Raw genomic sequence first — 57,723 nt, 5'->3', positions numbered from 1 at the left:
TTTCTATATTTATAGCCACATGATTGATCCATTGATTAATTTGTAACAGGCATGGCTGAAAGCTTTATTTATATGAAATATTTTGTTACTTCATCTTCTTTATTTCTTTTCTTTATCATTCGACTATTATTTATGCGTATAGTTAGCTGAAATTTCTGACAATTTTGCATGGTTGCTCCAATGACAAATATAGGTATATATATATATATATATATATATATATATATAACTTGTTTATTTCTTTATGGTTTGCAATTGTACGCACTATTATATAATTAATTTAACAAATACTACTAACCAAAGTTATTGTGGTTGCATGCCATCCATCATTAATTAGTGATGCCGGTGATTATATATGATGATGATGATGATGACTATAGACCAAGATAAAATTCATGCAAGAACATTGGAGAGAATATTGAGACAAATTACATGGAGATATAGAAAAAAAAAAAGTATATGTAGTTGACTTGAGTCAATGATAAGGCTAACTAGAGACATTTTAATATGGTTCTTTAACAGAATTTGACCCCATAATTGTGTTAGACGACTATGAGTTTACGAATTCAAAGACTAGGGGCACTAATTTGCTTGACTTGTTAGTGTTTAAATATTTGAAGTGTTGATTGAGTCAACTAATGTAAGCAATGCTTTTCTTTTGCTTGGTAATTGTGAATTATGTATGGACACAAAGCACAAAATTGTTAGAAGTTTGAGCACACAGAAACAAGCTTATTAATTTTTAGTGTAGCAATTGGAGAATTTATGTCAAATATTTACGTAAAAATAAATTATGCCTCAGTGTCTCAATCATTAACAATGACAAATAATTTATGAAATGGGAACATGGGTGCTGGCAATATTTTACCACCCCCCCAACCCCTACCCCCACACACATATACTGTTCAGTCTGCTCTATGGTGAATTGATTTAAATATTAATTCTGAGTAGTTGTGGAACTACATTGTTTTTGTGTTGGTTTCACGTTTTCGATGAGTTTTTATTCCCATATAAAAATAGATGGAGAATAAATTGAAAATTTTTTTAAAAAAATGATGTTGTTGTTTTGTCATTTTCTGGTTTTATTCTGCAATGATTTAGTTTTTGAAAATGGGACCTTGCTCGAACCTAGCCTCATGAATGTGCTCCCAGCTCATTTCTATTGTTCATATAATTATAAACAAAAAGGGATAGGATAGTTTTCCATGTTTGTTATGTATGGGAAGTATCCCTCTCTCTCAAGGCATTTGGCACCATATATGGCTTCTTGACGCATACCATATATATATAATGATTAATCAATTTTTAATAATCTTTTTTATTAGGGTAATTTATAATTAAGTTTTTGAGATATATCAAAACTCATAGGTTAGTCTCTAATACGATTTTAAATAATAATTTAATCCTTAAAATTTAATTATGTTAATAAATTAAAGATTATTTTGTTAATAAAATAAAAGTTTATGAACTAAATTGTTTTAAATTGAAAAGCATTTAGTAGTATGGATTAATTTGTTAACAAAATTAAATTTTAAGGATTAAATTGTTACTAAAAAAACATATCAATGACTAATATGTGGATTTTATTATACTTTAACAATTTAATTATAATTTTTTTTATTAATTATATTAAAAAAAATATGATGGTTATCTAAAATAATCGATGTTATAGGGAGAATTTAATCAATTGTAAGGTTATCACATTTATGATAAGAAGAGTTATTTAAGGGACAAGATTATCTTATATTATATATGTAATTAATTAATATGACTCAAATCAATCTTATATATATATAAAATCCATGTCAAAATCTCAAATTTGCAATCATTAATACCCAAAATTATCAATCAGAATATGAAAACACTGGAATATAAGAAATATTTCTTGCATCTAAAACTTTCATATTATATATAGAGACACACCCTAGAACACTTAGAGAAAGAAATATTATTAGGATTGAAAATAGTGAAAATTTTCAAGTATGATGCCATATAGGTGAAAAACAATTAATATTTTCTGTAGGTATATATATACATATAAGTGTTCATATGTTGTATAATTATTGAACGAGTGAAACTTAGGAACTAGAAGAAGATCATTGATCCTGAGGATCAACATGGCATGGTTGGTATACGCAATCTTAATTTGCCAATTCTTGAAAATTTTTGGATTGAATATATATAATTAAGCAAAGAATTGATAAGTATGTATGCATGTCACACTCTATGAGGCGGCTATGCATGATAAAATATTAAAGGGTAGGCTGCTCTTGGACTATAAGTTTACTCGGTGCGTCGGTGGCAGGTAGGGGAAAAAATACAAGAAAACAAAACTTATATGATAACGAGTGAAGGCTAATAATGAATTCTTCTCTTTTTGTCACCGTAAGGTGTAGCCTTAGAATTTAAGCTTTGCTATAACATGGCATTCTCTCCTATTTCTATTTGTTTCTCTCTCTCTCTTCCTTTTCTCTTCGGCTCTATATTATGAGAAATGACTGAGTTTTACACTGCTATTAACCTATAGCGATATCAAATATTTTTACCATGCTTATAGTACAAAAATGTGATAAATTAATAAGAAAATAGTAAGAAATAAAAATGGAAACCTAAAATGATGTAAAAATAGTATTAAATGATTTATGAGCGTTGAATATTATTACAAACTTGACATAAAATAGAATTTAATGATAAAAAAAATAATATAATGTATTCAAATCGATTAGAAAAAATAGTATTTTAAATTCCTCAATTATGAAATAGTTGTTTACAATCTCTTATTTATATGATATTTGAACCATCATTTGTACCTTAAAATATTTTTGAAAAATACTGATATAAATTTAATTCATTATGTAACAATTATGAACTAATTATGCAAGAATTTTTCATAATTTATAATTTGACAATAATTATGATAATTTATTCATAATTATCCTAAAATTTTATTTGCTAATTTATTACATATAGACGATGTAGCATCTAAGAATTTCTCAACTATTTTCAGAATGAATGTAGTTTATTATTTGGAAATTGCAACTCATTAGAGGAAAAGGCACTGGGTGAGGGCCTGGGTGATTTGTTATCATCTGTAAGGCCCAACAAATTGCATCAACGACCCTGGCTGGCCAGTGGCAGATTAACGAGAGGGATGGTGCCAGCAGAACTGGCTACATTCATAATGCAGCACTCACTCTTTTGCATGGCCTTGATATAGATATGCCTCAAAATGATCACCTAAATATATGGTTTCCTTTCCTTTTCTCATCAACCTCAAAACCCATATAGAAAATTGTTTAATATAATTATTATATATAAAAAAATTATGTTAATTCTTATCAAATAATATTATGAATTAAGATTTAAGTCAATAACTTCAATTGATTTGTAATTTTTTTAATATGGAAAGGGAAAATATGTTGTAAAGTCCTTCCTTTTCCTTCCCACTATATAAATATAATTTATGTACAGTAGAATACGTTAGGTTCAATTCCATGGCCGTTAGGTCAAAACAATACAAAATTGACCTTTTTTAGTTGCTATTGATGTCTTTGCCAAAGCTAATTAAATTGTTTGCCAAAGAGTACATCACCCAAACCTAACTATACTTCCCCAAGTTGAACACCTTTTTTCTTAATTTGATTGAGACATTTGACTTTCAATTTAATCTTTATTTTTTTCAAATAAAACAATAATTAATCACATCAATTTTTCATATTATACGTATAAATATTGAGGGCTATTTAATATTATTAATTAAACTATTTTTAAAAAATTTTAATTTAAATTTGATATATTTCAATTATAAGAATTTTAGAACAACAAATTATTTTTTTTAAACTATTTTTTTATCAAAATATAAAATGGTATTTAAAGAAAATAATGAATAACTAAGTCATGCTAATGAATTGTCATAAAATGCCGTAATTGTAATATTTTTTTAACATTATAATATTTTTTTAGTCAATTAAATTTATAATATTATGATTATAAAACATTAAATATTTAATTAATACTATTTAGTCTCTATATTTTAAAAAAATTAATTGTTTGATCTTATATTTTAAAAATTATACTATTTAGTTTCTATAAAAATCTCCATTAACCATTTAGTCTATCTATTAAATTTTTCGTTACTTATATTATTCACACTACTATTTAGTTCTTCTATTTTAAAGAAATTAATTAATTATTTTTTATATTTTAAAAAATATTATTATTTAATTATTTTATTTTTAGTGAAATGAAAATTAAATCTTAATTTATATACATATATTTTTTAAAATTTTTAATTTTTTAAACATCATTTTTATGTTTTCTCTATTTATAAATATTTTTTTAATTATTTAAAAAAGAAATTAATCAACACTATTTTTATTGACAAACGAAAAAATAAGAGGAAGAATGTGAGGGAAAAAAAATATGAAAAAATAAAAAGTAAGAAAGAAATAAAAGAAAAAGAATTAAAATAGTTTAGTTATAAAAAATAAAACTAAACAGTTAAAAGAGTTAAATTACAGTATTAATTATTATATTTTTTTAACATATAAAGAATAATTAATTAATTTTTATTGAGATAAAGAGATTAAATAGTAGGTGATTAATATTGACTAATAAAAAAAATTTTAGGAAATGATTAAGTAATTTAATGAAAGTTTTAACATAGGTTAAATAATATATTTTTAAAATATAAATTAAATAATTAATTTTATTAAAATAAAAAATTTAAATAATAATTTTTCAAAAATAATTTTAATTAAATTTATTCATAAAATTAAGTTTTTTTTTTAAATAATAATAATAATAATACATCTCAACATCAAATTGCTCCTCTTATCATTTAACGTACTGTAAGCCGCACTGGGGCATCACGAGCAGGATTCAGGAATATAAGGAGTGCAGTAGGTCCCACTCTATTTCATTTTACAATTCAGCTGGTCCCACATATAATGTCTCAAACACTAGATCTCCTCCACGCTAGGCCCCACTTTCTCACCTGCACTTGATTAACCACAGGATTGCCACGTCTGCAGTCGGAGAATCAGAGTTCACGGAAATGAACCTGCGAAGCAGTGTAATATTAACGGAGGACATTTCATAGACTCATACTGTGAGCGAAGTACACGTAGCTAATCATGGTTGGATGACAATATATGAATCCATGCAAGGTGCGTGACTGACTCTTTCTCTCTCCCTTGTCAGTAGGGGCAAATGCTGTTGGACACCTGTCATCGCACTGCTCTATTTTTAGGTCACAATATCTTATGGTGGGACCCTGCACTATAAACAATCTTATTCATACTCCAATTCTTCATATATTCATGGGAATATTTTTTTTAAAATTTTTTTTTACTTTAAAAATTATCTAAAAAAATAGAATTATCAGAATTTTAAATTGAAATATTATATACTATAATACAGACATCCAATAACTAAATTATTAATTTAACAATAATTATCCCAAATATATTTAATTACAATCAAATGATTAAAAATTTTTATAAAAAATAATTTTCGTAAAAAATATTTTTTATATATAAATAATTTTTCCTAAAATAATTTATTAGAGTATCAAAATACCTCCATGTAGCTATCCAATGCCTTACTTCTGGTAGGAAAATAAGATGGATTCCTACCAAATGAGTTCTTGTTATAATATTAGAAGGAGCATGCTAGAAACCTTGTCTCTATCTAATGCCAACCTTCAATTTTTAGGATTCTCACCTAATGTTTGTCCAAAACCAATACAAACATCTATTACCCAAATCTTGTGAACTTTTCCTAAAGTTTCTGACATGTTTTGGTCCATAACTTTGTTTTACCAAACCCATCTTTTACCTGCTTCTCCTTTTGACAAAAATTCACTTTCAGACGCTTAGTTGCTGCTTTTATTTGATTTCACAAGAACCCAAAATTTTTTCAACTCTGGTTCTTTATCCTAAAATATGCAGCATCCACTGTTCTTTCTTCCAACACTTTTGGAAATTTTGGTCCTGACATGATTGGCCTAGATTTTGCTTTTAGAAAAGGAGCAGTCATGAGATTTTGATTTAACCTTAAATCATTTCTACAAAGAATTTATGGCAACCGACAATTATATCATTCCTTAAACAGTATATGTAGACACCCAAAAAAATGAATCAAGGCCGTTCTTTTTTTTAAAGATACAATCTCATAATGCTAAAGACGACTCTAGGACGCTGATACATGTATCATTTGTGCACAAATAAAAGAACATAGTGTTGAGCACCGTCCAGACATTTCTGAAAGTTCTAAGTAGGTCCCGAAGAGTCACAAGCAAGTGGGCTATTTCTAGATTTAACATTGATAAGATGAGAAATGAACCATTTGGTCTCCACAATAATTTCAAATAATCAACTAAAAACTCGTCTATGGTTCTAGCCTGCTGCAAGATGTACGGCAGCATTGATGCTGAAGGCAAATTACACTAGAAGATTTAAAGCATTAAGGGGAAATTATCGATTCCGAAAATGAGACTGATTTGCAGGAGCTCATGAGGAACCAACATACACCATGCTGTATGTAATTATTAAGAAAAAGAATGGGATGGAAGTAGAATTAAGACAGAAGTTAAAGTGTTACTGGTATACGCAATCCGTCATAGCTTAGTTGTACATCAAGCCCTTCTGTCTCCAACAATTTCGACAGATACACATTAACCTTTTCATGATCCATCAGGTGCATCATGCCTTCACAAGAACAAAATTAAAAGCTAATTATTTTCTTTAGAATAATTCTCAACTGAAAAGGATGATTAGTCTCACTAATAAACTACATTTAATATGAAGCCCTTCAAAATTTAAAAAAAAAAAAGACTAGTTAGGATTCTTGATAGAAAAGCCAAAGTGATTAAAAATACCTGTGAAAAGTGTTCTTTTTGGTTGAATTTTCCGCACTTCATCTAAGGCCTGACAAGAATGTCAAAATAAGCATAAAATCCTAATAACACAAATTTTATTATCAGAAAAGGCAATTTTTTTAGTAAGAAATTTTATCGAGAGAAAATAGCAGAGGCTATAATTTGTTATATTTTTTTTTAATCAACAAAAAAAAAAAAAGACATAATGACAACGCCAAACAAAATAACAACCCACTGGATTATATGGATTATCGTACCCTTGGAAGTCCAAAATGTGTTGAAGAAGATCGATCAGGCCTCAATGCATCCTAAGAAAAAAAGAACCAATGCATAAGCTGAACAGGGGAATATGAAACAGGCAAATGCATGAAGCAATAGAAACGGGCAAATGCTATGCAATTGCATATTTTCATATGCCCCCTTTGTGCATGCATGCATAAGAAAGAGAGAGAGAGAGAGAGAGAGAGAGACCAAAATTAGAATTTCACAGTCCTTGAGTAGTAGATAAGTTTGTTCAGGTATGTCACTAACATCACTGCAAAAAAAAAAAAAAAGGATTAGCCCCAGAAAGCAGGCAGAAGTAAACAAATGATTTCCCAAAACGTTGTGAGGCTTAGAAGCAATACCTGATGTAACATATGTTACCAAAGCGAAAGCCAAGGGAACGATAACCGAGACCATGCCACACTGGTAAAGGCGTAAACTGAAACAAAGCAAAATATATGAAAATGGTTCACCTTAAACAAGAAAGTATTTTGTTTTTACTTATAACACCATAAAACATGGTATTTTACTCGATAACTCAAATAAAAAGATACTTCATTCCAAATTAATTTGCTTTTACATTGGAAAGTTCAAAGAAATATGACACCAGGTCACATGCCCTCACAAGCAAGACCACATCAATGACTAAATATGCAAGCCAGAAGACATTAAATTTCACTGAAAGGCTACAAACATTACCAAAATTTCATCAATTAAAGATTGAAACAATTATTTTGTGGCAGCAAGACAGCTTTCTAAGTAATTCCTCTGGACCTGAATATCCATCTGTACACAACTACTGACATAGCATGAAGATCTCAAAATGACTGTATCAATACCTTCAGATCACATGCTACAAATGGCTCCTCATGTATGATGTTAAATTGTAACTCTGAGACAGCAGCACCAGGTGTAAGGACACTTGTATCTACCAAATAATAATGAGTCTTCTTCATCACCTGAATTGCTTTGACTGTCATACAGTCAGTTCTGAGATATATAAAATCATTCAAAAATATTTCATATAATCAACAATTGCTGTAAAGTAATTTTAATATGCAATGACTTATCAATTCAGATAAGCAGGCATGTTTTTATTGACATTCTACAACAAACACCAAGAAAAACAATGAATTTTTTTTTCACATAGTTAATAACATATTCACAAAAATTACTAGGAATCAAAATTGAGCTAAAACTCTCACTTCTCTAGCTCCACAGAGTAGCACAGGAGAAGAATTTCTTTTAAATGATTTGGCCTTGCAATAAACATTCAATTACACTTCAAGCAATTGCAATGCACTTATCATAATATTACCAGCTCCAAAAGCAATCTTAGAAGAAAAGAATAGGGAATCTGTAAAAGGAAGGCAGAAATGGATTCTTTTTACCTCAAAATCACGCTCCGCAACATAGATTGGAATGTAGGGCTGCACATTGTTTGTCCAATCTCGAAGATCATCCAGACCTGGGGATTCAATTTAAGCAGAAAAAAAGACAGCTCATCAATGCCAGGTAACCTGCAAGTTTACATTTGAAAACAAGAAGAAACTTCAAGCATTGTCCTAGCTCTTAAAATAATTTTTCTTTTTTACTAAATAACATTAGAAAGTGTTAATGTCGGAGACCTCCAATTGCATCAGCATGAGAATGAGTAATAATAACCGCATCAATTGTTCTTAGCCTGAAAGAAACAAAAAGGAAAATACATGACAATAAATGTATACAATATAATAGAAACAGCAAAGAACTACCAATTCAATATGCCACTCCAAATCCTTCACCACTTCCTTGTACCATTAGAGACCTTAAAATAAATTAACAACAGAACAAATAACAAACTGTACAGTGCAAAATATATACTCTTTAGCCAGTGTCAAAGTTGGTGTGCTGGAGTCCAGACAAAATAACTTAGGAAAATAATTAAGGGAGAATCCTAGTGCATTTTTTATTTTAACTCATGACTTAAGGCTGAAGTTGTTCATTTGATTTCATTCTCCATTGACCTATTATTATGTACATATAATCAACTAGGAACTTCTCAATAACATGCAATTACTTTATACACAATTGAATAGTTGTTCATGTAATCCATACAAACAATAACAAGAAATAACTCAGGACCAAGTGGAATACAAAAATTAGAACAGAGATAAAAGCACCTCATGGAAATAGGAACAGGTGTGCTCCATTCCATTTCACTGATACAGACATGATAATCATCACCAAATAAGATAAAGGGCACCACTTTGAAATCCTATTGCCAATCAAGAACTAAGAAGAATGAATAGACTACATTATCTCTGCACATCTGCACGAATTCATGAATCTTGGCTGACAACAAAATGTTCATCATTTATGCAAGACCAAATTACAATTCCACTGTAATTACAAAAAAGAGTCATGACACCACTGCATTTATCTCACCTAATGTCCTAAATATACATAAATTGATACCATCCCTTGCGTGCATGAGAAATATTAACTTTTTTTTTCCTTCATCCTGCCTTCACTAGTAGTTAAGATTCCCAATGTACAACTTACAGCATAATATTTGAATCTTACCCTCGCTAGAGTTATCTAATCTTGAGTGAAAGAATCATTTCATGATCAACCATCCAATTTCTATGGAGCCCAAAATTAACAGCTTGAAATACTGGAGAAAATGTATAAAATGAAGACTAACCCAAATGCAGGAAACCATTGAAGAGCACTGTGGTAGAAGAACCTACAAAACAGAAGTTGCAAAGAAAACGTTTGATCAAATTATATTGGGCAATTGATTAAAACATTAAATAATGCTCAGCCACCAGGAACTTCTTGGTTGGCCACATTATTCAGCAGGAACAAAATTATTTTCCTTCCTATTTCTTAAATGTGAGTTTTTTTCCTACAATGGGTAACATATTGCCACAAGCATCAAACCTGAAGGATTATAACTACAACAAATCATCAGTCTGAACCCCAAAAGGGCCAAAAACCTCATTCATGTCTATGCATAGAAATTTTACTTTCAAAAACAATCTAAGCATGCAAATGCCAAAATATATGCTAATCCCATATAACAAGCTTCCAAAATTTAAATCATTCCCTCCTCCCCATCCTGTGCTACTGCTAACTCACTATTGCCCACAAAAAGTCAAAGAATCACAAAATCCCAATGCTATCATTTTTTAAGTAGAACCCCAATTCAATATATGATGCAAGAAGTAAAGAGCACCAAGCTGAAGATATAAATTCACCCCCACATCCCATTTCAATCCATATTTGAAATTATAAAAGAGAGCCTCAAAATGATAAGATGTCAGAAAGATGAAATTTTAGTATTGATAAAAAAAAAATGAAATTCCATATATAGGACTGCATCCTTACCTAAACAAATTTCAGCATTGTTGCAAAATTTAAATAGCCATTTAAATTTTTATATGAAAATAAAATTCAAAGCTAGAAGTATCTTTCACTTACTTGCCAGCATCTATTAGAATGTTGCGTCTTTCACCAGGCCCAGAATAACGAATAAGGAGGCTCGTGTTCAATCTTCTGTTCTTATTACCTGGTTCCACAGCCTTTGAGCACACCTGAGAAACCAAGGACCATTTGCAGTCTTGAATCAATGCATCAGGTAAATTTTATGCAGTTGCTTCATATTCAACAGGGCATATGATATTTAATCTTAAAATAGTTCTAATGAGAGGATGGTTTGCAGCAATACCGGACATTTCTTTAGAGGATTAGTTAGGCAGCTGAGACGTGGAATCCCTTCACTAGTTCCTGTCCCCATGAATATGATTTCAGATTGGTACTGTGCATCAGCATTTCCACTTGCATCTGCACTGAAACACCTGGTCAGAACATGACTTATTGAATACCATCATAAACTGCAAACTATATGTAAGTGGAGTCCACAGACACCTGCACAACAGGCAGAGACAATCGAATCTTAAAGCTAATGGAATCATTTTCTTACCCTAATTTATAGATGTTAAAACCACTGAATCTAGCAAAGAATTTTTCATTGCATAAATCTAAGATTGCAGATATCCCTTAAAATTTGGAACTTGTTATCGTATTAAAAACTTTTAAGCAAGTAATCCCATCAGTGCTGCTAGGCTTATGAGCCAAGGAAAGCTTGGAATACTTAAACATACATATGTAGTTGCTGCCTTGCATTCATTCACACATAAAACAATAAGGCTTCAAATTAACATTTATACGATTATTGTAAGACAAAGGATAAGATATAACCTGAATTAATACAGAGCTTGCAAATGCATAAGAAGTTAGAAGGGGGAAACCCACCACATATTGACACACAACAGTCATTCGGCTTAAAGGTTTGCGATTTTTAACTAAAATAACGTCTTCTTGAAACGATAAATGCCCAATTGAATTCATGAGATAGCCAACCATAAAGAACAGAAATGATACTAATAGTAGTGTACGGAAGGAAGAACATACTAGAAATAAAGCAAGCTCGCAAAATCCTCTTAAACGGAGAGAACCCATTTTTGGAAAGTGAAAATAGAGAGAGCCCATTTCTTGAAAGTGAAAGTAAAGAGCTCTGAAAAGAGAATTGGCGTCCGCGGAGAGCAAAAATGGCCAGAGAAGGAGATACACGAACGGTGCCTATAAATTGGACCATCCTTTCAGTAAGCTCAAATTTTTTGGTTTCTGTTAATTGAAATTTTATAATTCTCTTGAATGTAAATCAAAATTTTGAAAAGAATAAGAGGAATAGCCAAAAGAAAATATACTTTTCAGATGCGAAAGGTGGCTTTTGGGTTTTTCGCCCTGTGGTTGGTGAAGTCGCTCACCGCGTTTCCAAGATAGGAGGAATAACAAACGGCGAGTTTTGAAACTATTTGAGTCGGATTGATTCCAGTTTTGAAACTATTTATGGACTTCTTTGGACTTGGATGGCTAGGATCCTAATGGACTTGAAGTTTTGTACTTTGATTCTTTACCAAACATTTTAGGCCATGGGCTTTTTCTCCTAATGGACTTTAAATTTGTATTTCTTCCACAATCCATAAGGGTTATTTAAATAATTTTGATAAGGGAATTTATTGTTATAAAAAATAATTTTTAATGATTCATTTAATTTTAATTAAGATTTAAATTTAAATTTTAATATTATTGAATTAAAATTTAAAAATTATATTGGAAAGTAATATCAACTCCATGATTTATGTGCAAAAAGTGAATGTTCTTTTAGAGGAGGGAGATAGTGATGGAGTCATGGAGATGGCAGACTCAAAGCTATGCGATTCCGCATGTACTTTCATTGACCAACTCTATAAATCATTACCTTGGCTTTCATTCACGTTTGTTTTGTGGGCATCGTATTCGTGGACTAATATAAAATGAGATCACATTTCCATACCTAATATTTTGAAAAATTCAATTTTTAAACAGGATTTGCACTATTTTCTGTATGCATGTTCTGATTGTCTAAGAAGAAGATTTTGTCAACAACTTTCTTTTTTTCAATTATGAAAATGAGTTTCATGTTTTTTACTTATCTTCCTTTCGGTACAATTGAGTTTTTCTATTAGACAATTGCTATCTTATTTTCTGACTAATAAGGGGTTAGTCCTCTTTCTTCCTAGTTTCAATGTACGAAATGTTTGTATGTTTGGCCTTTAGTTCAGGTGTGGAGAATGGTGAGAGTGATTGAGTAACTTGTGAGGTTCGTGTGCTGGTTATTTCTTTTTTTCAATTATGAAAATGAGTTTCATGTTTTTTACTTCTCTTCCTTTCGGTACAATTGAGTTTTTCCATTAGACAATTGCTATCTTATTTTCTGACTAATAAGGGGTTAGTTCTCTTTCTTCCTAGTTTCAATGTACGAAATGTTTGTATGTTTGGCCTTTAGTTCAGGTGTGGAGAATGGTGAGAGTGATTGAGTAACTTGTGACGTTCGTGTGCTGGTTATCGAGGATGTTCAGTTGCAGGAGAGGTTGTGTAAAAGAACTAAGAAATTTTAAAATAAGAATTCTGATCTTTATTACCCCAGAAATCAAAGATATATATAAAAAATTACAGCTAACAAATAGGTTCCTAATCAAGCTAAACTACCAAAATTATATCAGAATTATATAACAAAAGGTAATAACAGATATGCACACAAAAATTCCTAAACAAATACCCTAAATAAATGCAAAATAAGTGGCAGCTAACAGTTGCCTTTCCAAAACACCCCTCAAATTGGAGCATGGAGATCTCGAATGCCCAACTTGCGAAGAAGAAAATCAAACTGATCCTTTCCCAACGCCTTTGTGAAGATATCCGCAGGTTGCATTGAACTACGACATAACTGCTCAATGTTACCATTCAATATCTCATCACGGATAAAATGACAGTCCACTTCAATATGCTTGGTACGTTCATGATAGATAGAATTAGCAGCTATATGCAGAGCTGCCTGACTATCACAATACAAATTCATAGGTTCAGTATGCGCCACACCAAGAGAATTCAATAATCCTATCAACCATTAAAGTTCACAAGTTGTAGTACTCATAGACCGATATTTAGCTTCAGCGGATGAGCGAGACACTGTCTGTTGCTTTTTAGTCTTCCACGAGATAGGGGATTCACCCAAAAGAACAAAATAATCGGTCAAAGACCGTCTCATCAAAGGACAGCTAACCCAATCAGAATCACAGTAAGCAAACAATTTGATATCACAATTAGTATGCAGTAGTACACCCTGACTTGGATTTCCTTTCAAATAATGCACAACTCTAACAGCTGCCTCCCAATGAGCTTTCTTCAGTTGTTGCATAAACTGAGCAAGAATATGCACACAATAAGATAACTCGGGCCGAGTTATTGTTAGATAAATAAGCCGTCCCACTAGACGCCTATACTGAGCAGGGTCATTCACATCATCACTCTCGGTAAGGGCCAGCTTGTGATTTTGTTCAAGAGGAGTTTTAGCAGGCTTGCAACCCAGTAATCCAACTTCTGAAATTACATACAACGCATACTTTCGTTGACACAAGAAAATATCATTCGAGTTTCTGGCTACTTCAATCCCTAAAAAAAATTTCAGCTTCCCCAAGTCTTTCATATGAAAGCAATGACTCAAATAGTTCTTGAATTTTTGTACAGCGAAAAACATCATTGCTGGAGATAATAAGGTCATCCACATAAATAAGCACATTCAATTAAACAATCCCAGCTCGAAAAGTGAATAAAGAGTAGTCTGAATATGATTGCTGAAATCCATAAGCTTTCAGAGATGCAGCCAATTTCGCAAACCAACATCTAGGTGCTTACCGCAAACCGTATAGAGATTTCTAGAGTTTACAAACCTTCCCTGGTGATTGAGAAGCAAATCCAGGTGGCATCTTCATGTAAACCTCTTCCTCCAAATCACCGTGTAAGAAAGTATTTTGGACATCCATCTGATGGAGTTCCCAATTCTTTGCAACCGCAACGGCAAGAAAGGTGCGCACAGTAACCATTTTTGCTGTAGGAGCAAAAGTCTCCTGATAATCTATGCCTTCAACTTAATTATTTCCCAATATCACTAACCGCATCACTAACCGCGCCTTTGTATCGCTCAACACTTCTATCAGAATTGTATTTAATTTTGTATACCCACTTGTTTCCTATTGCTTTCTTCCCAAATGGCAGATTTTTAACTATCCATGTACCATTATCCTCCAAAGCCTGTATTTCTTTTCTCATAGCTGCTCTCCACTGTTCATCCTTAACTGCTTCTGCATAAGAGCTTGGTTCATGTCCTCGTAGTAATGGTCGCCAAAAATATCTGTTGTGCGTAAAATTTATCATAACCCACATAATGTGCTATAGAGTAAGGCGTACCTGAGGAATCAGATTGGGAAGGTGAGCATACCGAGGGGCTTGTTTTGATGGCGTTTGTCACATAATCCTTTAAACGAACACTAAGTTGCTTGGCCCTTTGTCCCCTACCTAGTTGCTCTTCAACAACTTCACCTCTATCCACTCCCTCACCGCTTTTATAGATCAATTCTTCCGCTTTAGGATTCACCTCACTTTCTCTACCCACGCTTTCATCGTGCTCCTTTCCCAAGTTATTCTCTAAACCATCAACTTCATCACCCAACTCCTCAACTCCATTTTTAATGAGTTCATCACCCATTGTTTTCTCATTTGCATATGGAAATTTTGTTTCAGCGAATACCACATCTCTTAATACAAAGTATTATTTAGTTTCCAAATCATACAATCTCCATCCCTTTTTTTCAAATGGATACCCAACAAAAACACACCTACGACTTCTACTACTAAATTTATCTTTATCCCGATTCAGATTATGCGCATAGCACAAACAACCGAAAACCCGAACGTGTTTGTAAGAAGGTACTTTCCCAAAGAGCATCTTATATGGGATTTTACCATTTAATAACATAGATGGAGTCCTATTAATCAAATACCCGGTTGCAAGTACACATTCTCCCCAAAATTCTATGAGTAAATTTGCTTGGAAACTCAAGGCTCTTGCCACATTAAGAATATGGCGATGTTTTATTTCCACTCGGCCATTTTGTTGAGGTGTTCCTACACAGGAAGTTTGATGCAACATCCCTTGTTCATGAAAATATTCTTTCAAGAACATAAATTCACTCATATCACTTCTGACAATTTTCACATTTTTTTCAAATTGGCCTTTAACCATCACAACAAATTTCTTAAGAACACAAGCTACTTCTTGTTTTCCATTCAGCAAATATATCCAAATAGCACGAGAGCAAACATCAACAATTGTTAAAAAGTAAATTGCTCCACAAGAAGTTGGGACTCTATAAGCTCCCCACAAATCACAATGTATCAATTCAAAACAACCATCAGCTTTATTGTCACTAGAAAAGAAAATCTCTCTTGTTTGCTTTGCTCTAAAACAAACTTCACAAATTTTATTAGTTTTCTTAACCATGCTACCAGCTTCTGGAATTAACTCTACCACCTTATAAGAAGGATGACCCATTCTCTTATGCCAAAGCTCAAAGACCCCACATCGCTTACCTTGCAAGCATGTACCGTTGTCACTCCCTTGAGAAAGTACAGCCCCTCGCGTTGCTCACCCGCTCCAATCAAGTTCCTTGAATTTAGGTCCTGTATAGCACAAATTTTGTTAGTGAGTTGAATAACCAAATTTGAATCATTAAGTAGTTGTGATACAGAGATCATATTGCAATTCAAATTCGGCACATCAAGGACTCGTTGCAATTTCAAGTCTCCTCCAAGTAACATAGTTCTTTCTTTCACCACCAAGGTCTTTTCTCCATTAGGTAACCTAACTGAGCATGGCACAATGTCACGCAATTCACTCAAAAATGCCAACGTTCCTGTCATATGATGGGAAGCTCCTGTGTCAATAATCCAAGGAAATATCCTCTACGTACCTGTCAGCTTCTCATTGCCACCATTCTGACAAGAAATCAACATGCCCAAAGAAGTAGCCCAACGCTTCTTCATTTAATCCACTAAGACCCTTTCGATCTGAATCTGTCACAATTCCACGCCCACCATCAACTCCAGTTGCTTGTGTGGCATTGGCACGAGCAACTCCTCCCTTGCTACTGCTCCATTGCCATGCTTTTGACCACCTCCTTGTCCAGCAGAAGTCCCACGTGGTCTATTACCCCACCATTCTGGATAACCTATCAGCTGGAAATAACTTTCAGCATCATGTCCCTCTCGGTTGCAATTAGAACAAATTGATGATTTGTCTTTATCCCCCCCTGAATTTCGACTTCCTGCTCGAATTGCAAAACTCATAGAATTGCCTCTTTCTTCCTTAGTTCGTGTCATAGTTCGCACCCGCTCTTGCTGAACAACCATAGCATAGGCACGATTCAAATTGGGCAAGGGTTCAGTGCTCAAAATATTAGAGCGCACTGTTCCGTATCCTTCTTCATCCAAGCCCATCAAAAACTGGTGAACTCTCTCTTCTTCATGCTTTCTTTCCAATTCAATGGTAAGATTGCATCAGAGTCGCATGCATACACACTAGTATCTGATCATAGTTGTTTATTTCATCCCATAACGTTTTGAGTCTTCCGAAATAAGACACGATCGGTTGACCTTCCTGCCTACAATTCGCCAGATCCGATCTCAGTTGCTGCATTCGTGGACCATTCCCAATCGAGAACCTTTGTTTAATATCCTCCCACAGATCCTTTACGTTCTCCATGTGAGAGATGGTCGAGCGAAGCGTCGGTTCAACGGTGTTAAACACCCAAGAAACCAAAGATAGAGTTAACCGCCCACCAATCTTCGAGTTCCAGTGAGTCATATGTCGGATGCTTAATGCATCCATCAATAAAACCATATTTCTTTTTGGCCCGCAATGCAGTCCGCATAGCTCGGGCCCATTCTTCATAATTCTTGCCCTTCAACTGAACTTGGGTAATCAAGTTACCTAGGTTGTCATTCGAATTCAGTGTGTAAGAACTATAAGTTTTCTTCCCTGATCCAGAACTCTCATTTTTCTTTTCATCAGCCATGGCTCTGATACCATGTAAAAGAACTAAGAAATTTTGGAATAAGAATTCTGATCTTTATTGTCCCATAAATCAAAGATATATATAAAAAATTACAGCTAACAAATAGCTTCCTAATCAAGCTAAACTATCAAAATTGTATCAGAATCATACAACAAAAGGTAATAACAGATATGTACACAAAAATTCCTAAATAAATTCTCTAAATAAATGCAAAATAAGTGGCAGCTAATAGCTGCTTTTCCAATAGGTTGTGAAGTATAGAGAAGTCGGCTGCTTTGATTGTGCTTAAGGTCGATCTAAGATTATGAAAGACAGAAACACCTTGGATCTCTATGGATCATGGTCACCGCCTTCTCTTGAAAAGCTGCAATGTAGTTAGTTTTCAATTTGCTTGTAGTTTAGTGGTTGATGGGGTTCTGAATTAATATCCGATCAATAAACCTCCCTAAGAGAATCCGACAAACTCCCATTCAATTCATAAGGGAATTTATTGTTATAAAAAATAATTTTTAATGATTCATTTAATTTTAATTAAGATTTAAATTTTAATTTTAATATTATTGAATTAAAATTTAAAAATTATATTGGAAAGTAATATCAACTCCATGATTCATGTACAAAAAGTGAATGTTCTTTTAGAGGAGGGAAACAGTGATGGAGTCATGGAGATGGCAGACTGACTCAATGCTATGCGATTCCAGATGTACTTTCATTGACCAATTCTATAAATCATTACGTTGGCTTTCATTCACGTTTGTTTTGTGGGCACCGTAATCGTGGACTAATGTAAACTAGGATCACATTTCCATACCTAATATTTTGAGAAATTCAATTTTTAAATAGGATTTGCACAATTTTCTGTATGCATATTCTGATTGTCTAAGAAGAAGATTTTGTCAACAACTTTCTTTTTTTTAATTATGAAAATGATTTTCATGTTTTTTACTTCTCTTCCTTTCGGTACAATTGAGTTTTTCCATTAGACAATTGCTATATTATTTTCTGACTAATAAGGGGTTAGTTCTGTTTCTTCCTGGTTTCAATATACCAAATGTTTGTATGTTTGGCATTTAGTTCAGGTGTGGAGAATGGTGAGAGTGATTGAGTAACTTGTGAGGTTCGTGTGCTGGTTCTTGAGGATGTTCAGTTGCAGGAGAGGTTGTGAAGTATAGAGAAGTCGGCTGCTTTGATTGTGCTTAAGGCTGATCTAAGATTATGAAAGACAGAAACGCCTTGGATCGATCTCTATGGATCATGGTCACCGCCTTCTCTTGAAAAGCTGAAATGTAGTTAGTTTTCAATTTGCTTGTAGTTTAGTGGTTGATGGGGTTCTGAATTAATATTCGATCAATAAACCTCCCTAAGAGAATCCGACAAACTCCCATTCAATACATAAGAAAAGAAAGATTTAGAAGAACACTCGTCTCATCTAAATATACAGAACTATGCGACCCGCATTCGCCAACTCTCTTTGTCTTTGCCCCCACGTTGTATTCACGCTTCTCTTCATGATTCCGCTCAATTCGTGTGTGGACTAACATTAAGGGCTGCTTGGATTAATCGTTGAATACAATCGATACCGCAATGATAATATCATTCGCAATGATAGCGATAATCGATAAATGATAAATGCTTTATATTAAGTGTTTGGTAAAATTATATTTAGTATTGTCATAACATGTGAAATGACTAATAAGGGTATATATCATATAATTTATTTTATTATTTAAATAAATATAAAATTATAAATTTATTACATTATATTATTTATTTTATTATTAAATTAAATATATAATTATTAAATTAATATATTATATTATTTAAATAAATATATAATTATTAATCTTTTATATTATATCATTTATTTTATTATTGAAATAAGAAAATAATTATTTTTTAAGATAATTAAATAATTTTAAAAATATAGATAAAATAATAAAATAATTATTATTGTTAATAGAAAAATTTATAATTATTTTTAAGTTTTTAGATATAAATAAATATTTTATATTTTATGTTATTAATAAAAAATATTTTAACAAAGTTGAAATATATTAATTAAAATATTAAAATTATAAATAAAAAAATAAAAATATTAATAATATTAATTTTTAAGTTAAATAAAAAATGATAATATGGTCAAAATAAAAAATAAAACTAGATCAGTTATCAGCTGATGAGAAACAGCTCTAAAAATAGAGCTGATACAAACTTCAGCTGATGAGTATCATATCAGTTGCCCATCAGCTATCAGCTCTATTTTTTTCAACTTGTCAAACACCATAATTTATCTATTTGGGTGTCTATTAGCTATCAATTACACCCAACAGATAAACTAAACACCCCCTAAATAAAAAAAAAGCACATTTGGGTACCTAACTTTTGAGAAATGCAAACTTCTAACAGGATATTGTCGCATATTCTGGCTGTCTGAAAAGAGGATTTCATGTCTTGTCTGAAAATCATGATCCATGTGCATTGTGTAAAAATCATAGGCTGCGGTAAGCCGCCCTTTCCTGTGCGTACTCGATCAAATTATTATTTATTTTTTTGCACCATAATCTACTTATATTACCACAGTATTTTCCAAACATAATTAATTTCTTTTGTTGCTACCCCAAGATTGAAAGATACTTTCAATCTAAAACCAGTGAGTCTTTTTTTCTATTTGGGATACTAGGATTAAATGTATATAAATATTGACATTAATGCCATGCCGAGATATCTAATAATAATAATAATAATAATAATAATAATAATAATAATAATGTGCATGGGCGTTATGTTTTTTTTTTTTTTTACATAAATGTGAATTAGTTTATTTAATAGTCATTTTAATTTAGAAGTTTTAATTGAAAATAAAAGAATTTAAGTGAATTAGCCTTAAATTCAAATTGTAACATCATTGTTTCAAACCCTTGAAGGGAAATTGATAATATTTGTTAATTAATTAAGGTTTCATTTATTTCATGAAAAATATTTTTTTAAAATTATTTATCTTATTTTTTGGTCTTTAAAGCACTCAAATATTTTTATTAAAAAATGTGTATTTTTTAAATATTTTTCATACATAAATTATTTTTTCGCAAAATAAATAGAGTTTAAATATGCATTTATTCTAATTTTTTAGTCATAAGATTATTGAGACTTTTATAAGCTCGAACAAATATTAGGCGGATGATTAATTCAAGTTTAAGGCATGAAACAATTGAAAATTTGATTTTTATTAATTCCATTCTATATATGAGACTGTGATAGCCACTTGTAATTAAATTTCAACTATTAATTTTGACTTTTTTTTTTAATTCACTTGAAAGAAATTTCATATTCACTTAAAAAAACACAAAGAAAAATAAATGTGTTGAAAATATAAAATTCTACAAAAATAAATATATAAAACTAATTTCTGTTAATAAATAGAAAAAAAAACATTATTTTCTACTTCCCCACATGCTACAAGATATTTGGTGATTGGACTTTAAACCTAATTAGTACATGAAATTTCTCAGTTTGTTTTATGAAAAAATAAATTTCACATTTTTTAATATTTGAAGTACTCAAAAAAAATAAGTTAATGATAATTTTCAGATTAAAGAAAAAATTAAGTCATTTTTAAAGAAAATTGCTTTTTTTTTTTCACAAGAGAAAGTTATTTTTTATTTTATAAATTTTGATAATTTTATTAAAAATTAAAAATAACTATACATATATGACATAAACATATATCATTAATTTAACATGATAAACAAACAATAGAAAATATTTTTATGAAAAATATTTTTTAAAAAAATAATTTTCACAAAAAATTTTTTATATATAAAAATTATTTTTCATAAAATAAATGGAGTTTAAAACTTGATTTTGTTTCACAAAAAATAACTTATATATTGAAAATATTTTTCATAAAAAAATATTTTTTTGTGAAAATATTTTTCGTTATTTGGTTGTAATGTTAAATTAATTATATGTGTTTATTTCATGCATATATAAATATTTTTATATTTTAATAAAATTATCAAAATCTATAAAATGAAAAATAACTTCTTCTTTTTGAAAAAAAAATTTATTTTTATATTTGATTAGAAAAATATTTTTTACTGACTAATTTTTTTGAGTGCCCTAAATATTAAAAAATACGAAAAATATTTTTAAAAAAAATATTTTCCAAATCTAGATAAATAAATAAAAGTATAACTAAACACTCTTCCTTTCTTTATGGTGATGGCATCATTGCAGATAAAAAGAAATAAAATATACATAAAAAAGTATACAAAATATATTAAAGATAAAATTAAAAAAAGTATACATAGTATATTAAAGATAAAATTAATTCAAGAATTTGCAAGTACATTATATTAGTTAATCTAAGTATACTAAATGGATAGCCAATTCAAATTCATCCTTGTAGGAACTGTATATTTTTCATACCAAAATTTAGTCTTGGTTTTGACAAAAACAAGAAAATAAAAATAAAAAGTGTATTTTAAAATATTTTTTAAATTAAAATTTTATTTAATTATTTTTTGAATAATATTACAAAATAAATGTTTAAAAGACTAATTATGCTTTTACAAAGAAATTGATTTTAAATGGTAAAAAATAAATAATATAATAAACTTAATAAACTATAAATTTTCATAGCCTCAACTATAAGAGTTGGCTATTTAAATTGGAGAAGAAGAAGATCAACTATTGTCCACATGAAGTTGATTAATTAATTTGTTCAAAATCAACCAAAGAGAGAAGAAAACCATCAATTCTTTGCACTTTGGTGGATTAAAATATTCTAAAAAAAAAAAAGAAGAAGAAAACACATCAATATTATTAATGATTGAAATGGTATCTTTTATTACTTGGAGGATGTTGATATATATTCATTAAAATGCATTCTTTAGTTAATTAAAATTTAATTAAATGTTGCCCTTGTATAATAATTCTTTGTACCAAATTATGGGCTATATATGAGAGTCTAAAGTTAGCTTAGGATGAATTAAGCCGCTAAAATCTAATTGTAGAATGTGATAGTTCGGGTGTATTGAATTTTGTTGGAGCTAGGGATTTGCCTTTATGTATCCTTCAATTAGACCCTTGTCACATAGGCAGTGAAATGCTCATATTTATAGAGAGATTAATTTTTAAGAAAAAATATAAAAAAATATTATATAATTTCGTGTTTTGACATATAAGAGACTGAGATTTAATTTTTTTTCTTTTTATCAATTTGATACTTTATATTTTTCTTTATTAATAAATGTGGTTAGAACTATTAATTAATGCTAAATGATGTTGACATAGTGAACATGACAAAACGTAGTATTAGACGAGCAAAATGTTGTAATCGAGACTTTATCTACCTTAACATTTTTATTATTTACTCTTTTTCTTAAAAACAAAGATCATTTAAAGGGATACTAACATTCTTTCATTTTTATTATAAAAATCACATTACAATTATTTAAAATTTTTAAATATATTAGATTGATATGGAATGAGTCCTTAAAAAAAATATGGAAATAAGAAATACAACTACACAATTAATATTTATAATTTCAAAAAAATTAAGTTTTTAATATGGGATATTTTCTATTTTATGAAAAAAAAAATATTTATTATGCACAAACTTATTCCGATTCTGATAATGAATGCGAAATTGCCCATTGTCATGGCAATCAGATTTGGCTTTGAGAATGCTAATCTAATAACACTGATTAATATTTTTATAATTAGCTAACACTCACTGACCTTTGACTTCAAAAGGTTACAGCAGCAACCGGTTTTCCTGCATGCTTCCGTAATCTATTAAATCTATCCACTTTCTTTCAACTTTATGGTCAATTGCATATTTAATGTAATTATCACATATTATAATTAAAATTTTAAAATAATTATAAAAATATATTCTTTAAAAAATTTATTTAAGCCATGCCGCATGATAATTACAGTATTCCTATTTCTGTTTAATGAAATTTCAAGAGTAATATCAAACAGATTTTAATGCACATATCAATATATAAACTCACTTTCATGAATAAATATTCCATTTATAGTTGAGTATTGAGACTAAAATCCTGATATTTGACAAATGTACACTAATCTTTAGCGCATTGATTACTTTTCTAATTAATTAAAATTTTATTATTTGCCACCGTTTCCTCTCTATAAATTAAATTCCTTGCAGTTGTAGGCTTTGCTTCAGTGCAATCACCGTATTCTTCAAACAAAGAAACCATGGCCATCTTTTCTGCGAGGCTTTTCTTCTTCTTTCCTATTCTCTTTGGCCATGGAATTTTTGAGCTTGAAGCTTCCCATCATATTTACCAGACGCTTCAAAATCTTGATGAATTTGCTTCTGCAACTAGTCAACCTCACAGAACTGGTTATCATTTTCAACCTCCCAAGAACTGGATGAATGGTATAAATATATAAACATTTACTCAACACTGATATGACTCTTTCCATTGATCTATTCCTTTCTTGGAAGCCCTTTTTTTTTTCCCGTTCTAGCTTTGATTTTTTGCTTGTACTTACTATTTCTCTAACACTGTTTCTTTCTTTCTTTTTTTTTTTTTTTTGTCATTGGATGTGTTCTGGTTGTGAAATTTACTAATGGGGGTACTCAGATCCAAATGGTGAGTTGTTTTTTTCTGCTGAATTTTTTTCTTTTTATCATGTTTTTGCATCTGGAGTTCATCCATATATGCATTGTTTGATGCTGAAGATTCTGATTTCTGATGCATCTAGGCTTGGTATTTAAAAAGAAAGAAAAGTCTGGCTTCCTTCATGTCAATCTCGTAACATGGGAAAAATAATTTCTTTTTTATATTTTTCTCTAATCTTCTAGTTAGAAAGTAAGACTTAATTTACAAATAGATATAGTTCTAAATATGAACAAAAATCCAAATTCCACTCTCTTCCTTTCTCTTATAAATCAAAAGTTTAGTACAAAATCCCCACTGAAGCCGTAATAATGGATAAAAATCTGGTTGCAGGGCCAATGATTTACAAAGGAATTTACCATCTTTTCTACCAATACAATCCCAAAGGAGCTGTGTGGGGCAACATTGTATGGGCCCACTCCACTTCAAGAGATCTTGTTAATTGGACCCCACAAAAACTTGCCATCTATCCATCTCAGCGATCAGCTATTGATGGTGCCTGGTCTGGATCCGCCACAATCTTCCCAGATGGTACACCTGCAATGCTTTTCACTGAATTAACCCAACAGGCCAACAAGTTCAAAACTTGGCTATGCCCAAAACCCATCTGATCCATACCTCTTAGAATGGGTCAAGTCCCCCAAAAACCCTGTAATGGCACCCACTCCTGAGAACCAAATTAATGCTAGCTCTTTCAGAGACCCAACCACTGCCTGGCTTGGTGCTGATGGAAGATGGAAGGTGGTCATTGGAAGCAGAATAAACTGTAAGGGATTAGCATATCTTTACAGAAGTAAAGATTTTGTTTATTGGATTAAGGCCAAAACCCTATTGCATTCTGCTGAGGACACTGGAATGTGGGAATGTGTAGATTTTTTTCCAGTGTCAGTTAACAGCTCAGTTGGGGTTGATATGCTATCAATATTGGGACCAAATGTTAAGTATGTGTTTAAGGCAAGTTTAGATGATACTAAGCATGATTACTACACCGTTGGAGAATATGACCCTGTGAAGGATGTTTATACTCCAGATGAAGGATCAGTGGATGGTGATTCAGGGTTAAGATATGATTATGGGAAATTTTATGCTTCAAAATCTTTCTTTGACAGCGCTAAGAATAGAATGATCTTGTGGGGTTGGATAAATGAATCTTCAAGTGTGAGTGATGATATCAAGAAGGGCTGGTCTGGAATTCAGGTAATGTACATAAAATACTCTGTTCTTTGATTTTTTTTTTTTAATTTATTGGATACTTTCGAAATATTTGAAGGAGCCAAAGTTTTGACCTTGGCCTCTTGCACTACGATGACTCCTTTCTTGGATTCATTCTTGCAGGCAATTCCAAGAGTTATCTGGCTTGACAAATCAGGAAAGCAACTGTTGCAATGGCCAATAAAGGAAATCGAAATGCTTCGCACAAATGCAGTCCACTTGCCTAGAAAAGTCCTTCAGGGAGGTTCTGTGCTTGAAGTTCCTCGTGTCACAGCTGCACAGGCAAGTCATTGCAATTCAGAAATTGGATTTCTGCTAATTTTATTTAACAACCATATACGACCCACTTAATAGGTTATTAATGCTTATCTGTTGCCCTAATTACAGTGCTCACCTCTTCTTATTTAACCTTAACAGGCAGATGTGGAGATAACATTCAAGGTATCACATTTTAGGAAAGCAGAAGGGCTAGACCCAAGCTGGACCAACCCACAATTGCTATGTAGCCAAAAGGGTGCATCAGTTAGAGGCAGTTTAGGTCCATTTGGGTTGCTAGTTTTTGCTTCTAAAGGCATGCAAGAGTATACATCAGTTTTCTTCAGAATATTCAAAGGCCAGAACAAATATGTGGTGCTCATGTGCAGTGACCAAAGCAGGTCCTCCTTTATCTCTCTTCACATCTCTTTTTCTCTACTTTTCAAGCCATCAATTCTCACGTGTAAATCAAAAGTTCCTTAACGCTCTTGTACCTTTAATAACCTGTAGGTCTTCACTGAATCCAGATAATGATAAGACCACCTATGGGGCTTTTGTGGATGTGGACCCTGTTCATGAGCATTTGTCATTAAGAAGCTTGGTGGGTTTACTGTAATAATGAGATCATAAGATTTTATTTATACAATCCTAATAAAAATCAGCAAAAAAACATACATTGCTAATTTCATCCTATTAGCCTTTTGTCTTATGCACTAGAATTTTGTGCTTTTGACAGATTGATCATTCAGTAGTGGAGAGTTTTGGCGGACAAGGAAAGAGCTGCATGACAGCAAGAGTCTATCCCATATTGGCTATAAATGAAGATGCCCACCTGCATGCTTTCAATAACGGAAGTAAAAGTGTCACCATCACAAGATTGAGTGCTTGGAGCATGAAGAAGGCTAATATCAACTGAAAAACTATAACAAAGTTGGGAAGTAGCCAAGGTTGAGAACTACAGGAGCATGGACTGAAATATATATCTGCAGTCATTGATTTATAAAGTGATCAGAAAGAAACTATAAATTTCTATACTTATCTTTTAACTATACTTTTTAGTAGTTTGTTTTTCTCTTTATTGTAATTTCTACATGATGAAATAAAAGAAGCCAATGGATTTCCATTGGCAATGTAGTACAAAAACTATAAGCCCTTACCTTTTACATCAAGGTTAGCTATAAGTTCTTATCTTTTTATATTAGTTTTAAATGAATTGACGAAACATATATAAGAGAGTATCCCTTGGTGCATGATGTTTGCAGATGATATAGTCTTGATAAATGAGACACGAGAATGAGTTAATAGAAAGTTAGAGCTTTGGAGAAATGCTCTAGAGTTAAAAGGTTTTAAGTTAAATAGAACGAAGACATAATACATGCATTGAAAGTTAAGTGAAGGCCGAACTAGTGATAGGGAAGGAGTTAGTTTGGATGAAGTGGTACTGCCCCAAAGTAATCACTTTAAATATCTAGGCTCAATCCTTCAAGTAGATGGGGGATATGAGAAGGATGTTAGTCATAGGATTAAAGCCGGATGATTGAAGTGGAGAAGTGCCACGGAAGTTTTATGTGATTGCAAGATTCCCAATAAGTTGAAAGGAAAATATTACCGTACAGCTATACGACCGGCAATATTATATGGTAGTGAGTGTTGGGCACTGAAAGAGTGTATGTGTATAATATAAGAGTTGCGGAGATGAGAATGTTAAGGTTGATGAGCAGTCGTACCAGATTAGATAAAATTCGTAATGAGAGTATTAGAGAAAAGGTAGGAGTGGTGCCAATTGAGGATAAGAAGAGAGATTGAGGTGGTTTGGTCATGTTAAGCGTAGACATCTAGAGACTCCAGTTAGACAAGTAGAGCACGTTAGGTTAGGGGATAGAAAGAAAAGAAGGGGTAGACGTAAACTGACTTGGAGGAGAATAGTACAACATGACTTAGAAGCATTACACATTTCCGAGGATTTAACCCAAAATCCTTTAGAATATAGGAAGAGAATTCATATAGCCGACCCCAAATTCTTAGGATAAAGGCTTAGATGAGTTGAGTTGAGTTGAGTACAAAAACTAAGAATTACAAGGGATATAATATATCACTCACAGAGTTCTAATTAAACCATCTGGGCAAAATCTGGAAATTTAAGGGACAGTGAGTACCATTGCAGCTACTTCATAGTCGAGCTTTTCTGTTTAATTGGCAACCAAAATATGCTAGCTTTAGCCTTTTCTCACGAAATTTCAACTAGTTAATTAATAACCTTGTGAGTTGATGTTCCATGCAATCAATAGATAGAAAGCTTCATGCTTTCTTCATTAACACATTTCTTTTGTTACCATTTTGGGTCATCGCTGACTGGCAATTGGTAAGAGAACTCAAATATGATGAGGAGCTGGCTTCAGTTAATGCGTTGTAGTTCGGCACTGTTGCCAAGCATGGACGGTTTGGTAATTCTAATTTAAACATATGGTCCAATTGCTTTGAAGAAATGTTTCCTCTGTGAATGGTAAAGGGAGACACACTGACCTTCAACAATTTTGTAAATCCTTAGTATCGATGTCCAAGGCAACTTGAAAAATTTACATCATGGGGTCGGTCTATTATATCCTATTCGGATCAAAAAGGCAATTTTGCACTACAGGAGCTGAATTCAGAGGGCTTTATGGAGCATGTGGTGTATATCAATTCATCCTATGCCGATTCAAAATGAAGTTTTTAGAAACAGGAATAACTGGTTTCTTACTATAGGCAGAAGCTTTGTGTCAGCTGCCACACAATCTTTTACCTTGGGAATGGATCCTAGCGTCATCTGGTGGCTAGGAGATTTATCCTGGACCTGTCAGACAGGAGTAAAAGAGATATCCCAAAGGAAAAAAAATGTTGATTTAGCGCAAGAAAGCCACACTGTTGAGAAACATAGGTCCTCCATTTCTAGATATTCTGTATAGTGAGAAAACTAGGATACTTTCAACAATTGTCCCTGAATTTATATAGTTGTAACACTACAGTCCTTCAATTTTAAAATATAACATAAAACCCCCTAAATTTTTAAATTTTATACAGTAAAATCCTTCTAACTTTCAATTACTGATTTTTCAGTTAGAAACTGATGTGAATAGCTGCATGGTGCTTAGTCAGCATTTCTCTCTCATCTCTTATACAAAATGTAAAATTATTCTCTTTACGCAAAAAAAAAAAATTATTCTGTGTATAGAGAGAAGAAGGATTCAATTTATACATGGCTTGAGAGAGAAAAGAAAAATACTGACTAAGCTCCATGCAGGTCAGCATCTAACTGAAAAATCGGTAATTGGAGATTAGAGAGATTTTACTGTGCAAAATTTGAAAGTTCATAGGGTTTTATGTTACATTTTTAAGTTGAAGAACTGTAATGTTACAGCTAAATAAGTTCAAGAATAGTTATCAGAATTTATCCAAGAAAACTACAATAATGCAATGTAGCCTGTGAGATGGCTTTTCTTATGCTTGAAGTGCTTCTGAAACGTCAAGAACCAAAGCTAGGGAGACCCTTATGCCAGAACAAGAAATTTCATTGAAGTAACCTGGATATATCATACATGGAGGATTCTTGAGGAGTAGATTTTGTTACGTATAGTATAAGAGGAGAAAGTGGAGGGAGAAGAAGGAAGCAGAGTAGTAAATGATAGCTTAATGGGTGCGTTAAGATAGATGTCTCTCGGAGGCAGGGATGTTAGTGTAGCGAGTCTCTAATATAAAGAGAATGGATACGCTAAAGATTCATTCCATATTATCTGAAATAATCTCACTTTCTTTTCTCATGATCTATTCTGTCTCTGCCTATTCTTATCTCCTCTCTAATCTGTCTCTTCCTCCTCTACTTTGCTAGGGAATCATAACTAGCAGATTTATGGCAAGTCTTTCTTCGAAATTTCACATCACCTTGAGCCAGCGTTAGCATGCACCCTATCCTTCGTCCAAGAAAATAAAGAAAAATACTACCTCCGCAAGTTGAATATCAACTTGTTTCATAAATTAAAGAAAATCCAATTGAGCAAAATATATAGACATAAGTGAATTAAAAGAAGAATCAATTTTTCCTTTTTCTTCTATGTATAGAAACAGAGTTGGGGATAAAGACAAGATCCATTAAGTTAAAAAATATAAAAATGTCGCTTTACACCATAACATCCAACAATTGAGATTAATACATTGGTTGACTTTCTGGTTTACAGAATATATGTAAAATTAAACTCCACACTTTTGCAACCCAATACAAATGGTAAGACCCATCAAAATAAACATTCTAAAAAGAAAAAAAAATGATAAAGAAGAAGAAGAGGATATATACACAATGAGAAATAAAATGCAAAAGCCCCAAAATTTCCATCAGCTTGGACAACCATTGACACTGCATTGCCCGGCATCGAATCACTGGTTGGTCCAAAACCTAACGCTACTGTTGCTTGCACTCTGGAGCACGCTCACTTTGCTGACTTTCCCCAGTTCGTGCTCCTCCACTTTTCTGCGATTCAAGAACCAGAAGATGTAAATCATAATTCATAAATGACACTTCAAATCTTCATAGATAGAACAAAAACTTGGACTTGATAGATCAACTCACCTTAGGTCCACTAGATGACTGCAACAACATGAAAATGCAATGGCAGAATAATAAATTAGCAATTTCAAAAACTTGCGGTTCCATCTAAAATTCAAATGCTCCAAGGAAAAACAGAAGAGGCTACAATCTTATAGATGTTTATTCTTTATACCTTCTTCCTGCGACCTTTTCCTTCGTTGACCTCCTCATTGTTGTCATCCTCATCCTCATCATCTTCATTCTCATCTTCATCTTCGTCGTCATCATCATCATCATCATCATCATCATCATCATCTTCTACATCTAATTCATCATCAACAGCCTCCCCCGTAAACCATGACACAGCATGAGGAATAATTTTGTCCCGAATGGTAGTACTTAATCACCAAAAAAAATGTTCCAATAAAAAATAATGAAAATAGAACAGCAACTGGACCAATCAACAATAATGAAAATAGAAGAACAGCTACTTGATTTACAAAGAAAATGGTACTTACCCAATATTGTAATCCTGTTCCATTCTATCCTGGATTTCCTCAACCTGTCAATACCAATCAAAGAAATTAAGAATACTAATACATCATCAATTGCATTAATATCCTAGCATGCAAGGAAGCAAAACTTACAGCATCATCATCTAGGTCATCATCTTCCTCAGGGATATTAGGAGTGTTAAAGAAATTGAAGAAACTAGCACAATTCTCAATTTTTGTGATGGGTTTGGCATTCTTTGATCCCTTTTTTGGTTTCTTCTTCAGGACCTTCTTTGTTAAGCATTTTCCTGGATACCATTCAATCTCCGTCCTAAAAATACCCAAAGACAATAAGAAAAGGGAGGGAGGGAAGGGAGGGGGGGCGTGAGGCATAAAAAATTTTCAGTACAACATGCTTTTGATTACCCAATTGTTTTCTCCAAAATAGGATCATCATCATCAATCATATGATATGTCTTTGTCAGGACAGAATTTTTGAAGTATGGATTAGCGTCGAAGTAAAACTCCAGCTTGAAACCTTCAGGGTTATCAATTCTATACCATTTGATATCTTTAAGAAACTTAAGAGCCCCTTCATCACGTTCTGTTATCTATTTCAAGAAGCAGAAAATCATATTGTCATAATCAAGTCATCAGAGTGGAAAAATTACACTATGTCTTGCATCATCCCATTACCTCCTCATCCACTACTTCATTGGTTTTCATTGCAGTAAGCCAGAAATCAGGCACTCCTTTCTCTGCATAAAAAAAGAATTTTATGCACAAGTTGAAGAAAATGAGTTCCATCAAATATATTTAGTAAAAAAGTTACCTTCTGTAGTTTCGTCCCCTTCTTGGTTCATTGCAACTTCATTTGTAAACCCTTCAACTTCTTTTACACCATTAATAATCTCATATCTCTATGAGCATCAACAACAGATTAAATAAACCAAAAGGGATAAATTGCTGAACCTTGTAAATTGAGCACCAGATATTATGCTAAAAACAAACTAAAGAAACTTCAAAATGGATAAACCTCAGTAATTGTAACATTGGGATCCATTATCTAATATGCAAAACTAGTGCAAGGCAAAACCCTACATACCTTTGCATAAAGTGGTTCATAAAGTTTCTGGTATTTAGCTTCTAATGCCCTTCTTTCCTCTATAAACTTTGACTCCAGCTCATCATGTTGGCTCTGAAAATTTGATATGCACAATTGCTCGTTATATATATCTTTTAGCAAAGAAAAGAATAAACCAGCATGCATGTATGTTTTACAACAATCTAATGTAGTTCCCAAACGGCCACCAAATTCTCTTCTTTTCTCATTGTAATCAATGCAATTTCAACCTTCCTACTCTAAACTTTCCTTGTTCTTTGGATTTGAAGGCAAACACCTATTAACTACTACAAATTTGCCCACCATCAAAGTATCTATAGGTAAATTGTTCAATCTATACAACATCAAAAGCACTATCCATTTCCTTATACTCCTGCGCAAAATTTGCATTCTCATCATAGGTCCCCTGAATAGGCTTTCAATTGGCATTAATTTCTCAATGTGCAGAAAATTCACTTTCAAAAAGCTAATCATTTATCAAGGGGGTCTACTTACAAACCTAAAACCACCACCCGTTTTTCTTTGGGGGCAAAAAAGAATATGCAGTGACCTCACACACCCACATTTTAATCTATTTCTAATTATAAAATCAAATATCAATTTAGTGCATTAGCTCTTAAACATCAGTTCAAGAAGCCAATAATAAAATGCATGCGCATGACAATATACCATTAATCATAGTTGTCAAATTGATATGCGAATCGAGAATTGAAATCTGCATTTTGTGAATCAAAAATTAAAATGAATCATAAGATTCAATAAAATTCTTAAAATTAATTAAAATAATATATGTTCTAAAAATTAAGTAAAAATATATCACAATGACATAGTTTGATAAATATAGAATTACCATTTTGGTAATAAGAAGAATGCTTTATAATAGAATAATATACTCAACTCAACTCAACTAAGCCTTTATCCCAAAAATTTGGGGTCGGCTATATGGATTCGCTTTTTCCACTCTGAATGATTTTGGGTTAAATCCTCATAAATGTGTAATGCTTCTAAGTCATGTTGTACTACTCTCCTCCAAGTCAATTTAGGTCTACCCCTTTTTTCTTTCTATCCTCTAACCTAATGTGCTCTACTTGTCTAACTGGAGCCTCCGTATGTCTACGCTTCACATGACCAAACCACCTTAATCTCCCTTCTCTCAACTTATCTTCAATTGGCACCACTCCTACCTTTTCTCTAATACTTTCATTACGGACTTTATCTAGTCTAGTATGGCCACTCATCCACCTTAACATTCTCATCTCTGCAACTCTTATCTTAGATGCATACGACTCTTTCAGTGCCCAACACTCACTACCATATAACATAGCCGGTCGTATGGCTGTACGGTAAAATTTTCCTTTTAATTTATTGGGAATCTTACGATCACATAAAACTCCCGTGGCACGTCTCCACTTTAACCATCCGGCTTTAATCCTATGACTAACATCCTCCTCACATCCCCCATCTACTTGAAGGACTGAGCCTAGATATTTAAAGTGATTACTTTGAGACAGTACCACTCCATTCAAACTAACTCCTTCCCTATCAACAGTTTGGCCTTCACTGAACTTGCAATGCATGTATTCTGTCTTCATTCTACTTAACTTAAAACCCTTTGACTCTAGAGTACTTCTCCAAAGTTCTAGTTTCCTATTGACTCCTTCTCGTGTCTCATCTATCAGAACAATATCATCCGCAAACATCATGCACCAAGGAATACTCTCTTGTATATGTTTCAGTTCATCTAAAACTAATGTAAAAGGTAAGGGCTTATGGTCGATCCTTGGTGTAATCCAATTGACATCGGAAAATCTCTTGTGTCCCCTCCCACTGTGCGCACAATAGTAGTTGCTCCTTCATACATATCTTTCAATACTTGTATGTACCTAATAGATACCCTCTTTTGTTCTAACACATTCCATAAGACTTCTCTTGGAACACTATCATAAGCCTTCTCCAAATCAATAAAAACCATGTGTAGATCTTTCTTCACATCTCTATATTTCTCCATCAAGCTTCTAATGAGAAAGATCGCTTCCATAGTTGAACAATGGGCATGAAACCAAATTGATTGAGAGAGATAGAAGTATCATGACGTAGTCGATGCTCCACAACTCTCTCCCACAACTTCATAGTATGGCTCATGAGTTTAATTCCCTATAGTTTGAGCAACTCAGATGTCTCCTTATTTTTAAAAATAGGTACTAAAATACTCTTCCTCCATTCATCAGGCATTTTCTTTGAGTTTAGAATCTTATTAAATAATTTAGTTAACCATGCCACTCCCATATCTCCCAAATACTTCCACACTATCTTTTGAATCCATATCATAGGGTGTGACGAAATTTTTACGCTGGTTGTCACCTACCGCAACCCTCCTACTTTATCCAGGCTTGGGACCGGCTAAGCGCAAACTACTTAGGCGGAGTTTATAATAGAATAATATACTCTTATTATATTATGCGGTTTTATGTTATAAATTATGAACTTTTGAATTGTAGATAATAATTATCATTGTGCATGCGATGACACTCCCATTTAAATTTGAACAAATAATTAAATAATAAAAAAATAGCAAGTTAAATTAAAAAGTCAAAATATATTAACATAAAATGTCATAATTTGACAACTATAATTAAAGAAGTATTAACCAAAAAAAAAAAAAAGAAAACAAAGAAGAGGGAGAGGGAAAAGAATGGCTCCTGGAAGAAAAATAGCCAAGGAAAGGTTTTATGTGCACTTTTCACAATAAAAAATGAAGCGAAATATTAAATTTTAAAGCTCTAGGGTCTACAGATTCACCATTGAATTGTAAGATTAGATCAAGATTCTAGTATATTTAAGATTCACCCTGTAGATTCGATTCGCTAGGACAGGGAATCAAATAGAATCAAATAGTAAGACTCGAATTACAATTCTAATAACAGAGCCATTCATGTGATAAAAAATTAATGCAAAGTCGAAACTAAATAGAAGAATTAATCCAAGATGATAATAGATAGCCGTGAATAAAAAAAAATGATAAACAATAAATTTAGAAAGTAAAAGCAAACCTGAATCTCTCTTAGAAACTCAACACGCTTCCTGACAATGGGTGACAGAGATTCAAGAATATTTGAGTGTTGCCCAGCCAAGCTTTGAAGCTTATTCTGAAAAAGCACCCGAACAGCATAATCAGGGTAAGGAAATGGGAATACAAGCATCCAATTTATTAAGGAATCCTCTTCTGTTCTTTTATTTTTTTTCACAAGAGAGCCATTTGCTTTTGTAAATGGTATAAATGAATTATTAACTCATCCATTAGGTACATGGTACTTTGATTCAGAAATTACTTATCAAAAAGATTCAAAGAATCCCATTTTCAACATTCTTCCAACATTTACAAAATGAATACCGATCTCTTGTGCACCAGCAACAGCTTTACAAATTTTTTCTTTTTTCCAAAAAATAAAAGGCACAAGTTGCCCCCAATTACTTGCCTTGAGAGCGTTAACAAGGTCAGCACGATCCTCCGCACTAAGAGCTGAACACAAAAATATACAAACAGTGAATATAAACCTATAAAAGAATTTCAAAGAGACAAAAAGCCATAGATGTACATAGAAAAATACATTTTTGACACACAGATTTAGAGAGATCATGCTATATCATAATTTCAGTAACTACCAATACACGCACCCAAACGCGCATATGGGCGCACGATTATAGATACACAAACAAGAATCATTTATAGTAGGGATAAAGAGATATAGAGATCGTGATTATTGCTTGATTTCAACGGCCGCTATAAAGAAACAAGAAAGAGAATTTTAAAAATCACTTTCGATTAGATAACACTACACTGAGAACTCTAGATTAACAGATTGTTTATGTTCTCAAAACATAGAATAGCAAGAAATTAGGGATTATACCCAACATAGCTAATTATAATAATAACAAAGTAATTTGAAAAAAAAATTTGGAAGGGAGGGTTGAGGAGAGATTACCGGCAGCAGCGGCAGGGAGGGAGGCGTCGACATCGGACATGTCAAAGCTATCCTTGTTGTCGTTACTCATTGTTTGTGGATTGGAAGGCTGTTTGGGCAGCGAGAAAATGGAACAGCTCCAGAAAAATAAACGATAGGGGAGATCCTAGAAAACGAGGGAAAATGCGGAATGAGATGCGAGCGCGCGATTTGATCAACCTCAAAATTTATTATAGATGAGTGTTTTTTTCGTGCTGAGAAACAACTCTGCAGTGTTACCACTCGCCACGCGCGGTTTATGTCGGTTACATTGCACCGCCCAATTGTGCAGTTGCAAACATTACAAGCAAAATTTATTCATTTATTTATTTATTTATTTGGTTGGACGATTGAATGATCAACTTAAATAACTGGCGTAAAAGCTGTTATTAAAATTTACCAAGAATTTTTAAATTTTAACTTGATATTTTTTATTTATTAAAATATTTTTTCAATTAAGTTTTTATTAACTATATTTAAAAATATTTTTATAATCTTTTTTTTTTTTTATAAATGATGAAATAGTCCAGTTTCTGTCAATTTCATTTTCCATATGCTACATAAGTGCATAATTAGGGCTAGTATTAAGCACAATCAAGAAGCTAATTTAATACATGTGGTGTTTTAATTGGTAACATTTCATTACCAATGGTATCACTACAAGTGCATCAGCAAGAGTGTAGATTACAAGGATTAATTTGTTTAAGTCCTTAGGCAACATGGATTACTGAAAATGGCAAAATGGGAGTTGAAAATTGAAATTGATTTTGATATAAAGAAATACCAAACTAACATTCATTTAAAGCTAGGAAAATTGCATAAGTACACATCTAAATATTACAAATAATTCAAATAATTTATAAGAGTAGAGGGTTAATTATCTAATTGGTTAGTTTTATATCTTTTAGTAATGATTAGTCTTTGCCTATTCAACTCAGTTCAATAATAAAAAAATATTATTTTTTTTAAGTATGAAGTTGAGCGTAGTTTTCATGTATTAATAAAATTATTCTATTTGTAATTTGGATGCTATAGGTTCTAAGCCACAGAAACAGTCTGTATGCAAAGCAGGAGTAAGGTTGAAGTTGTCCAATTTTGCTTAGGATTGCTCCAATTTGGCTTTCAGTGCTTTCATCACTGCAGAAAAATCACTATCGCTAAGGCCATGGCTTTTAGTTTGGCTACCTTGTATAGTTCATCTGTAGCTGCAGCAATTGGAGTTGGTTGGAAAACAGATTCTGCTAATCCCAGAGCTCATCAAAAACCTTATTGTGAGATGATAACATTTATTCAAATGATGGACGCTTTTTAGATTAATTATGAATGCTTCAAGAGGAAAGCTGTAGGGTATAGAGATTGGATCATAGATGGACTTTTCAAGGAGTACATTTGTGCGCTTATGGCACCCTCCTGACACTGCCTGCAATTCAAATCCAATGCAAAAATTTGTTGAAAACAGTATGGACCAGTGAGAGTTGTTGGACTTTCTACTGTTGGGTTCAGAAGTGCTGGTATTTCCATATGGTTATGGTGATTACAGATTGGGTTTCAGTGGGTATGTATTTATACTTCTTTTCAGGTAATTCTTTTTTCTCTTCATTTTCCTTGTAATCTTCAAAATTTTTGTTTTTAATTTTTCTTCTTGATAGGAAATTTTCAAAAATGGATCCTTTGTTTCAATTCAAAGTTTCAAACCCTTGCTTGGAGAGCTCTAATTCTTCAATAAAAAGTATGTTGTAGTCATATTCTCTCAGCCGTTCTATACAGTTTTTTGAAGTTCTAAATTATGATAGAAGATGTCGTACGTGAGCACACTTCAATGTTGTTCATAACGTTAAAATTCTGAATTTTGCAGAACCACACCAAGTTGAAATTATTTGCTAATCTAATATTCAAAGTAAATAATTTTATTGAGGACAATAACGTGCTATTCCAAGCTTAATATAATATAATTCCAAAGCAACCAAATCAAGGTGCCGTTACTTATGCAACTTGATTAGCAAAATTCTGATTACTAATACAATAGAGAAAATTTGAAATTTGAATATCAAATTCTCTGTTAGGGTAATTGGAACATGTTGTCTCCAAGGTTAATGATAATATTATGCTAATCTCAAGATTAACCTTAACCAAGAGCAATATATTACTTAATAAAAAAAATAAGAAAAAAAACAATATATTACTTGACTCAAACTCAGGAAATTGAATCATAAACGAATCAAAGCTTAACTAAATTCAGGATGAAACTAAAAAAATTTTTAATTTTATGCTGTTTAGTATTGTATTTGAAGGGTTATAATTATTTTTGTAAATAAAAGTATTATTTTAAATATTATTAAAAAAATTATTTAAAAAAATTATTTTTTTATTTTAATATTTTTATAATTAAAATTTCTTAAATTTATTTTAAATTATTTTTTAATTAATATATTTAAAAATTAATTTTTTTAATTATAGCTTTAGCGGTAATGTCAAAGGGGTCCAGATATATGAACTTTAAAATCAAAACTAAGGATTCCAAATTCAATTCCAACCGGAACCTGAACCTGAACCGCGGTCATCTTACCAAAATGATGTTTATTTCATTTTATCACAGCACCAGCTTCTAGATGAAGACTCCACTCAGTTACTAAACTGCAAGATAAAGCTTCCAAAAGCAACCAAATCCCTAGGAAGGTTCACATTTTATGCAATTGTCTATGCATTAGGACCTAGCTGCCCAACCAATTAACAATTCCTCTTTTGCAGACTCCAGTGGATTAGCACTAGCAGTGGGCAAATTATTTATCAGGATTAAAGAGAATCTTAAAGTCACTTCACTTCCCTCCCATCTTCATCAGTACTCGAGCAAATAATCTTTTTACAGGTTCTTCTCTTTCATTTTCATAAACTCAATCTGATTCACTTGATTGTATTCTCCTTCATCAGTTTTTTTTTTTCTTTCTTTATCTTTAAATCACTTATATTTGCAGAGACGAAAAACCATGGCTGAATTTGTAGGAGGAGCGATTCTCTCGGCTTTTCTTCCAGTTCTTTTTGAGCGGATGGCTTCTGAAGAATTTCTACGCTTCTTCAAAAGCCGAAATCTCAATGACGGACTGCTAAACAAGTTGAAGACAACTTTGAATTCTGTTGATGGACTGCTTGCTGACGCAGAGGAGAAGCAGATCACTCAGCCAGCAGTGAAAATTTGGCTCCATGATCTCAAAGATGCTGTCTACGACGCGGATGACTTGTTGGATGAGATTGCTTATAAAGCTCTACAATCCAAGTTGGAACATGCATCTCATAGACAGATGGTAAAGAAATTTCTCTCTTCTCATAATCCCTTCAAAAAGGATATGTTGGAGGAAAAGTTAGGAGAGATCCTTGGGAGACTTAAGTTTCTATTAGAACAAAAGGATCCACTTGGTTTGGGAGAAAAAATTGGAGAAAACCTGTCTCTGAGGAAAACACCAACCACTGCTCTGCCAGATGATGATGAATCCGGTGTTTATGGTAGGGATAACGACAAGGAAGCCATTATAAAGATCCTGCTATCCGATTCTGATACCAATGGCTTGGATGTGATACCCATTGTGGGTATGGGTGGGATCGGTAAGACCATTCTTGCTCAACTTGTCTACAATGACAGCAGAGTACAGCACTTTCAACCCAGAGCATGGGTCTGCGTAACAGAAGAATTCAATGTTTTCAATGTAACAAAAGGTATTCTTATGGAAGTCAAGCCAGGGTCTCATGACGACAAGACTCCAAATCAAATTCAGCAAAAGCTGAAGGAAGAATTGAGTGAGAAAAAATTTTTGCTCGTCTTGGATGATCTTTGGAATGATGAGTATGATGATTGGAATAATTTACGCAAACCATTAATGTATGGAGCAAAAGGAAGTAAGATCCTTGTTACAACTCGCAATGAAAGCGTGGCATCAGTCGTGGGTGCTGTTGAAACTTATCATTTAGAGAAATTAACTACCGAGGATTGCTGGTCCTTGTTTGAAAAGTATGCATTTCTCAATGATAATTCCAGCGTGCATCCTAAATTAGAAGACATTGGCAAGGAGATAGTAAGCAAGTGTGATGGCCTACCTTTAGCAGCAAAAACACTTGGTGGCCTGCTACGTGCTGAAAGAGATGCTGAGAAATGGGAGAAAATATGGAAGAGCAACATATGGGGATTATCAAATGGCAGGATTCTTCCGGCTCTAAGATTGAGCTATCATTATCTCCCTTCTCTTTTAAAGCAATGCTTTGCTTGTTGTGCTATATTTCCTAAACATTATGAATTTGACAAGGAAGACTTAGTTCTTCTATGGATGGCCGAGGGCTTTCTAGCCCAACCTGTAGGAGGCAAGGATATGAAAGAAGTTGGTAACGATTGCTTTGATGATCTTGTGTCGAGGTCACTTTTCCAACGATCTAAAGGTCGTGGATCTTGCTTTGTTATGCATGATCTCATTAATGACTTAGCTAAATTTGTTTCTGGAGAATTTTTCTTTCAGTTGGAGGAGGGCGATAATTCACTCAAAATTGTTAGGAGGACTCGCCATTTCTCCTATGCTAAATCAGAACCAGATTTCTTTAAGAAATTTCCAGGCATTTGTGAAGCCAAACTTCTGCGCACTTTCATATATATGGAGCCATATACGGAGCAATGGCAGAGCAGTTCATACATCAGAGACCAGGTAACACATGATTTATTGCCGACGCTCAGCCGTCTACGAGTACTATCTTTATCTCGGCATTGTATATTTAGGTTGCCTGATTCAATTAGAGAATTGAAGCTATTACAGTATCTGAATCTTTCTGGAACATTAATCAGAAGCCTGCCCGAATCTATATGCAGTTCGTATTTGTTGCAAATTTTAATCTTGCGTGAGTGTAAAAACTTAGTTGTGTTGCCGACTAACATCGGAAGATTAATCAACTTGTCTCATCTTGATATAAGAGGAACAAAACTGCAAGAGATGCCACCAGAAATGGGTAAGCTTATAAAGCTTCAAAAGTTAACAGATTTCTTTCTCAGAAAACAGAGTTGGTCTAGCATTAAAGAACTGGGGAAGCTTCAAGCTCTTGCAGGAGAACTTTGTATCTGGAATCTCCAGGACATTGAGGAAGCCAAAGATGCCGTGGAGGCCAATTTGAAGGGTAAGAAGAAACTTAAGAAGTTGAAGTTGACATGGGAGAGGAACATCCACGATAGTATTGATTCAGAGCATGACAGGTGTGTGCTGGAGTCGTTACAACCTCAAACACAATTGGAACATCTTTCAATTCATGGTTATTGCGGTGCCAGCTTTCCAGATTGGATAGGACACTCTTCTTTTTCTCGTATAGTGTCGTTGGAGTTGAGTGGATGTGGAATGACTTGCTCTTATTTACCGCCACTTGGGCAGCTAGCGTCTTTAGAATATCTTACTATCGTACACTTTGGAGTTGAGGTTGTCGGTCCTGAGTTCTATGGAAGTTGCACATCCATGAAGAAGCCATTTGGATTGTTGAAAGTTCTAAGCTTTTCATATATGGGAAGATGGCGGGAGTGGATTTCATGTGAAGGAGCCTTTCCTGTCCTTGAAGAGCTTCATGTAAGTAGTTGTGCCAACCTAAAGAAGGTTGCCCTGCCTGGTTATCTTCCTTGTTTAACGACACTGGATGTTGATAGTTGTCAGCAGCTAGCAGTTGCACTTCTAAGGGCTCCAGCTATACTTAGAGTGAGTACTGTAGGCGTGACATTGGAGAAACTGCCTTCTGGGTTGTACAGTCTCATAAGTTATGGATTGGAGCCATTTGACTTTGTAATGGAGATAATGGGAAGAATTGGTCTTCTTCCTAATGCTTTAGAAAAAGTTGTAATCTATGACTCTTATTCACTAGAGAACTTTCCACTAACGTTGTTTAGTGAGGTGAAGACTCTGAAAGTAAGAGACTCTGGAAATCTGGATGATTTTTTAACGCCCGGGACAAATGGGGATATTACATCTCTCGATTCCTTGGAAATTGAGAAATGCCAATATTTAGTATCTTTTCCGGAAGGAGGATTGCCCGCCTCAAATTTGACACGGCTTTCATTATGTGATTGCCCAAATTTGAAGTCACTACCTCAGAATATGCGCTCTCTTCTCCTTTCTCTTGTTGATTTGAGGATAATGAGTTGTCCGGCACTTGAGTCGTTTCCTGAGGATGGGCTACCCTCCTCCCTTTCTTCTTTATCTATCAGTTATTGTGCAGAACTCGAGCCATTTCCAAAAAGATGTTTGCCGGACAAATTAGAATCGCTGCATATTCAGAGTTGCAACAAACTGGTCGCAGGCCGCATGCAGTGGGATCTACAAACCATCCCCTCTCTTGTGAAACTTGTGATTGAAAGATGTAAAGATGTGGAATCTTTTGAGATGTTACTGCCATCCTCTCTTATCTCTCTTGAAATTAATCATCTTCATAATCTGAAATGTTTAGACTTCAAGGGGCTTCAAAACCTCACTTCTCTTAGAGAATTGAAGGTCTGCAGCTGCCGTGAGCTCCAGTATATGCCAAAATCTTTGCATTCCCTCGTCCCTTCTTTTACAAGTTTGGAAATAAATCATTGTCCAAAGCTTGAGTTGTTTCTGGAAGGGTGTTTGCCCCCAAAATTAGAATCACTTGAAATCTATGCTTGCAGCAAACTCCTTGCTCACCTCATGCAATCGGATTTGCAAGGACTGTCCTCTCTTTCACAGCTTACAATTGCCGAGTATGGTGCCAAAGATATGGAATCCTTTCCTGGCAAGATGCTGCTCCCTTCCACTCTCACTTCTCTTAAAATCTACAGTCTTGAGAATCTGAAGTTTTTGGACAAGGGCCTTCTACACCTCACATCTCTTAAAGAATTGCAGATAACTCATTGCTATAATCTCCAATCCCTACCTGAAGAAGGGCTGCCTTCCTCCCTTTCTTCTCTCCTTATCCATGCTTGCCCTTTGTTAGAGCAAAAGTGTAGATCGGGTGCGCAATATCGGTCAATGATTTCTCAAATCCCTGACGTATGAGTGATACACCACTAGATGAGTCTCTGGTTTATCATTCATCCAAACTCTTAAAGGTATTTCTAGCGCGAATTCTTTTCAATTTTTGTTTTCTTCTCTTTTCCTCCGTTTTCATCTTCACTATTTGTTGTTATCAGTTTTGGAGCATCAAATCTTAGACAAAAGCAGATTCAAAAATCTAGAGCCTTGTAATTGATTCCACTCTGAAGTCTGAACCGAAATTCCAGGTGAACTATGATGTGTATTTGCGCGCACCCAGCAGAACTTGTTATGTTGGAAAGTGTTTTTGGTGGACAAAATCTGTGGTCAAATGAACAGTCCTTAGGAGAAGCAACATATCGTATTCTCAATTAGACTACTAATGCAGGATACCAAATCCAGGCAAATAACATTGATATCTTTCCACTAGCTGTCTGCCGCAATCAAGAAGGTAGTATTGCGATGCATTTTATTCTCTCCCTCATCCATTGCATTTGTTAACAATACTCGGTTTTATGAGACTGAAAACCTTTACAAGCAAATTTGCTTAATTTTTGCTTTGCAGTATTCTCGAAAGACTTATTATTAAATTGAGGATTGAAGTTTATATTTCCTTGACTTGAAAAACTACTTTATAATAGAAAAATCATCAAATGCTCGTGTATATATAACATAATTTGTTGAATGACTTCTTAGGTTTTGTCTCCATTAGGTAAGATGCAAAAACTGTTCAACCTTGAATGAAGAATTGGGAGCAATTACCTTGTTCTGGTAATTGTGTTCTACTCATCCTAATATCATTTTCTTCCCTACTCATCTTAATTGTATCCTAATAAGTTAACTTCTTTTGTCTTTTTCTGCCAACACAGTTGCCAGAGGATTTGATGAGGTCTATCAGTTTTGGATATGCAAGTTCATTCTCAGTCTTGTATCAAAAAAGAAGCATTACAGATTCCAAGCTTCAATGAGATATGAATAGATTGCAATGAAGTTCATTGCTGCCTAGTAATCGTCTTCAGTAAAACAATTTCTGGATGGAAGACTGAACAAATACAATTATCAATGTTACCAGTGTGAGTTAAGCTTTCATTACTTTAGCCTTGAGCATATGCCATTGCCATGACGAGGATTCACAAGCTTCTATCTGCTATAAGGTATGTGTTGATGGTGATTGGAAACAAGGTATTAATAAGGGGCTTACAGTGCAAATTTCTTCAAATCCAATTGAGAACTAACTCGTCAAAAACCTTGGGCATGTGAATTTGCATTATTAGCTGTAGTTTATCATCATTAATGTTATAGCTGTTAATCTTCAATTCAGACAGCCGTCACAAGGTGTAGGTTTTTCATAATAGTAGCATAGGGTATTGTTGGCCATGCATAGCAACAATGATCAGTGAACTTTCTAAGATAACTGGGGACAATGTATAGTTCTTGTAAGAAAATCCCGAGTTGAATTTAACTTGGATGCCATATTGAAGTCACTATTAATAATATCATATGAGATGTTTCCCCAAGTTGATTTTCTGGCATGATTGCGAAAAATTAGAATGAAGATATATGCAAAATCTACTATAGGGGTGAAGATACGATAAAGCCAAAATCCACTCCTTGTGATTAATTATCGGTGTTAAAGGTTACATATATATTTGATAAATTTACGAAGGTTCTTTTACAATTTTAGATGAACTAGAATCATATAGGTTAGGGTTTTGCCAGTGAATTAACAATAAAAATAATAAATTTACCAATGAACTTTGCTAATTAGAAAAAAAAAAAAGAAAAAAAATAAAAGAGTTTCATTAAGTAAATTAGTATAGTCAGCAGTATTAAAATTAATAAAATTAAATCAAATAACTAAAATTAAAAAAAAATGAAATAAGTTCGAATATGCTCTAAATGTAGGAGGTTTAAATAAGTTCATTTATTCTTTGTTTGTTCTAATTTTATGGTAAAATTTTTAAATAAATTTTACAATAAAATTTATTTATAAATGATTTTTTTTTTGTCAAATTTTATGTTAAACATAAAATTTATTTTAAATAAATAAATTTTATATTTATAATAAATAAAATAAAATAAAATAAAATAATATATAATAAGAGAATAATTTTATCACTTGAAATATATATAATTTTAAATTTAAAATTTTATTAATTTTAAAGAAATTTAATTTAATTATAATAAATTTCATAAAATTTATTATTAAGAATTTAAAATAATTTTCATTTAAATCAAATATTTAAATATTAGATTTATAAATAAATTTTACGAAATTCATTTATACTAAATGATACTTTTGAGTTTTTTTTTTTAAATTTAATCCCAAGCTCTTTGTTAAGTCTAAAATAAACCATTTAATGAAATAATATATTTTTAATAATAAAATATTATTTTTAAATTTTAAAATTTTAAAATTTTTTATTATTTTTAATTAAATTAAAAAAAAAAAAAGAATTCTTAGAAACAAGAACACTACCTCCATACAATTCCAGATTCAAGAAGAAATTAGTAAAATTTCATAACATTTAAAGCAATTTCAGAATATCCAAAGCAAAAATACAAAAAATTATATATATAATAACAATGTCAAATTACATCAATAAAGAATCCAAACTAACAAACTCTCAGAATACAAAAAACACAAACCCAAATAATCATCAACTCCCTAACCCGACCATTAAAATGCAATAACTCAAGAACACAACACCAAATCAAGAACACTAAGCATCCTAACCAAATTGGGGTGAACAGATTTCGGTTGAAATCAAAAAATCGAATAGAATCAAGTCAATTCGGTTCAATCGGTTTGATTTTAAAATTTAATTTGTTCAGTTCGATTTTATATTATAAAAATTTTGGTTATTTTGATTCGATTCGGTTTTGAAGAGAAAAAATCGGGTAAACCGAATCGAACTGAATAATAATTTTATATATTCAAATATAACCGAATTGATTTTTAAATTAATTTATTTTTATGGAGAATTTATGAATTATATTAAATTATATATATATATATATATATATATATATTAATTGTTTAATTTCATTGATTAATAGTTATTAGGTTCAAATCAAAGTCAAAATTAGACTAAATAACTTGAAAATTAAGTCTAAATTAAAAATTAATAAAAAATAAAAAATAATCAGTTTAAATATAATCGAATTGAACCGAAATAAAATGGTTCGATTCGATTCAATTTTTCACCCATTTCAATTTGGTTCAATTTTTAAAATATATAATTTAATTTTTATAATTTAATTCAGTTCGATTAAAATCAAATGCTCACCCCTATAACCAAGTAATCACTAAAGATTTGATGGATAGGCGGTTGTAGAGTTCCTGCTTGCTAGGCCGATGCTTAAGCATCTCATATCACTTATGGAGTATATGTGTATTAAATTTATGTAAAAATAAAAGCTCTATTAAAATTAATTATTATAATTTTAATAATAATTTATTTTCTTCACTAAACGCATTATGTATTTTTTTTCTAAAGAAAAAAAGTAAAGTATTTTCCCTATAATTTATATAATAGTTTTAGTTGAGAGACTTTTGAAATATTAGCAAAAGCAGGCAAATTGCAATTTTTTATACATTAGGTAGCTGCCCAAGAAACAATGAATTCAGCCTTTTATCGTATCTGACTCCAAGGGACTCATCTTTTTAGGGGTGGGTGATTCAGGCTTCAAATTAGTCTGTCTGTGAGTCATAATTGAATGGAAACTTTAGAATGATTTTAGATCACCTCTTTAATATTTCAGTTTTAACTTAGGGTAAATTATTATTTAATTATTATATTTTAATAAAATTAATTATTTAATTTTTATTTTTTATTTTTATTAAACTATTTATAGATTAGCAAATAGGGGAGAAAAGAAATGTCAATATCTCAATTAAATTATGTGCATTAAGGATAAAAAAAAAAGTATTGGTGAAATATGAGGACATTGAAGAAAGATGGAGAAATTATTTTAATAATCTCTTTAATAATAGTCAAAATGATAATAGCGTGAATATAGACTATAGAACAATAGAAAATAATGTGAATTATACTAGAATGATTAGATCTTTATAAGTAAAGGAAGCACTTAAGAGAATGAAAGTGGGTAAAGCCTGTGGACCTGATAGAATACCAATTGAAGTGTGGAAGTGTTTGAGAGATATGAAAGTGGCATGGTTAACTAAATTATTTAATAAGATTATAAACTCAAAGAAAATGTCTGATGAATGGAGGAGGAGTATTTTAGTACCTATTTTTTAAAATAAGGGAGACATACAGAGTTGCTCAAACTATAGGAAAATTAAACTCATGAGCCATACTATGAAATTGTGGGAGAAAGTTGTGGAGCATCAACTACGTCATGATACTTCTATCTCTCTCAATTAATTTGGCTTCATGCCGGATCGTTCAACTATGGAAGCGATCTTTCTCATTATAAGCTTTATGGAGAAATATAGAGATGTGAAGAAAGATCTACTCATGATTTTTATTGATTTGGAGAAGGCTTATGATAGTGTTTTAAGAGATGTCTTATGGAATGTGTTAGAACAAAAGAGGATATTTATTAGGTACATACAAGTGTTGAAAGATGTGTATGAAAGAGTAACTACTATTGTGTGCACAGTGAGAGGGGACACAAGAAATTTTCCGATCTCAATTGGATTACACAAAGGATCAACTATAAGCCCTTACCTTTTTACATTAGTTTTAGATGCTCTTGTATTTCTTGGTGCATGTTGTTTGCGGATGATATTGTTCTGATAGATGAGACGCGAGAAGGAGTAAATAGAAAGTTAGACTTTGGAGAAGTACTATAGAGTCCAAGGGCTTTAAGTTAAGTAGAACGAAGACAGAATACATGCATTGCAAATTCATTGAATGCCAAACTGGTAATAGGGAATGAGTTAGTTTGGATGGAGTGATACTTTCCCAAAGTAATCACTTTAAATATCTCGGCTTAGTCCTTCAAGTAGATGGGGGATGTGAGGAGAATGTTAGTCATAGGATTAAAGCCGGATGGTTGAAGTGGAGACGTGCCACGAGAGTTTTATGTGATCGCAAGATTTCCAATAAATTGAAAGGAAAATTTTACCGTAAAGCCATACGACCGGCTATATTATATGGTAGTTAGTATTGAGCACTTAATGAGTCGTATGCGTTTAAAATAAGAGTTACAGAAATGAGAATGTTAAGGCGGATGAGTGGCTATAGTAGACTAGATAAAATTCGTAATGAGAGTATTAGAGAAAATGTATGAGTGGTGTCAATTGAGAATAAGTTGAGAGAATGAAAATTGAAGTGATTTGGTCATGTGAAGCGTACGGATGCTCCAGTTAGACAAGTAGAGCACATTAGGTTAGAGGATAGAAAGAAAAAAATGGGTAGACCTAAATTGACTTGGAGGAGAGTAGTACAGCATGACGTAGAAGCATTACATATTTATGAGGATTTAACCCAAAATCGTTTAGAGTAGAGAAAACGAATCCATATAGCCGACTCCAAATTTTTGGGATAAAAGTTTAGTTGAGTTGAATTGAGTTGTATTTTTATTAAATTATTTAATTTATTCATTAAATTTTTCATAATTTATACCATTAAAATTATTATTTAATTTCTTTATTTTTAAAAAATTAATTAATTAATATATTTTAAAAATACTATTATTTAGTCATTTTGTTTTAGTGAAATTAATTAGTTAATCTATATATTTTAAAAAATATAATATTTTAAAATATATATTATTAGATAAAAATTTAAATTTTATTATGTGCAAATTAAATTTAAATTTCTTAAATTTATAATTCTTTAAATATTATTTTTATATTTTTTCTACTGCAAATATATTTTTTAATTACTTAGAAATTAGAAAAAATTGATTAACAGTTTTTTTATTTAAATAATCTGTATAGATTTTATTAACAAATAAAAATAAAAAGATAATGATAAAAAGAAAAGTACAAACATAAAAAAGAAAAAAAGTGTGAAAAGAAAAATAAGAGAAGACGAGAGAAATAAGGATAATAAGATCATAATAATTTAGATATAAAAAATAATTATGATATTAAATAATTAATATAATCAAATTACATAAATTAATCAATATATTTTTATAAAATATAAGAATTAACTAAATAATTTTATTAAAATAGAGAAATGAAATCGTATTTTGATTAGTATTTTTTTGTTGTCAATGTATTTTGATTGGTATTAATTAATAAAAAAAATTAACAAAGAGATAATATAAAGATTAAATAATATATTTTTTAAAATATAAAAATTATATAATTAATTTTATTAAAATATATAATTAAATTATAATCTATTTTTTAATTTAATATGATTTTTAATATTTTAATTTTATTTCTTTTTCATGCAGTTTTAGTTTGATTTTTAATTTTTAAAATAATTTTATGTAGTTATTTTTATAAAAATTATATTTAAATTATTATTAAATTTAAAAGTAATAGTTACATTTTATTTATTTTTTAATTATAAAATTTTAATTATTTACATATATATTTTAAGATTAAAGTTATTATATAATATAAATAGCCCAAATCAAGTTGCAATATAATTTTTTTTTGTCCGCATCAAGTTGTAATTGTCTTTTTTTTTTTTTTTAATGCGAAAATGGGGAATTGCATTTCCCAATGAGCAAACAGGTAAAAGGCCCACAACTCAATTCTTTACGAACTTTTCCAAATCCAAAAACCAACTGAAAGAATCCTTCAAAACCAGCACACCGAAATACAAAACCACCAGAAATATAGTATTGCAGCACTGCTGGACATCCAAAGCCGCGCAAGAAATTATGAATTCAGCATTGTTGGACACATGTGCGAAACATATTTTTTTAGTGTCTGAGTTGTCCTTTTGTATTGCCCATTTGTCTAAGAGTAAAATGTGACATTAAAATTTAAGTGTACATAAAGTGCCTCGTGTGACTTTCTCTAAAATTAAAAAGTGAACTAAAACCCTTTATCAGATATTATAAAAATAAAAATTTCATATAATCTGACTATCTCATGAATATATAGCTTGACACATTGAGCAATATAATAGGTGATTTGCATAAGTTAGAAATAAGCTAACTTTGTCAAACGATCTACTATCACTCATATTGAATCATATCCACGTGTGGTAGGAGACAATTCAGCTACGAAATCCATTGTAATCATTTTCCATTTCTATTCCGAAATTGAGAGCTCTTGTAACTTCTCTGACCTCCTCTGGTGTTCAAATTTCATCTTTTGACAAGTTAAGTACTTGAACACAAAGTCTGCTATATCTCTCTTCATGCCATTCTACTAGTACCTATCATTCACATCATAGTACATCTTGGTGGAGCTTGAATAGACATTATAGGATGTGCAGTGGGCCTTTTGCATGATTTCAGCTCTAAGGTTATCTACCTCTAACACACATATTCTGGAGCCTTGCATAAGAGCACCATCTCCATCAAACTCAAATTCATAATCCTCTACTTGTTTTACTCTTTTTACAATTTTCATTAGTTACGGGTCTCTGTGTTGAGAAACTCAAATTCTGTCTTGCAGGTTTGGCCTCACTCTGAAATGTGCCAATAGTGCACTTTTATTAGATATATCAAAGATTAGTCCCTGATTCATCAACCCATGCAACTCCTGAATTAATGGTCTCCTTTCATTATATATGTGTACCGAGCTGCCAGAAGATTTTCTACTCAAGGCATCTGTCACTACATTAACCTTCACAGGATGGTATTGGATGGCACAGTCATAATCCTTCAGAAGCTTCATCCATCTCCTTTGCCTCAAATTTAAGTCCCTTTGCTAGAAAATATACTTCAAGCTCTTGTAATTAGTGTATGTTTCACACATTTCGTCATACAGATAGCGTCTTTAGATATTTAATGCAAAGACTATAGTAGCCATTTTCAAATCATGAGTAGAGTAGTTCTGCTCGTACCTCTTTAGCCGTCTTGAAGTATAAGCCATCACTTTTTCACGCTGTATTAAAATACACCCTAAAACTCTAGAGATATTACAGTACATAGTATATTTTTCACCACTTATTGATAATGTCAACACGGGAGCTGTAGTTAGACAAATCCTAAGCTTTTGAAACTCTCTTCACACTCATCGATCCAGATAAACAGAATATTCTTCCGAGTTAACTTAATTAAGGGAGCTGCTATCTTGAAAAATTTTTACACAAAATGTCTATAATAAATTGTCAGATCCAGAAAATATTATACTTCAGTAATTATTGTAGGCCTAAATCAATCAGTTACTGCTTCAATTTTCTTATAATCTATTTGACTACCATCATTAAACATTACATATCTTAATAATGAGATACTTTTTATCTAAAATTCACATTTATTATTAAATTTTAAAATTAATTGTTACATTTTATTTATTTTTTAATTATAAAATTTTTAATTATTGACATATATATTTGAAGATTGAAGATATTATATAATATATATAGTGCAAATCAAGTCGCAATATTTTTGTTTGTCGGCATCAAGTTGCAATTTTCTTTTTTTTTTAATCTGAAAATGGCGAATTGCATGGCCCAATGAGCAAACAAGTAAAAGGCCCACAATTCAATCCTTTACGAACTTTTCCAAATCCAAAAACCACCTGGAAGAAAACTTGAAAACCAGCACACCGAAAAACAAAACCACCAGCACTGTTGGACATCCAACGCCGCCCAAGAAATTGTGAATTCAGCTTTTTGTCGTCTTCGTCCTCAAAGGACTAATATTTTTTACAGCTTCTTCTTCTTCATTTTCAAAAGCTCTGGACCATTTGCTTTACATTTCTCTTAACTACCTTTAAACCACTTATTTGCAAAGAGGGAAAAACCAACCATGGCTGAATTGGTAGGAGGAGCAATTCTTTCCGCTTTCCTTCCGGTTTTGTTTGAGCGGCTGGCTTCCCCTGAATTTCGGAAATTCTTCGACGGCCAAATTCTCCAAGGCGAACTCAAGAAATTGAAGATAACGTTGAATTCTGTTAATGGACTGCTCACTGATGCAGAGGAGAAGCAGATCACTAAGCCTGATGTGAAAATTTGGCTCGACCACCTCAGAGAAGCTATCTACGAAGCAGATGACTTGCTGGATGAGATAGAGTATAAAGCACTTAAATCGAAGTTGAAAGCTACTTCTTGGATGGAGAAGGCGACGGGATTTATCTCCAAATACAAGATCAGACAAAGGTTGGAAGCCATCCTTAACACACTTCAACTCTTGTTAGACCAAAAGGACACACTAGGTCTTGCAGAAAAACTGTCTTTGCCGCCGAAAACACCAACTACTTCTCTGCGAGATGATGATGATGATTCCGAAATTGATACTAGAGTTAAGGACAAGGAAGCCATCATAGAATCTCTACTATCTGATTCTGATTCCTTGGTTGTGATGCCCATCTGGGGTATGGGTGGGATCGGTAAAACTACTCTGGCTCAACTCGTCTACAATGATACAAGAATAGAAGCTCAATTTCAACACAGACCATGGATCTTTGTATCAGAAGTATTCGACGTTACCAGGGTAACGAAAGATATTCTCAGGGTGGTCAATCCAGAGTCTTCAAACTATGATAGATTGGATCTGCTCCAACGACAACTGCTGAAGGAATTTTCCTCGTTGGAGAGAAAACTTTTGATTGTTTTGGATGATTTTTGGAGCGATAATACTCGTGATTGGTACACTTTCCTAAAACCTTTCTTGGAGGTTGAGGCAAGAAAAGCAATGATTAAGATCGTTGTTACAACCCGCCATGAAAGCGTGGCAAGCCTCACCCTCACAGGGCCTGTTGAAGTTCGTCATTTGAACGAATTAACAGATAGGGAATGCTGGTACTTGCTTGAAAAGCATGCATTTGTCAAAGATGATTCCAATGCTTATCCTCAGTTGAAAGCGCATGGTGAGAAAATTGCAAAAAATTGTCGTGGTCTACCCTTAGCAGCAAAAACCATCGGACGACTGTTAAGTGCAGAAAGAGATGTTCAGAAGTGGAAGGAAATATCGAGCAGCGATATATGGGATCTAAAGAATGAAGACATTAATTCAGCGCTAAGATTGAGCTACCATTATCTCTCATCGCTTTCAAAAAGGTGTTTTGCTTATTGTGCTCTATTTCCCAAAGGTTATGAATTTGGCAAGGAAGAAGTAGTTCTTCTATGGATGGCAGAGGGCTTCTTTGTCCAAGCCCAAGGAAACAACTCAAAGAAGGAGATGGAAGAAATAGGTAACGGCCATTTCAATGATCTTGTGACAAGATCATTTTTCCAACGATCTAAAGGCAGTAAATCACACTTTGTTATGCATGATCTCTTCAACGACCTAGCTAAATTTGTTTCTGGAGAATTTTGCTCTCGATTGGAGGGCAACAACTCGAGCAACATTGTTAAGAGGACCCGTCATGTCTCGTATGCAGATGTGGATCTTGATTCACTCCAGAAATTTTCAGGCGCTTGTAAAGACAATGTTTTGCGCACTTTCATATCATTGGAGCCGTTGGAGAGGCGGTCGACTTTCAAGAGGCGGTCGACTCTCAAGACTGATGACGTAATGTTGCTAAAATTTAACTGCAAAATTCAACAAATTTACTTAAAAAAATACTAATTATATTTATTCCTCACAAACAAAAGTAGTCTTGCGGCTATCCAACACTCAAATCGTGTGTATCACCGCACTATTGCACTGCCGTCAAAACTCTCACAGTTTGGTGGCCTCAATACATGCTCTCTGCCAACCAAAATTGGCCACAAGAGATCAATTCTCCTTTTATAGGAGAAACAAGACAAAACAAGTCCAAATTTGGACTTCTAAGAGCATTCCAAGTCCAACTTAATGTTGGACTTTTTCAATCACCGAACTTATTTTTCTTGTCCTTTTATTATTTAACTTCCTAACTAAATTCTTCTTAGATCTTACTAATTAGATTTTATCTTTTATTCCTAATTCAATTGCAACAGGTAATACATGGTTTATTGCAGACACTCGGTCGTCCCCTACGAGTACTATCTTTATCTCAGTATCAAATGGTTGATTTGAGTGATTCAATTAGCAAATTCAAGCTACTACGATATCTGAATCTCTCTGGAACATCAATCAAAAGCTTCTCCACACCTACCAAACTGTATTTCTTGCAAATTTTGATCTTGCGTGAGTGTCCAAACTTAGTTGCGTTGCCGAGTAACATGTCAAAATTAATCAAATTATGTCATCTTGACATTAGAGGAACTGAACTGCAAGAGATGCCACCACAAATGGGTGAACTCAAAAAGCTCCGGAAGTTGACTGATTTCTTTCTAGGAAAACAGAGCGTGTCTAGCATCAAGGAATTGGGGAAGCTTCAAGAACTTCAGGGAGAGCTTTGTATCTGGAATCTCCAGCACGTTGAGAAGGCCAAAGATGCTGCAGAAGCCAACTTGTGCGGTAAGGAGAAACTTGTGAAATTGGAGTTGAGATGGGACTGGGACATCCAAGCTAATATTGATCCGAAGCATGAAAAAAGTGTGCTAGAGTCGTTAGAACCCCATAAAGGTCTGGACTATCTTTCAATATATGGTTATGGAGGTACCAGATTTCCAGATTGGGTAGGACACTCTTCTTTTTCTTGTATGGTGTCGCTGGAGTTGAGTGGATGTGGAAACTGCTCTTCTTTGCCACCACTTGGGCAGCTACCATCTCTAGAATATCTTACTATCGAATCCTTCAATAAAGTTGAGGTTGTTGGTCGTGAGTTCTATGGAAGTTGCACATCCATGAAGAAGCCATTTGGATCTTTGAAAGTACTGAGATTTTCATATATGAGAGGATGGCGTGAGTGGATTTCATGTGAAGGAGCCTTTCCTGTCCTTCAAGAGCTTCACGTAAGGAGAAGTGACAACCTAAAGAAGGCTGCCCTGCCTGGTCATCTTCCTTGTTTAACAATACTAGATGTTGGTGGTTGTCAGCAGTTTGCAGCTGCACTTCGAGGGGCTCCAGCTATATTTAGAGTGATGACTGCAGATGTGCAATTGGAGAAACTGCCTTCTGGGTTGTACAGCCTCATAAGTTATAGATTCGAGTTTGCAACGGAGATAATGGAAAGAATTGGTCTTCTTCCTAATGCTTTAGAAGAAATTGTAATCTATGACTCTTATTCACTTGGGAGCTTTCCACTAAAGTTGTTTAGTGAGGTAAAGACTCTTAAAGTAGGAAGATGTGGAAATCTGGATGATTTTTTTACACCTGAGGCAAATGCGAATTTTACATCTCTTGATTCCTTGGAAATTAAGGAATGCCGTTACTTTGTATCTTTTCCTGAAGGAGGATTGCCCGCCTCAAATTTGACAAGACTTTCATTATATGATTGCTCGAGTTTGAAGTCACTACCTCAGAATATGCGCTCTCTTCTCTCTTCCCTTGTTGATTTGAGTATATTGCGTTGTCCAGCGCTAGAGTCGTTTCCTAAGGATGGGCTACCCTCCTCCCTTTCTTCTCTAAGTATCCGTTATTGTCCACAACTCGAGCCATTTCCAAAAGGATGTTTGCCTGAAAAATTAGAATCGCTGGATGTTGGCCATGATTGCAACAAACTGATCGCAGGCCACATGCAGTGGGATCTGCAAACCCTCCCCTCTCTCGTGAAAATTGCTATTGAAAGCTGTGACGATGTGGTAGCTTTTCCAGGGGAGATGCTGCTGCCATCTACTCTTATCTCTCTTGAAATTAATGGTTTTCAAAACCTGAAATCCATAGACTACAAGGGACTTCAAGACCTCAAAAATTTGACAGTAGTCAATTGTCCAAAGCTTGAGTTGTTTCTGGGAGGGGTTTTGCCATCTCAATTAGAATCACTTCGCATTTATCAGTGCAGCAAACTCATTGCTCACCTCATGCATTGGGATTTGCGAGCAGTGTCCTCTCTTTTGGAGCTTACCATTGATGGGTACGATGGCGTTGACATGGTCTCCTTTCCTGGGAAGATGCTGCTGCCATCCGCTCTTACCTCACTTAATCTCTACAGTCTTGAGAATCTGAAGTTTCTGGACAAGGGGCTTCTACACCTCACCTCTCTTAAAAAATTGAGGATAGATCGATGCTATAATCTTCAATCCCTGCCTGAAGAAGGGCTGCCGTCGTCCATTACTTCGCTAGATATCGTTGTTTGCCGTTTGTTGCAACCGAAGTGTGAATTAGGTGGGGAATATTGGCCATTGATTTCTCAAATCCCTCAAGTAATGATGGACTAGATGATCTCTGGTTTATCTTTCATCCAAACTCTTGAAGGTATTTCTAATAAGAAATTATTTTCAATTTTTGTTTTATTCTCTCTTCCTCCATTTTCAACTTGTCCTTTTTGTTCACAGTATTGGAGCATCAAATCTCCACAACAGTAGATTCAAAAATCTAGAGGCTTGTAATTGATTCCACTCTGAGCCCAATTCCAGGTGAACTATGATGTTGTGTTTCGCAATTGGAAAGTATTTTTGGTGGACAAAATCTATGGTCAAATTATCAGTCCTTGGGAGAAGCGACAGCCATATTCGCGCAATTGGGCTACTAATGCAGGGTGCAAAATCCTGGCAATGACATTAATATCTTTCCACTAGCTGTCTGCTGCAATCGAGAGAGTAGTATTGTGATGCATTTTATTCTCTCCGATTATTCTCTCCCCATTCCATTGTATTTGCTAACACATGCAAATTATTTTTATGAGATCAGAAACATTTTAAAGCAAATTTGCTTCATTTTTGCTTTGCAATATTCTTAAGAGATATCTTTTTATTTTTGATTTGAGGGTTGAAGTTTAGATTACTTGACAAACTACTTTCAAGAATAAAAAATTCATAAAATGCTCATGTATACATACCTAAAATATTCCTTAAATAAAATGGGGGAATATTTTCTACATTATGTACTATGCTTAATTCAGTATTATTTTTAAATTGAGTAGAATGCTTAATTAGATTAAAACTGAGGAATTAAACATTATAAATAAAAATATTGTGGAGAGATTAATTTGATTTTGCCTATAGAAAGTGGCTCACGGTAAAAAATGGGGTGTGGCTGTGGTGAACTGTTTTGTGTGTTTGCTTTATTTTTTTTTCTAATTTTTTGTAATTTACATATTTCCGCGGTACATAAGTCATCTACTCTTGTCTTGTTCTGGCAACTGAGCATAGTTGCTGGAGAATTTGAGGTCTTTCAGCTTTAGACATACAAGTTCATTCAGAGTCATTCATTGTATCAAAATGAAGCGTTACATATTCCAAGCTTGAATGAGATTTCAACAGATTGCAATGAAGCTCCATTGTTGCCTGGTAATAGGCTTCAGTCGTACAATTTCTGGATACAATTATCAATGTTGCCAGTGGACTTGCACTTCCATTGCTTTAGCCTTAAGCATATACCATTGCCATGAGGGGGATTCACAAGCATCTATATGCTACAAAGTCTGTGTTGGTGGTGATTGGAAACGAGGTATAAGTAGGAGGCTTGCAGTGAAAATTTCTTCAAATCCAATTGAGAACTAACTATTAAAAACCCTTAGGCGGTTGAATTTGCATTATCAGGTGTAGCGGATCATCATTTATGTTGTAGCTGTTATATGCATGATTCTTCAATCCAGACAGCTATCATAAGGTGTTGTTGGCCATGCCTAGCAACAATGATCTGTGAACTTTCTAAGATAATACAGGACAATGTATAGTTCTTGCGAGAAAATCCTGAGTTGAATACAGTCAGAATTTGTTTTTGCAATCTGAGTTGAAATACACCACCAAAATCCT

The 57,723-nt window shown here is 32.8% G+C and overlaps 5 protein-coding genes and 1 pseudogene across 6 annotated transcripts; 4 read left to right on the top strand and 2 right to left on the bottom strand.

The window, feature by feature from the left end:
* Nucleotides 1–6,134: 6,134 nt before the first annotated feature.
* LOC131169116 (putative hydrolase C777.06c) lies at nt 6,135–11,892 on the bottom strand. Its single transcript, XM_058141942.1, has 12 exons — nt 11,603–11,892; nt 10,857–10,972; nt 10,610–10,722; nt 9,831–9,872; nt 8,773–8,828; nt 8,536–8,612; nt 7,984–8,103; nt 7,507–7,583; nt 7,352–7,415; nt 7,138–7,188; nt 6,881–6,929; nt 6,135–6,710 (listed from the first exon to the last, which is right to left on the bottom strand). Exons 1-12 carry the CDS (start codon nt 11,784–11,786, stop codon nt 6,592–6,594), a joined length of 1,068 nt encoding a protein of 355 aa, XP_057997925.1. The 5' UTR covers nt 11,787–11,892; the 3' UTR covers nt 6,135–6,591.
* Nucleotides 11,893–24,036: 12,144 nt separating this feature from the next.
* LOC110634081 (beta-fructofuranosidase, insoluble isoenzyme CWINV1-like) lies at nt 24,037–26,858 on the top strand (annotated as a pseudogene).
* Nucleotides 26,859–29,872: 3,014 nt separating this feature from the next.
* Nucleotides 29,873–36,134, bottom strand: LOC110634082 (nucleosome assembly protein 1;4). Of its 2 annotated transcripts, XM_021782978.2 has the most exons (12): nt 35,928–36,132; nt 35,421–35,464; nt 34,995–35,090; nt 31,927–32,019; nt 31,654–31,741; nt 31,518–31,579; nt 31,248–31,432; nt 30,975–31,152; nt 30,846–30,889; nt 30,521–30,725; nt 30,370–30,387; nt 29,873–30,270 (listed from the first exon to the last, which is right to left on the bottom strand). In XM_021782978.2, the coding sequence occupies exons 1-12, from the start codon at nt 35,995–35,997 to the stop codon at nt 30,202–30,204; spliced, it is 1,152 nt and encodes a 383-aa protein (XP_021638670.2). In that variant the 5' UTR covers nt 35,998–36,132; the 3' UTR covers nt 29,873–30,201. The 2 variants fall into 2 exon arrangements, with proteins under 2 accessions (XP_021638670.2, XP_021638671.2); XM_021782979.2 differs by lacking the exon at nt 30,370–30,387 and having other exon boundaries at nt 35,928–36,134.
* Nucleotides 36,135–38,554: 2,420 nt separating this feature from the next.
* Nucleotides 38,555–44,460, top strand: LOC110634054 (putative disease resistance protein At3g14460). Its single transcript, XM_058141943.1, has 5 exons — nt 38,555–38,811; nt 38,918–43,020; nt 43,102–43,394; nt 43,656–43,714; nt 43,813–44,460. Exon 2 carries the CDS (start codon nt 38,930–38,932, stop codon nt 42,965–42,967), a length of 4,038 nt encoding a protein of 1,345 aa, XP_057997926.1. The 5' UTR covers nt 38,555–38,811; nt 38,918–38,929; the 3' UTR covers nt 42,968–43,020; nt 43,102–43,394; nt 43,656–43,714; nt 43,813–44,460.
* Nucleotides 44,461–51,805: 7,345 nt separating this feature from the next.
* LOC131176921 (putative disease resistance RPP13-like protein 1) lies at nt 51,806–53,566 on the top strand. Its single transcript, XM_058141941.1, has one exon. It carries the CDS (start codon nt 51,806–51,808, stop codon nt 53,564–53,566), a length of 1,761 nt encoding a protein of 586 aa, XP_057997924.1.
* Nucleotides 53,567–53,889: 323 nt separating this feature from the next.
* Nucleotides 53,890–56,843, top strand: LOC110634060 (putative disease resistance protein At3g14460). The gene is made up of 2 exons (XM_021782946.2): nt 53,890–56,221; nt 56,302–56,843. The coding sequence occupies exon 1, from the start codon at nt 53,986–53,988 to the stop codon at nt 56,182–56,184; it is 2,199 nt and encodes a 732-aa protein (XP_021638638.2). The 5' UTR covers nt 53,890–53,985; the 3' UTR covers nt 56,185–56,221; nt 56,302–56,843.
* Nucleotides 56,844–57,723: the final 880 nt, after the last annotated feature.

Source organism: Hevea brasiliensis, unplaced genomic scaffold (genome assembly GCF_030052815.1).
Source record: "Hevea brasiliensis isolate MT/VB/25A 57/8 unplaced genomic scaffold, ASM3005281v1 Scaf276, whole genome shotgun sequence".
Classification (NCBI taxonomy): domain Eukaryota; kingdom Viridiplantae; phylum Streptophyta; class Magnoliopsida; order Malpighiales; family Euphorbiaceae; genus Hevea; species Hevea brasiliensis.
The sequence above is the reverse complement of the archived record's forward strand: the minus strand, read 5'-3'. Positions and strand labels throughout refer to the sequence as shown.

What these genes read in the sequence shown, in the direction of transcription:
- LOC131169116 (XM_058141942.1), bottom strand. Translation starts at nt 11,786, where the DNA reads ATGGTCCAATTTATAGGCACCGTTCGTGTATCTCCTTCTCTGGCCATT. An exon ending in CAATGGTTTCCTGCATTTGG is followed by an intron (nt 8,829 to 9,830) that starts GTTAGTCTTCAT and finishes TGTTTCTTTCAG; the next exon opens with GCTAAGAACAATTGATGCGG. An exon ending in TTGCGGAGCGTGATTTTGAG is followed by an intron (nt 8,104 to 8,535) that starts GTAAAAAGAATC and finishes AAAGCAATTCAG; the next exon opens with GTGATGAAGAAGACTCATTA.
- LOC110634082 (XM_021782978.2), bottom strand. Translation starts at nt 35,997, where the DNA reads ATGAGTAACGACAACAAGGATAGCTTTGACATGTCCGATGTCGACGCC. An exon ending in ACCTTGTTAACGCTCTCAAG is followed by an intron (nt 35,091 to 35,420) that starts GCAAGTAATTGG and finishes GTGCTTTTTCAG; the next exon opens with AATAAGCTTCAAAGCTTGGC. An exon ending in ATTTTGGAGAAAACAATTGG is followed by an intron (nt 31,153 to 31,247) that starts GTAATCAAAAGC and finishes GGGTATTTTTAG; the next exon opens with GACGGAGATTGAATGGTATC.
- LOC110634054 (XM_058141943.1), top strand. Translation starts at nt 38,930, where the DNA reads ATGGCTGAATTTGTAGGAGGAGCGATTCTCTCGGCTTTTCTTCCAGTT.
- LOC131176921 (XM_058141941.1), top strand. Translation starts at nt 51,806, where the DNA reads ATGGCTGAATTGGTAGGAGGAGCAATTCTTTCCGCTTTCCTTCCGGTT.
- LOC110634060 (XM_021782946.2), top strand. Translation starts at nt 53,986, where the DNA reads ATGGTTGATTTGAGTGATTCAATTAGCAAATTCAAGCTACTACGATAT.